Source organism: Diabrotica virgifera, chromosome 1 (genome assembly GCF_917563875.1).
Source record: "Diabrotica virgifera virgifera chromosome 1, PGI_DIABVI_V3a".
Lineage (NCBI taxonomy): Eukaryota > Metazoa > Arthropoda > Insecta > Coleoptera > Chrysomelidae > Diabrotica > Diabrotica virgifera.
In genome coordinates, this window is record NC_065443.1 from 229,048,368 (window position 1) to 229,120,456 (window position 72,089).

At 32.2% G+C, this 72,089-nt stretch overlaps 1 protein-coding gene and 3 long non-coding RNA genes across 4 annotated transcripts in view; 3 read left to right on the forward strand and 1 right to left on the reverse strand.

The window, feature by feature from the left end:
* The window catches only part of LOC126882763 (uncharacterized), a 13,417-nt gene extending 6,916 nt beyond the window's left edge, over positions 1 to 6,501 (forward strand). Inside the window, exon 2 of the long non-coding RNA XR_007697372.1 lies at positions 5,141 to 6,501. This is a non-coding gene — a long non-coding RNA (uncharacterized LOC126882763). The remainder of the gene's footprint in view (positions 1 to 5,140) is intronic.
* A 2,624-nt stretch (positions 6,502 to 9,125) lies between these two features.
* LOC114340641 (uncharacterized) lies at positions 9,126 to 12,732 on the reverse strand. The gene is made up of 2 exons (XR_007697374.1): positions 12,276 to 12,732; positions 9,126 to 12,172 (listed from the first exon to the last, which is right to left on the reverse strand). It is a non-coding gene; the product is annotated as an uncharacterized LOC114340641 (long non-coding RNA).
* Positions 12,733 to 14,776: 2,044 nt separating this feature from the next.
* LOC126882766 (uncharacterized) lies at positions 14,777 to 17,058 on the forward strand. The gene is made up of 2 exons (XR_007697373.1): positions 14,777 to 16,257; positions 16,824 to 17,058. It is a non-coding gene; the product is annotated as an uncharacterized LOC126882766 (long non-coding RNA).
* Positions 17,059 to 24,635: 7,577 nt separating this feature from the next.
* On the forward strand, positions 24,636 to 52,207 carry LOC126882699 (zinc finger protein 227-like). Its single transcript, XM_050647681.1, has 2 exons — positions 24,636 to 25,276; positions 48,667 to 52,207. The coding sequence occupies exons 1-2, from the start codon at positions 25,081 to 25,083 to the stop codon at positions 50,325 to 50,327; spliced, it is 1,857 nt and encodes a 618-aa protein (XP_050503638.1). The 5' UTR covers positions 24,636 to 25,080; the 3' UTR covers positions 50,328 to 52,207.
* Positions 52,208 to 72,089: the final 19,882 nt, after the last annotated feature.

Below are 72,089 nucleotides of genomic sequence, written 5' to 3' on the forward strand. Positions count from 1 at the left end.
GACCTAGACTTTATAACACGGAAAACTATAAATAGGATATGACCAGGGGTCGCTCCAGTAAAATCAAACATTATAAAATGGGGGAAAATAGACCAAGATGATGTGAACTGTGACTATGGAAAAATACAGAATATGGAACATCTTCTTACATGCAGAAACTATCCTTGTACCCTCGAAGATTTGTGGCTCGGCAACAAAGATGGAGCCGACATAGCCCAAAACTAAAGTAAGTGTTTTAAAGGACAAAAATAATAGATGAATAGCTTTATGGTGGATGAATTATTTTGACAGTATATTTAAATAAACAAAAGCTGATGGCACGAAAATGAAAGTGTAATACTTTTGGTTCAAAACGATATACATCAAGGACAAAAAATTTCAAAAATAAATACTTAAATCTTTGTTTTATTGTATGAACCCGTTTATATTTTAATACCATTTATGTTATATATCTGTTGAATTGAACTCTACCTTTGAATGCAGAATTTGAACAAATCCTAAACTTTTCCACAATGTCTCAAGTATGATACTTGTGCATTCAAATTAATTGAAATTAGGTAGGTACATCTTATATATCTGTAATAAAAATATTTATTTCTATACAAAAATGTCTGGAGTTTAAATGAGTTGTAAAGAAATTCTATGTCTGATTATTGTACCTAATTATTAAAAACTAAAATTATTTACAAAAATTATATTTAATTTCCTGTTTACAAACTTTTTCTAATAACTCAATGTTCTTAAATATTCTTTTTTATATTGATTTGGGTCAAAACATTAATAATCTATATCTGAGAATAAACTGTTATTCCTTTATTTAGGAGTTCTTTTTAATTAAATAAAACTTCAACTTAGATCAAAAATATCCAGATGTGATAAAAACATAAATATAAGTGAAGTTAGACGCCTTTCTTTTCTTGTTTCTTCACATAATTTGACAAATATGTCACATTTTTGACACGTTACGTCAAAATACAGGATCCTTTATTAAAAGATTTTTGTCCTTTATTTTTCCTTAAATACAGGCGGCCTGTATTTTATTACAGGACAAAAATAAAGGATGTGATACTGCGCTTGCGTATATGTCAAAATAAAGGATCTTTTATTAAAGGACGATGTTAAATGGGGTTTCGATATCTCTCTATTGCCAACGTCTTTTAAGTCGACCTGTAATAAAAGATCCTTTATTTTGACGTATAAGCATGCGCAGTATTGCGTCTTTTATTTTTGTCTTTTAATAAAATACAGGCCGCCTGTATTTAAGGAAAATTAGAGGACACCTTTATTTTAATAAAAGTTCCTTTATTTTGACATAACGTGTCAAAAATGTGAAGAAAGGTCTAACTTCACTTGTATTTTGAATTTATCTTGTCACTTCTTTGGATTGATAATTTATGTATTGTGGGATTGATATTTGATTAAACTTCATCATTATAGTTGTATGTTGGGTTTTATTTATTAAAAGCAACTCTAAGTAATATTCTGAGATATAGATTATTGATGTTTTGACCCAAACGAATATAGAAAAGAACATTTTATTGAAGCTCGAGTTATTACAAGAAGTTGTAAAAAGGAATATTACCTAAATAATTTTAAATTGTTACTAATTACAATGATCAGACTTAAAATATCAGTAACTCATTTATTAAACTCAATATATTTTACATTTTTCTATAGAAATAAATATTTATTGAAGATATAAGATCAATAAATTTTAATGAAAGTTAGGATTTGTTAAAATTCTAGATTCAAAATAGAGTTCTATTCAACAGATATATAACAACAGGTTAACAAAATAAAACAAAGGTTCAAGTATTTATTTTTGAAAATTTAATCTTTTATAGATAAGAATCTATAAAGTTTTTAATCAAAAGTATTAATACACTTTCATTTTCATGCCATCTTCTTCTTTTGGTTCTTATCCGTTTCGAATGTTGGAAATCGTATAGCAATTGTAACCTTGCTAGCTGCGATTCGAAACAGTTCCATTGATATTCTCCCTCTACCAGGTCTTCGCTTACCTTTGACTGTACCTTGCAATATGTACTGCAGCAGGGAGTAACGAGTAACGGTGCTGATTTATCATATGTGTCCCAGATACTGCAGTTTTATGCGTTTAATGGTAAACACAATCTCCAATTCCTTCTTCATTCCTCCTTGTTCGTGATCCATTTCATGCCATCAGTATTTGTTTATTTAAACATTGCCAAAAAAATTAATAAAAACCAGCATAAAGCTTAATTCTTCTATTATCTTTTTGTATATCGGGAAGTTTATCTGACAGATTAGAGGTCTTTTCCAGTGGCGGCTCGTGGTAATTTAAGGAGGGTGTTCAATTAAAGAATGTAATTATACGAACGGTGAATACGCGCCGCAGGCGAAAAATTTTTGGGGCCTCGCCAAAAGATGTTCTGTAAAATGAAACCTATCTTTGACCCGATTAGTCAGGATGTCACACACTTTTTTTGTTTTGTGCAGAATATGATACCTACTGAATGATGGCGCTTCTTCGGTGGTGAAGGTGGAGGCAGAAGTTGCGAATAATGAAATTGCTTTGTCAAAACTATTTAAAAATCCGTTTATTTTAACGGCATCCAAAGACCGAGATTGAAATTATAGTTTTATTCTTTGAAAATACTAAACATGGAAAACAAAATAAAGAATGTAGTTTATCACACCCACATAATCACTAAGTTTTTCTATATTGTTCAACTTTAAAACAATGTTTAAACTTTTTATTTCTTATTGCACATTCTTGTACCAAGTTTATCTCCGGCCAAGTTAGTCCATTCTTTTTATAAGAAGTCGATTTTCAAAACTATTTGCATTTTCTTTTATAAACTTCACCGAATAAGGCTCCACCATCCTAAAAAAACTACCTACCAATATTGTATTTAATAAAATCCCACAACAGAAAATGCCAAACTGTGAATCGAAACGCTTCGCCCCGGTCTCTGTGTGCAGTGCACAAATGGCCAATGTTTTAAGATAGGAGAATCCCTGGTTCACGGATTTAAGAGCTCTCGTTCTTCTATAGGGTTACTGTATAGTCGCTGGGTTCAATTTGAATTCTGCACTCACCACGTGCATCTAGCGTAGCGGTGTTGTGCAAACAAATTATGTGATTAATAAATACAGTTATATTTTAATGATACTATGATATTTATGAGATTTAAGAAAAAATATTTTAATGGTATTTATGAGATTTTTAAAAATATGTATTTTAATGAAATTTGATTGGGTGTTCACTGCACAAATGAACCAATGGAGAAACCGCCCCTGGTCTTTTCATTTTCAGATAACTAATTATTGGGAAGTTTATATAACAGTATCCTTAGTATCTGTCTTTTCAGCTCCGGATAACTAGTTAACGGGAAGTTTTTCTCTGTCAGATATCTATTAGTATCTAATCTGTCAGATAAACTTCCTGATAACTAGTTATCCAGAGGTGAAAAGAAAGAAAGAGAGGGCCAAATGGATAAAAGATCAAACGCCAATAGCATGTATGTATATATTTATAAATTTATTATTTAAAACCTGCTAATGATCATAAAATACTTAAAATCAGTCACCAATATAATATTGTTCTGAAGCTATTTCCTTGTGGCATTTTTATAATTACGTATTTTTTATGGGAAATAAGCCACAATTTTACTAAAAAATGAATTTATTAACGTTTCGAAGCACAAATCGGGTTTCGTTGTCAAAATACAAAATACTATTGAAAAATAGTATTTTGTATTTTAATAATAAATACAATAGTATTTTATATTTTGACACCGAAACCCGATTTGGGCTTCGAAACGTTAATAAATTCATTTTTTAGTAAAATTGTGGCTTATTTTCCATAAAAAATACATAATTACCAATATAATATTTATATTTATTTATAAATTTATTAACAAACTGCAGTCCAATAAAAATAAAATTAGTTTAAGCGCTAGCTTTAAATGTCGAACAATAATTTTAAACAAACACACACACAATTTAGTCACATTAGATTAGCTCCTGGTTGAAAATGTACTGCCACAGCTTCTATATCAATATCAACACCACACTCATTTGCCAGTATTTCAACGTTTTCTCTATTATGTACTACTGCATTATGTAAAACTGAACAAGCTGCATCTCATTACATATGGTAAAATGGGAAATCTCTTCACAATACCAAATGTTCTTTCAATAACAATTCTTGAAGGGATTTGTGATGGATTATAAAAACACAACTTCTGTCTGAAAATTCTGGAATGGTGTCATTCGGTAGTTGTAGTTGAGGAATGGATATTCACTATTCCCTAATAATATATTCTCCAGAAATTCCCCATTACATATACCCATAATGCAAAAGTATTTAAAAACTCCTAAAATAGTATTTCCAATTTATTGCACTTCCATATTATTGAACGATTAGTATTATGGGATATATTATGTTGTTCTCTAAACATCTTTAAATGGCAAAATAATTAAATTTAACGTTTTACTCTTCAATTATCTTATTTTAATTTATATCGACAAATGGAATTTTATAGGTTATTTTTATATTTACAAAAATATTTCATGTCATTTGTCAAAATAAAAGATTCTTTAACAGCGTTTGCAATACCACTCTTTTAGACCCGTCCTGTATTTGTCCTTTATTAAAGTATCCTGTAATAAAGGATCCTTTATTTGCCGGTGGCAATAACTCTCTATTAACTCTCTAATATCAACAATCTTTTACTCTCTACAAGAATGTAAGCTGGATTTCAGAGTGGAAATAACCACATTATATTGTGGAAATAATAAAGAAAGACTCTAATCAAATTTCTACCTTCTAAGAAAGGCATTGAATTATTGAATAGAAAGTTAATCGTTTGCCTGTTGCCTTTATTCTCTTTCTCTTTGTTGAAATACAAATTTGTTGCATTTGCATTTTTTTGACATTTCGAAATAAGAAAGAGACAACAAAAGGCTTCCTTCTCTAACCTTAATGTATGCAACCCGTCATTACATTGCGAATCCGAAAATTGTTCGCGGAGCGAAAAATCCTGAGCATGTCCAGGATAAGTTTACGTTGACGCCTGCGCATTGGAAACTAATCCCGAACTTACTCTGGGTATGCTCGATTTGTACTGCGCGAACACTACTATAGAAAACTTAGAAGGTTATGTAAGATTTTTGTTTGTTTATTTTTTCTTCTTCTTTTGTGGCCTTTGGAAGCTGTGCCCATTTAGCCAGCAACATTTCTTAAAATTAATGCCTAACTAAACCCAGAGTGCGTCCAGGGAGAGTGTAGCCAAGCCCGGAAACCAGAGCAAAATATGGCCGCCCTCAGTGATCACTGGTTGCCCTAGTCGCACACAAAAATATAAATTTTACATAACTGTCAGTTGTAAAAAGAAGATTGAGGTTATATAGAAACAGTGCAAAAAATGAAAAAATGCAAAATTATATTTTGATTAAATTAATGTTATGTTCTTTTATTAGAACTGCTTGTTTTGAGAAAGTCTGAAGTGCCTATAGATAGTGCAATATTGATTCGGAGAAAAAAGACGTTAATTCATAACAGAAACTAAATGAATCTGAACCAAATCATTGTAAACAAAATTCTGGTCTCATTATGGATGGGCTGCAGTGGAGCTTGCAATAATTGGTTTCACACTGATTGTGTAAAAATATCATTTGCTTCTTAAAAAGCTAAAACGGTATTGTGATAATTCTATAGAAAAGGTGAGAGTATGAGTTTAAGTCATTTAGGTTCGGATGTGTGGAAGATAAGAAGCTGGTCAAAATAGTAAAGCAGAATACATAGCGTAGAAGGAGTTAGTATGGTTATTGTTAATGAAAAGTATAAGCATTTATCAGTTATTCTGCACGTGGATTCTCCCAGGCATAAACTGTTGCTAGAAAAGGGGGAAGATCAGATGAGGATGCTGGAGCTAAACTGGTCTGTTACTTACAAGATTAGTTTTTGTGATAATTTGCAAAATGTGTTTAGGTGCCTCTTTTAATACTAGTGACATAACCAGTGTTTAAACATGGATTAAAAAATAGTGTGTGTACTTTTATGTATGTAAGTTATACTTACAGTAGACGCCCTCTTAACCGACCCACCCTACACCTGTTTGGATGATACTATTTTTAGATTAGAGGTCATACAAGTTTCATAATTTGTCTTGTGAGTGATATTGTTAATTACATATGTATATACACATCGACATTCGTTTCACTTTATATTTTGACTTAATTTGTTTAAAAATGAATCATGACCCATGGGAAAAGTTATAGCGGACGGACTATTATATGTACATACTACTTTTCTGTTTATAGATCATAAAATATATATATTTTTAATAGAGTTACATATGTAATGTCTTTCTGAGGGTGGTTTTAAAGATTTTCGGTTTAACCAACTTTTTGATTATCTGACCTATAGGCAGCTCCCGTCATGGTCGGTTAAGAGAGCGTCTACTGTATATATGATTTCAACTATTTCAAGGAAATAAATAGATTCAAAACAAACAGTTTATTTGTAATTTATTTAAATATTAAATTAAATTTTAATACTTACTACTTTCCAAAAAATTTCATTAAAAGAATAGCACAAATTAAAAAATTATAAAACATATATTTACTAAAAACACCAATATATTTTGTTCACACTTTATTTCCACCGATACGTAACTTGAAAGATTTAGCAACTAACTTTATATTGTCTGTGTGCACAATAGTGCATACTGTTAGTTTTATAAAAAACTCACATTTTTCCCAATCGCACCTAATAACTTCAAAAATAGAATCAAACTAGAAACATAAAGCATAAACGAACTTTTAGGTGTTTAATTCAAAATGACAAAAAACATATAAACGTTTTTTGGACAGAAAAGTAATAGACCACTTGTGCGTTTAGATTTGTCAATTTTAATCAAAAGCTAAGTAATGACTGCTAAGTCTGTATGAATTTTTAAGTCTGTATTACTCATTATTCATCACGAATAGCTGGTAATGTATCCACTGGAAATGTATCAGAAATTTCAACACCTCTTCTTGGTTAATGTGGAAGAGACAGATAAAATTAATGGAACATTGCTGGAATAAAGCTTATGTTAAGTGATAGTCCATATTCTCCACTTACTGCGGTCACTTTATTAAGTAAGCAGTATCTGTAGGTTTTCATGTGATTCGGCTAAAAGAACTGTATCATCAGCGTATCTCAGGTTATTTATGATCATGGCATTAATTCTAATGCCTATGTTTATTTCATCCATTGTCTTACTTAATATGTCTTCCGAGTACCTATATATTAAATAATATTGGTGAAAGTATACACCCTTGTCGAACACCTTTTTTTTCATTTCTATTTCTTCTGATGTTATGTCTTCTATTCTCACTACCGCTTTTTGGCCATAGTATAAGTATATAGCGAGCCTATAAGGGTCCGTTTTTCCTTTAGAAGTATGGAAACCTAAAAACTGTTAATTGTAATAAAATGAATTATTCTATACCTATACAATATTGTGACAATCAATTGATATCGGCCCTGGACAGATAACGAAGTACAGGCATATTTGTGCTCTTCACAATTTGTTAGTTCTTGAGTGGTGAATCAATATCTATGAAAGATTTTTTAATTTTTGCATACTGGTAAACAAAAGTATGTTACATCTCCTACTGTAAGTAAAACTGTAAACAATTTAAAATGATTGATTTAACATGTAGTGTTACCACTTTAAATTCTTAACCTGTCCAAATCAACCGGAAACAAAAAGCTGACAAGTTTCTTTGCTAGTGACATGTGAGCGACTTTACTAATTTGATTTTTAGGCATTAATATTTATTTTGAATTGACTTTATTTATTTTTAAATAAGAACACTTATATTAATTTAAATACACAGACTTACTTCATATTATTTATTTACCACACTAACTTACAAGAACAATAAACACTTAATAGTATTTAATTTATTAGGAAATACTACACATTATCAAATCTAATTTATATTGTACTTTACAAAATTTATCTAATCAAAAATACCTCCAAATCGTACGCTCTAATACAGTACTCGTCGTGGCTTTATTACACTTCTCACTCATTCACAATCGTTGCCTTAAATGCTATTTACAGTTTTTCTAGAACAAAAAGAATGATATACTACATTCGCTCTCGCGAGATTTTTTTTGACACTGACGTTAGTAATTTCTTTTTTGAAAAATTCATTTGTCAGAAGTGACTGGAAATTACTACAAAACCAACGCACCTGCTCATATCCAATATTATTAATAGTAAACAGACATAAAAATAACATAAACCTTACGCCAATCAATATTTATTTATTTAAACCATTATAATGTATTGATAGCAAATGAGAAAATTATTTATTGTACAAAATAAAAATATTTTGTAGAAATAAACTTCACAAAATTTTATGAGATTAGTAGACACTCCCACTATTTCTAATAATTCTTCTTTTTTTAATGAAAGATTAAGTTGATTTGAGTTGATTTTAGCAGTTAATAGTGTGAGGTAGGAATTTTTGTGTTGTACGTTTCCTATTCCGAATGTCTCAAAAAAAATCTCGCGAGAGCGAATGTAGTATAGCGTCATTTACCTGTTAAAAGAGTCTCCCTTTGATTCTAGAATGAAAATAATATTTACATAAAATAAAGTAACATTTACATGTATCCAGAAACTGGTGCCAGTCTCACTGGAATGCCAGTGGCATGAAAAATAGACCACCTTTCTATTCAAGACAGCGCTGGCAGACAGCTCTGGACTGGCGCAAAAAAGTGTTTACACTTGAACAAAACCCTATACAAGATGACTCTGCCACATCCTTGGTAGAGGAAGAAATTAGAATAATCACAAGAAACTTCCTTGATGGACAACGGATCATCCAAGTAACGAATCAAGACTGCTAAATACCCCTCCTGGATTTGAAAGGTGACTGAAGAAACCATGGCCAACAGACTTAATAAATTAACTATTTATGTGAACTAATATAAAATATATTATACAGGAGAGTTGCCACATGGCAGCTTCTCCCTCATGTGTTCAACATTCACACCATTTACTTATAGCTTCATGATCAGATGGTAAATTAAATTGTGTATTAAATAAAAAAAAATGTCAAAATATTTTTTATACCTAAAGGTGGAGCAGAATCTATTTCCTGAATTTCAGTTATACAATTTTGATCGCTTATGGAAGATGTTTGTTGTCCTTTATATACTTTCTTATTTTGTACACCAATCCTTTTTCTCGGCGATTCCAAATTCAATTCTTGTTCTGCATTACTTCCAATCATTGCAGGAAGTATTTGTATTGTACGATGACCTGATACTAAAGATATAGGAAAAGTCAAACAATGAGGAATGCACATAACTTTCCCCTTGTTGCCATATTCTAAATTTGAAAAAATATATAGAGAATAGTCAGATTTTTTTGATATGCCATTCCTATTACAGCAAGCATTTCATTGGCTAGAATTAGTGACGAGTATAATATATGATGTCATAGTAACTGACGTCTGTCATAATATTGGAGGTTACATTTATAATGTCAAATTATTGTTTTCAATTTGTATTTTATTTATTTAGTTTATATTTTAACAACAGTTTATTTTTTAAATAACTTTACTTTCCCTTCCGTATCCTTGATTGGTCGTTTAGGTTTTCTTGTATGGTAGGTTTAGTTAGGCATTCATTTTAAGAAATGTCGCTGGCTAAATGGGCACAGCTTCCAAAGGCCACAAAAGAAGAAGAAAAAATAAACAAACAATAATCTTACATAACCTTCTATCTAAGCCTTCTATACTATAGGAAAACATGACTGACACTGGGTGCGTTCGGTTGACCACAGCGGCTGGACAGCTGAGCCAGCAGTAGCTGTCAGACGTCACCGCTGGAAGTCAGCCGCTGAGAGATTTACTAAGCTTTCCCTATCACAGCTGGATACAACCACTCAGCCGATTTCTGCTGACAGTCAGCCGCTATGGTCGTCCAAACACACCCACTTATACGCTCTGAGCTTCGCTGTTGTCGCTCCTAGCAGATTACTAATTCAACTTTCACCAGTAGTTTTTAAATTTATTATTTAATTTTATCGCTTAATATTTACAACGCAAAAAAGTAATTAAATTGTAATCGATTTTTTAAAAATTTTGCTAACTGTTTTAACGTTCTCTTAATGAAATATTAATTTCTTACTTCAGATACATTCACAATTATCGTGTAGATGGCACTTAGATGATTTATATCTAATTATAATTAGATATTACAAAATTTTAAAAAAACTTAATTCAGTATTTAAACCGTAAGTATACTTAAGATAAAAATATATACCACAGCTTTGACCAACTAATATTTTTTCTGATTAATGTTTTTAATTTCAATTTTAAATTATTCACTTTGACATTTATGTCAAATTTCCAGTAAAGGTTTACAGACTTGTCACTACTGGCTCTCGCGATTTTTTAATTAACAGCGTATATTACAGATACAGTTGGAAAAATGAAAGAATACCCATGAACGATCACATCAATCACTTAATTTATGTTTGTTGTCTTTTTCTATAAATAATAAACGTTTGTTATAGAAAAAGATAGGAAACAAAATAAGTGATCGATGTGATCGTTCATGGGTATTCTTTATTTTTCCCACTGTAGTTATCTTTGTTTCACACTCTTAAAGACAAAGAGAAACAGTGTCACCTGTAGTTGCTGTGGTAAATACATACCGTCGAAAAAATGAAAGAATACCCATGAACGATCACATCAATCACATATTCAGATTATTAATAATCTATCTCTCTCATTTATTATTTATGAAAAAAAAACAGCAAATACAAAATATGTGATTGATGTGATCGTTCATGGGTATTCTTTCATTTTTCCGATTGTATATGTTTTTATTTGGCAACAGCGCTTGTTTCCAAACTTAACGGTAGTGAAAAACTAATAAATGAGGAAAAATTTGTTGAATTTGCTTGCCGTCAAGTTTGTACGAGTACCAGTGGGTTATATTTCATTAAATATAATATGAAGTGCATGCCTAATTGTTTAACTTTTAGTTTATCATACTTTAACAATGAATTGGGTGGCTCTCTGATCCAATATAAGTACTGTTATTATTTCCACTAAAAATGGTTACAGGAACAATTTTTGAAATTTTTTGATTTGATTGATATGACACATTTTTAAAATTCTGATCAGTCTGACGTAGAGGACATTTTGTTTGAATAATAGGTTTGTTCTAGCAAACAGTCGAACTAGTCAGCAAACAGTTGGTCAGTGAGAGAACATAATACAGTTACGAGTGCTATCCCCTCTACTCGCGCTGGTCCACTATTCGCTAATGGTTTCAGACCGTTTGAAACTCGTGCTAGAACAAACTGATTGTCTGTAAGAAACAAATCACAATAACTGAATAAAACAGATTTTCCCACCTACCTCTATCCAAAGTATACATTTCCTGGCCTCATTGTAGGGAGCAGTCATATTTTTTTCTCCCTAGGGAAACAAAGTACTTTTAATCCCTAGGGAGTAAAAGTAAAAGTGATGTTGACGTCATACTATGTCATAGCATAGATGAAATAACTTATTGACACCCTATACTATTACTCTATTTTCTATTAGGTAAGTATCCTATTAGGTAAGTTTTCTATTAGGTAGGTATAGTTAAATTTTATTTATAGATGTTGCAAAATGGTAAAAACAGTAAATTGTTATTTTGATTTAAAAATTTCTCATTAATAATTTGATAGTTATACTGTACTTAATTGTTAGTTTTAGTTCTCTAATAAATTTTGTTACTTCTATTGTTGATTGAATACACAAATTCCTGTATTCAATTATGATTCATGTATTCAATCAACAGTTATATAAATATTTAAAAAATGAAAAAATGACTTATTTGAGGGAGGTGGAAAAATGTATAACATGGGAGAAGTGCCTTTTCCTCCCTTGAATGATTACTGTAGTAAACTAGTAAACTTTATTCTTGGGAGGAAAAGGTGCACTTCGCTCTCTTGTTATACAAATATCTATAGGTGTTAAATTGGTGAATAAACAAAAAACCAATATAAATAATTAAATACTTTCGCTTTCTTCTCTAAATATTGTTGGTACAGCATTGCATTTTAATTTTCTGCTGCCATCTTGTCTAACTTTTTTCCACATGTCAGAAGTAGTGTTCCTAAACATTCAAAAATTGAATACAATATTTTTTAATGATATAAATATTATAAAGAGAATGCATCAAATGCAAATACTCAATTAATTTTACTTGAAGAACTTACTTCACAAACAACAGCATATTTGTTTGGATCTTGTTTTAACCCTATATTTTTAATCCACACTTTCCGTCGTTCAGATTCTTTTGGGAAAGAATTCATTTTCACATTATTTTTCCCCCCAATCGACTTCGCAACCTTTTACCTTAGAGGAAGGCATTTTTCAACCTGAATAATAGTAATAGTAATTTAATATTTCTCGATCTATCTAGTTAAGTGAGGTTAAACCAGAGTAAACGAAAAATAAAAACCAAAATAAACAACTGATCATCTGTTTACCCCTTCCAAATGAATCCGGAAATCTGAGCAAAAGATGGCGGAGCCAATCAGCTTTTAGCGTATACGATGGCAACACTCTTCCAAGACGCACACTGACTAAACCTACCATACAAGAAAACCATTACGAACCTAAACGACCAATCAAGGATACAGAAGGGAAAGTAAAGTTATTTAAAAAATAAACCGTTGTTAAAATATAAACTAAATAAATAAAATATAAATTGAAAACAATAATTTGACATTACAAATATAACCTCCAATATTATGACAGACGTCAGTTACCATGACATCATATATTATACTCGTCACTAATTCTAGCCAATGAAATGCTTGCTGTAATAGGAATGGCATATCAAAAAAACCTGACTATTCTCTATATATTGGGGGCTATGCTGTATCCTTTACGTAAAGTGATTACGTACATGTGTTAAGTTCAGAATTACGTACATCAGATTACAGTCGTCAAAACATAAGTGTATAAAGTGGTATGCTGTATCAAAAAAATTACGTATCATGTTATTTAGGGTTCTGTCATGTCCTGACTATCATTTAATTCATGTTAACCCAACTTTTTGCTTGTTTTTAAGTTTAATGTTTATATTTTGAAAAGATGAATTTTGTAAATCGGTTATTTATGTACTTAAATGCTGTGGCAGAAAGACATAATTTAAATCTAGAGTGACTTCAGTTACGAGACAACCAGTAATCCGTTTTTATGAGATATTTCAGTGCCAAAAACTATTACTGTGATATAAAATTAAATAAAACATTGTAATTACTACTAGATTAACAATCTTATATTTTTTATGTTTAGTGATAATGTTTAAAATTTAATGGACTAAGCTCATGTTGTAAGTTTTTATGCTTCTTTAATACAATGCTTTTTTGTCTTAATTTCATTGTATTTACTGAGAAAAGAATTATAAATTTATTTTAGACTTGATGAAACAAATAAATTTTGCGAAAGCTTGATATTAATACATTCACTGACACAACTACATATGAAGTCACTCCTTAAGAAGATGTGACTACATGTGAAGTGTGTCCGTTAATGTGTCTACAGAGTTTTTTTTTATTCTGCCCCTTAACTTAATGACTGCAACCTCAAAATACAGATAACAGACACTAAGAATTCAGCTTTTTCACCCATTTAGTGAAGATGTTTTGTTTACAAATCAACATTATCAGTTTATCTACATTTCTGTATGCTATACCGCTATACCTACTAGAGGTGTATGCTAGCTTGGGAAAAGATCACTACAGGAGCAATGCAACCAATTTGTGACAATAATGTTAGAAGATCCTAACGATTCCAGAGCAACAACTAACACATCCAAGGAGGAAGCTACAGCTACCTGAGGAAAGGAATGCGGAATGTTTCAAACAATCAATGTTTAGAGTTTTTCAAACAAGGAAAGGTTAACGCAGACCTATTCTAATTTGGCTATACTGTACTGATGATAGCTAATGAGTCAGAGACATGTGTCTGTCTTCACATAGTATATCTTAAACATACTGTATTTTTTCCATCCTTGTTGCGAGACGTGCTGATATATACTTCCTACTTGATTTTACTGTCAACTCGCACTGACCATGAGGAAGTGGTTCAAGCACTTCAAAAAATAAAGGAATCGGGATATTCCTGGGGAAATGTGGAAGCCATTAGAAGAGGCAGGAATAAGTTGGCTAATACGTTTATTTAATAGAATTATGGAAGTTGGACAAATGCTAAACGAATGAAGAAGCAGTATATTTGTACCCGTTTATAAAAACAAAAAAAAAATACAATAATGAACAAACTACAGTCATAAAACTACTTAGACACTTCATGAAAATATGGGAGAGGCACAGTAAGTACTCAGTTCTTATTTATACTCATTAGTTTTGGATCAGTAAACAAGGGAACTGCATAGACCTGGATAATGCGTACCAAAAAAAAGTTGATTAATAGCTAGCTGAAAATTATTTGTTAATAGATTAACAGTGTCTAGTCAGACAAACTTTGATGTATGGGAACAGGGGAAGTATTAATTGTGGAATAAGTTAAAAATTTGGAACGTCAGACTTTGAATACGTTTTATGTATTTTGTCGGACAGAACTTCCAATTGATTTGTTTCCATTTCATTACTCTCATGCAAAAATCAGACTGGTGTTTATCACCAACTGGGCATTTTAATGAGTGGAACAAGAAGAACATGTCAAATGACAGGTATCATGTTGGTTAGTAATATCAGTCTGCTTTTTGCATGAGAGTTTAATGAAAAGGTAACAAATCAATTGGATGTTCTGTCTGACAAAATACACATGAGTTTTAGTAATCTACGTTCCAAATTTTTAAACTGTTCCACAATTAAAACTTCCAGTGTTTGCGTACATTAAAGTTTGTCTGACTAGACACCGTTAAGCTATAGGGCTTTTCATTCACAGTCATTTGTTTCGAGCTTCTGTCATATGCCGTATAATCCGTGTATAGGGCTTTTCATCGATTGTCATTTGTTTCGAGCTTCTGTCATGTGTCATATTATATTAATATATCTACGTCATATGTCTTTGGTTTGTATCATTGGTATATGCCAATAACGTATGACGTAGATATATTAATATTATGTGACACATGACAGAAGCTCGAAACAAATGACTGTGAATGAAAAGCCCTATATTAATATTATATAACATATGACAGGAACTCGAAACAAATGACAATTGATGAAAAGCCCTATTAGCAAATTTTCAGCTTGCTATTAATCAACTTTTTTTTGGTACGTGGGATCCAGGCCTAGCAGGGTAAGGGTGCACTCACTAAGGAGACCAAAGGATGGTATCCTCTCCTAGAACAGAGTATCCTACTACTCTTCATTATCGTGAACGATCTCATCGCATTTAACATAATGCATCGGGCGATCCATGATATGGTACGAGGGATACCAGGGAGCGAGGGTCGGCGCCTCGTTGTGAGCACAACTTTACATTTCCTGGTACTTACTGTATCCTGATGATGTAGTGTTAGTAGGAAATAGTGAAAGCTACTTAGAACAAAAACAAAAATTCATTTTATGATATAATATATTGAAGTACTAAACAACTAAAAAATCACTTAAAAATTAAACACTAAACCAATTAAACTAAAAATCAAATAAAGTCTATCACACAAACAACTTGGTTTCACAAATAAAAATAACAATATTTATTAATATAACATAAACATTTTCACATAACCAAACTAAACGGCAAGTAATTTTTGTTTAGAAAAGTTTAAAATTACGTTTACGCGTGCGTTTACCTAAAAGAAATTACATACGAAGGTAGGCAACCCCTTGGATATCATTGATGGTAATACTATATTATTAATCTATGATCATTGATACAGCATACCGATTTTACACACAAGATTACAGCCTGTAATTCGAGTTTACCGTACGTGTACGTAATCAGTTTACGTAAATGATACAGCATAGCCCCCATTTTTTCAAATTTAGAATATGGCAACAAGGGAAAAGTTATGTGCATTCCTCATTGTTTGACTTTTCCTATATCTTTAGTATCAGGTCATCATTGGAAGTAATGCAGAACAAGAATTGAATTTGGAATCGCCGAGAAAAAGGATTGGTGTACAAAATAAGAAAGTATATAAAGGACAACAAACATCTTCCATAAGCGATCAAAATTGTATAACTGAAATTCAGGAAATAGATTCTGCTCCACCTTTAGGTATAAAAAATATTTTGACATTTTTTTTATTTAATACACAATTTAATTTACCATCTGATCATGAAGCTATAAGTAAATGGTGTGAATGTTGAACACATGAGGGAGAAGCTGCCATGTGGCAACTCTCCTGTATAATATATTTTATATTAGTTCACATAAATAGTTAATTTATTAAGTCTGTTGGCCATGGTTTCTTCAGTCACCTTTCAAATCCAGGAGGGGTATTTAGCAGTCTTGATTCGTTACTTGGATGATCCGTTGTCCATCAAGGAAGTTTCTTGTGATTATTCTAATTTCTTCCTCTACCAAGGATGTGACAGAGTTATCTTGTATAGGGTTTTGTTCAAGTGTAAACACTTTTTTGCGCCAGTCCAGAGCTGTCTGCCAGCGCTGTCTTGAATAGAAAGGTGGTCTATTTTTCATGCCACTGGCATTCCAGTGAGACTGGCACCAGTTTCTGGATACATGTAAATGTTACTTTATTTTATGTAAATATTATTTTCATTCTAGAATCAAAGGGAGACTCTTTTAGCAGGTAAATGACGCTATCATTCTTTTTGTTCTAGAAAAACTGTAAATAGTATTTAAGGCAACGATTGTGAATGAGTGAGAAGTCTAATAAAGCCACAACGAGATACTGTATTAGAGCGTACGATTTGGAGGTATTTTTGATTAGATAAATTTTGTAAAGTACAATATAAATTAGATTTGATAATGTGTAGTATTTCCTAATAAATTAAATACTATTAAGTGTTTATTATTCTTGTAAGTTAGTGTGGTAAATAAATAATATGAAGTAAGTCTGTGTATTTAAATTAATATAAGTGTTCTTATTTAAAAATAAATAAAGTCAATTTAAAATAAATATTAATGCCTAAAAATCAAATTAGTAAAGTCGCTCACATGTCACTAGCAAAGAAACTTGTAAGCTTTTTGTTTCCGGTTGATTTGGACAGGTTAAGAATTTAAAGTGGTAACACTACATGTTAAATCAATCATTTTAAATTGTTTACAGTTTTACTTACAGTAGGAGATGTAACATACTTTTGTTTACCAGTATGCAAAAATTAAAAAATCTCTCATAGATATTGATTCACCACTCAAGAACGAACAAATTGTGAAGAGCACAAATATGCCTGTACTTCGTTATCTGTCCAGGGCCGATATCAATTGATTGTCACAATATTGTATAGGTATAGAATAATCCATTTTATTACAATTAACAGTTTTTAGGTTTCCATACTTCTAAAGGAAAAACGGACCCTTATAGGCTCACTATATACTTATACTATGGCCAAAAAGCGGTAGTGAGAATAGAAGACATAACATCAGAAGAAATAGAAATGAAAAAAAAGGTGTTCGACAAGGGTGTATACTTTCACCAATATTATTTAATATATAAGTACTCGGAAGACATATTAAGTAAGACAATGGATGAAATAAACATAGGCATTAGAATTAATGGCATGATCATAAATAACCTGAGATACGCTGATGATACAGTTCTTTTAGCCGAATCACATGAAAACCTACAATACTGCTTACTTAATAAAGTGACCGCAGTAAGTGGAGAATATGGACTATGGCTTAACATAAGCTTTATTCCAGCAATGTTCCATTAATTTTATCTGTCTCTTCCACATTAACCAAGAAGAGGTGTTGAAATTTCTGATACATTTCCAGTGGATACATTACCAGCTATTCGTGATGAATAATGAGTAATACAGACTTAAAAATTCATACAGACCTAGCAGTCATTACTTAGCTTTTGATTAAAATTGACAAATCTAAACGCACAAGTGGTCTATTACTTTTCTGTCCAAAAAACGTTTATATGTTTTTTGTCATTTTGAATTAAACACCTATAAGTTCGTTTATGCTTTATGTTTCTAGCTTGATTCTATTTTTGAAGTTATTAGGTGCGATTGCGAAAAATGTTTTTTATAAAACTAACAGTATGCACTATTGTGCACACAGACAATATAAAGTTAGTTGCTAAATCTTTCAAGTTACGTATCAGTGGAAATAAAGTGTGAACAAAATATATTGGTGTTTTTAGTAAATATATGTTTTATAAAACTGGAAAGGAAACTGAATGGGCCAGAGCAGGAGTAGCCTGTTTGATACCCAAAGATAAAGTAAAAAGTATAAGAAATTGGGAGTTCATCAATGAGAGACTATTGAAAGTATCAATGAATTGTAGTAAAAGCGATATTATAACTTTGATTGTAATATACGCACCTGGAGAAAGTGACAAAGCAAACGACAAAAATCAATTTTGGGAACAACTACAGCAGACAGTAGAAGATTATGAGGGAACACTCATAATATTGGGAGACTTCAATGCTAGAGTGGGAAACGAAAACATGAAATGGCAAGGAGCTATAGGTAGGCACGGAGAACACACAATTAATAAAAACGGGAAAAGATTGCTAGAGTTTTGTATAGATAATGATTTAGTTATAGCCAACACTTTCTTTGAACACAAGGAAATACACAAGATAACAAGAGCAATGCCCAAGCGAAATGAAAAATCAATAATAGACTTCATAATTGTTCCTCGAGAAAAAAGGAGTAAAGTTAAAGATGTCAGAGTGAAAAGAAGCTATGATATAGGTAGTGACCATTATCTACTAGAAGGAGTATTCAAGAATAACAACAAAGTCGAGGACCGAAAACAGATACAAAACAAAAACTATAGCGGACGAATAAGAACCTATAAGCTGAGAAACTTGCAAACAAGAAATGAGTATATAGAAAAAACAGAAAAACAGTTTGCAAGGATTGAAAAGAGAAGACAAAGTAGAAATGTGGAAGAAAAGTGGATCAGATTTAAGGCAATACTATTAGAAACAGCAGGGCAAGTTTGCGGGTATACCAGTAGAAATAATCATAAAAAGCAGACAAGCTGGTGGAACAACGATATTAAAAAAGAAGTCAGAGAAAAGAAAAGGCTATGGAAAATGTACATACAAAAAAGAAATCAAGAGGCATACGATAAATACAAGGAACAGCGCAACAAAGTTAAAGTAAGGATAAAACAAGAAAAGCAGAACGCCTGGGAAGAATTTGGAAGAACTATGGAAGAAAATAGTACCCAAAATACAAAATTATTTTATAGAGTATTAAAGAATATGAGAAGTAAAACGGAAATTAAACTACAGCAGATAAAAGATAGAAACGGAAATATAATAACTGAGGATGAGCCCATTATAGAAAGGTGGAGAGAATATTTCAAGGAACTTTTAAACAATGAAAATACAACAGCAGAGAATCGCACACAGATAACAGACGAAACACCTGAAGGAGGGCAAGAAGACGTTTATGAAACTAAAATAAAGATGGAAGAAGTTGAAGATGCACTAGAAAAACTAAAAGTTGGTAAAGCAGCAGGGATCGACGGAATAGATGCTGAATTATTGAAATATCTTGGACAACAGAGTAAACAAGAATTACATGACCTACTAAATTTAGCGTGGACAAACAAAAAAATCCCAGAGGATTGGAACATTTCAATAATACTGCCTATACACAAAAAGGGAGACACGAAAGAGTGCAGTAATTATAGGGGTATATCACTTCTCTGCTCAGCGTTGAAAATCTACGAAATTATCCTAGAAAAGAAACTACGAGAAATAGTTGAGCCTCGACTGGCGGATATACAAAGTGGATTTAGACCATCACACAGCGTACAAGATCATATATTCACACTACAGCAAATTACTGAAAAAACACTGTTAAAAAACGATACACTGTACCTGGCGTTTTTAGATATGAAAAAGACGTTTGACATGGTCAATAGAGAAGGAATATGGCAAAGCCTGAAAAACAAGGAAGTAGATGAAGAACTTGTAAGTGTAATAAAGAGTTTGTATGTCAACACAAAAAACCAGGTCAGGACAAGTAACTTAATCTCCGGCGAATTTTCTAATAACGACGGGGTTAGACAAGGTGGAGTGTTGAGCCCACTGTTATTTATTTCCGTTATGGATGAAGTTATTAAAAAGTGTTGGAAAAAAACTAAAAAATGCGCTATAGGGTATAGAAATTTGCAACAAATAAAAATTGAAGCCTGTGCATTTGCTGATGACATTGTATTAGTTGCAAGAAATGAAAAGGCTCTCGCAGATAACATTAGAATCTGGGCTGAAGAACTAAAAAACTACAACTTAATAATAAATATGGAGAAAACTAAAGTAATGACAATAGCCAACAAAGAAGCAACTGTAAATATTGAAATCGAAGGGCAAAAAATCGAGCAAGTAGACCTCTTTAAGTATTTGGGAATAATGTTAAACAACAAAGGTACACAAGAAGATGAAATTGGAAACAGAATAAAATTGGCTACGAGAACTTATTATTCACTGTATAAAAATTTCCTAAACAAAAAAGAAATATCGAGGAAAACCAAAATGACAGTATATAAAACTGTATATATGCCAATTACAATATATGGGGCAGAAAACTGGGTACTTAATGACAGACAAAGAAAAAGATTACAAGCTACAGAAATGAGATACTTAAGAAAAGTGGTGGGAGCAAGAAGATTAGACAAAAGAAGAAACGAAGATATAAGACATGAATTACAGGTAAAATCGCTCAACGAAAAAGTTGAAGAAAAGAAGTTAAAATGGGCTGGACACATGATAAGAATGAGTGGTGAGAGACAAGTGAAAATGACATGGGAAGCCAAAGCAGTGGGTAAAAGCAGGAGGGGCAGACCAAGGAAAAGCTGGAACACTAGTGTAAACGAAATACTCAAGAAAAGAGGAACATCGTGGCAAGAAGCAAAAGTTTTAGCAGCAGATAGGAAGAAGTGGCGTAAATTTGCAGAGAGTATGATATAAAGGAGGAATCCTCGACACCTAATATGGTAAAAGAGGCAACCGATTATGTATGTATGTATATGTTTTATAATTTTTTAATTTGTGCTCTTCTTTTAATGAAATTTTTTGGAAAGTAGTAAGTATTAAAATTTAATTTAAATATTTAAATAAATTACAAATAAACTGTTTGTTTTGAATCTATTTATTTCCTTGAAATAGTTGAAATCATATATACAGTAGACGCTCTCTTAACTGACCATGACGGGAGCTGCCCATAGGTTGGATAATCAAAAAGTTGGTTAAACCGAAAATCTTTAAAACCACCCTCAGAAAGACATTACATATGTAACTCTATTAAAAATATATATATTTTATGATCTATAAACAAAAAAGTAGTATGTACATATAGTCCGTCCGCTATAACTTTTCACATGGGTCACGATTCATTTTCAAACAAATTAAGTCAAAATATAAAGTGAAACGAATGTCGATGTGTATATACATATGTAATTAACAATATCACTCACAAGACAAATTATGAAACTTGTATGACCTCTAATCTAAAAATAGTATCATCCAAAAAGGTGTAGGGTCGGTCGGTTAAGAGGGCGTCTACTGTAAGTATAACTTACATACATAAAAGTGCACACACTATTTTTTAATCCATGTTTAAACACTGGTTATGTCACTAGTATTAAAAGAGGCACCTAAACACATTTTGCAAATTATCACAAAAACTAATCTTGTAAGTAACAGACCAGTTTAGCTCCAGCATCCTCATCTGATCTTCCCCCTTTTCTAGCAACTAGCAGAATAACTGATAAATGCTTATACTTTTCATTAACAATAACCATACTAACTCCTTCCACGCTATGTATTCTGCTTTACTATTTTGACCAGCTTCTTATCTTATTCCCAGTATCTTCCACACATCCGAACCTAAATGACTTTACTCATACTCTCACCTTTTCTATAGAATTATCACAATACCGTTTTAGCTTTTTAAGAAGCAAATGATATTTTTACACAATCAGTGTGAAACCAATTATTGCAAGCTCCACTGCAGCCCGTCCATAATGAGACCATAATTTTGTTTACAATGATTTGGTTCAGATGTGACAGTTCATTGGTTCAGATTCATTTAGTTTCTGTTCTGTTATGAATTAACGTCTTTTTTCTCCGAATCAATATTGCACTATCTATAGGCACTTCAGACTTTCTCAAAACAAGCAGTTCTAATAAAAGAACATAACATTAATTTAATCAAAATATAATTTTGCATTTTTTGCAATGTTTCTATATAACCTCAATCTTCTTTTTACAACTGACAGTTATGTAAAATTTATATTTTTGTGTGCGACTAGGGCAACCAGTGATCACTGAGGGCGGCCATATTTTGCTCTGGTTTCCGGGCTTGGCTACACTCTCCCTGGACGACAAGCGGATACCTATACATTCTCAGCCATCGTCCCGGCACAGGAGCGCGTGCGCGAAAACTATGTATATTTGTAATTTTAATAATTCTCGACAATGATTATCAAATTTCAAATTATTGGTTACAATAAGAAATAATATTATTTTTCTATTTTACTAGTCTATTATAATTAATGGGTTGTCAGAGTTGTAGCCAATATGATTCAGACTAGGTACCTAGTACCTAAATAATACGTATTATTTACCTACTTTTCTGACGATAAAATTATACCTTGCAGAAGAGTAGATGAGGATCTGATATAAGGTCGATTTGCACCGATCTGTTTAATGGATAAAAACTATTGCATATGTAGCATGTTAACAATTACAAAAACAAGCAGGGTTGCCCGATCTAATCTTGTTCTAACTATAATTAATTCATAATTAAAAGTGACATTTTTTATGAATTAAAAAAAATTCGACCCGGGCAGATACTATTTTAGGTTTTTTGGATCATTCTAAACAAAAAAGGTTTTATGTAATTTTTCTCTAAAGTTGATCGTTTTCGAGTTATAAACAATTTAAAACTGAAAAAGAACGAAAGATGACAATTTTCAAGGCTCAAAAACACAAATAAAAAATATGTATCATTTTTGTAATCATCATCATCGAGTACCTAAATTCAAGTTCAAACCTTTTTCTATCAGGTCTCGATAAGAATTTTAGCCATGTTTTATCCTAAAAACATATTTTTTTAATTGTTCATATGAGAAAGGTTTCTTATGGGGAGGCGGGCATTAACAACTAAAAAACAATGTAATGAAAGTCCAAAAGACTTATCAAGAACTGATATAATAAGGCTTGAATTTGAATTTATGTTCTTTCTTGATGAATACAAAAATGATATTTTTTACTTGTGATTTTGAGCCTTGAAAATTGTCATCTTTCCTTCTTTTTTCAGTTTTAAATTGTTTATAACTCGAAAACGATCAACTTTAGAGAAAAATTACAAAAGACCTTTTTTGCTTAGAATGATCCAAAAAATCTTAAATAATATCTGCCCGGGTCGAATTTTTTTTAAATTCATAAAAAAATGTGTTTTTTTAATTATTAATTAATTATAGTTAAGAACAAGATTAGATAGGGCAACCCTTGTTTTTTGTAATTGCTAACATGCTAATTACTTAAATCGACCTTACATCGGATCCTCTACTTCAAGGAATAATTATTATTAGAGACTGTATTTTTCATTTTATCGTCAAAAAAGTAAATAATACCTAGTCTGAATCATATTAGCTACAACTCTGGCAACCCGTTAATTATAATGGACTAGTAAAATAGAAAAACAATATTATTTCTTATTTTAACCAATAATTTGAAATTTGATAATCATTGTCGAGAATAATTAATAAAATTACAAATATACATAGTTTTCGCGCACGCGCCCTGTGCCGGGACGATGGCTGAGAATGTATAGGTATCCGCTTGTCCCTGGACGCACTCTGGTGCAAACAAATGGGGTAAGCTACCATCACCTACACATTTAAATTTACATGTTTATAATGTCCACATTATCTAAAGTTAGTTTGTAGTATTTTGACTCGCATAATTTTTACTCATGTTTAAAGCCACTTCCATGTTTTATTATTGAGAATACTTTTTAAGGAATTTCTATTATTTCTGTATTGTATTAAACATTTTTAGGTTAAGCATAATATCAGATTGAGGCTAAGAAGGTATATTTTAAAATTGTATTCTCTACTTCTACCCCAAATGTTAGAAATTGTTTAAAATTATCACTATATACAATATTTCCCGTACAGTAGAGCTTGGGTTATTTACATTTTAGCGGTATCTCAATCTTTTAAAACGGTCCCTATTCATCCTTTTGAATTGTACGTTTTTTCTTCATTATTATGTACATAACATATTTTTATAAATTAATCGTTTATTTAAATTTTTGTCTGTAGAAAAACTTTTTATTTTATTTTTCTGGTACGCCAATGGTTTAAAAATCACAGTGATGGTAATATATATTATTTTTACTACAAAAGCGATATTACGTAGGTCAAAATTTTTGACGTAAGAGAACTGTCAAAACATTAGAATGTGACTTTTCATTATTGCCATGTTTATAATAAACATCCCAATAATGAAAAGTCCATTCTGTTTTGAGAGTTCTCTTACGTCAAAAATTTTGACCTACGTAATATCGCTTTTGTAGTAAAAATACTATAATAATGTTTGTTCCAACAAGTAGCCGAACCGGCTGAAACTCTCAGCGAAAAGTCGACCAGCACGAGTAAAACTGCAAATTAGCAGCAGCCTACCGAAATTTTGTCAAAGACCAAGACCTGTGGCAACCGACAACACTGTCACCACGTGCCACATTTGCACGCGGGCCAACAAAATGAAGTGGACAATAAAATTGAGGGAGGATTGAGATTGAGTGAGCTTTGAGTTGTTTCTTGTTGTTATGTTAATGTCATTCTTGTTTCCTTGATAGAATTCATGATTTGAAGTGATTTCCACTTTTTGGGTGTAAAATTGGAATAGTACATAAATAAAATCAAGTGTATCAACAATGGAAGTCAAAGAAGAAATTACGGAGGAAACGTTTAAAATAGAAATAGAGTATAATGATTTGGATGATGCTATTTTGGATGGCTATGGCTTTAAATGTGAAGTTCAGGAGTCTACTAGGGAAAGTACTCATGGTACATATGGTTCTTTAGACTTTGAAACAAAACCATTTGAAGAAAACCAAGAATCTGAAAAAGGTTAGTACAAGTCATAACAAAATATTTAGTAGTAGAAGTACTTAGTAGAAATAAGAATAACTTTTTCTCATTTTTGTTGAGTTGAGTGTGTTGAGGCATTAACATAGAAAGAATTGAGTATAGGGCTTTTCATCGACTCTCATTTGTTTGGTGCATCTGTCATAATAATATGTTTTATAATCTATATAAGGATTTCTACAGTTTTCACTATATTCCTTCACTCAACCGTTCTTTCCAGCTCTTTCTGTCTTGCCAGTCCCCTTCCTGTAGACTTCATCTTTGGAAGATCTTCGGGGTCTGCCTCTCTTCCTTGTTCCAACGCTTTTGGTCTGCTCTTCTGACATGTATGTACCAGGTTAATCTTTTCTTTTCAATGTAGTCTATTATGTCTGAGTTCACTCCCAGTATTCTCTTAATCCCTATGTTATTTATTCTATCTCTCCGTGTTACTCTGCAGTTTCTCCTTAGGAATTTCATCTCTGTTCATCTTATTGTATTTTTGGTTTTCTTATTTATTGTCCAATTTTCACACCCATAAGTGGGATACTCCTTGTCATGGTATTCTAATATATTCTTCTTTTTGTTTTTATGCCCATGTTCTTATCCCACAATATCTGGTTCAGTTTTCATATGCAGTCTCTTGTTTGTCCTAGTCTATTTTTTATATCTTCCTCAGTTTTCCTTTGTTTGATATTATAAAACCTAGATACTTATACTGGGGGTAGAGCAGGTGATCAAGGAAAGTACAAGAATTTGTGAAAAGTCGAGTACTCTTATTGATCTTGTCCTTACAAATACTAATAAGTTAGAATATAAAGTATTTTATACACCAAAGATCACTGATCACTTAATTATAGGTATTAGGCTAGAGAATATTGATAGTGTAAATAGTAATAAGAAAAAAATTTTAACTAGGTGTTTAAGTGATCAGGCATTTTATGAATTAAATATTGAGATTATAAACTGTGATTGGAATTACGACTCTACTGATATTAATGTGATATATAGTGATTTATATGATAAATGTAAAGCTGTGATAGAAAATAAGTATCCTATAAGACAAATAACCTGTAAGAATGAAAATGTTCCTTGGTATGATAATGATGTTAGGGCAAAGGCATTTGAGCGTGATAGGGTATATAAAAATTATGTAAACTATAGTAATGGTGGTAATAGTATAAATTTATGGAACGAATATAAGATGAAGAGAAATGTAGTTGTAAATTTGCTAAAGCAAAAAAAAGTTAAATATTATGAAAGTATGATTGATAACAATAAAAATGATTCAAAGGAAATGTGGAAATGCTTAAAGAAATTAATAAAAAATAAAGACCAATATATAAATTATAAACAAATTAAATTTGGAATGGATGAAAGTAGAGTGAATGCAAAGAATGAAAGGGAGGCTGCATGTTTGTTTAATACTTATTTTACAAAGAGTATTGAGGAGATAGTATTTAGCTTTACCAACTCTCATGAATGGTCTGATAATAGTTTACCTGAAGTTAAATGCTACATGAGTGAATTTCAGCCCTTAACAATATGTGAACTAAAACAAATAATATTTTCTTTAAAAACCTGCAAAAATTTAGATAATGTACTCAATTCACAATTTTTAAAGAAAACTTTTGAGACAACTGGCTATGCTGTTCTTAATTTTGTTAATTCTTCATTAAAGAATGGAAGCTTTCCTAAAAACTTAAAAATTAGCTCTATTACACCGGTCCCAAAAACCCAAGTGAAATCAGAAGTATCTGCATATCGACCAATCAATACACTGCCTTGTATAGAGAAGGTACTTGAAAAAGCCGTTTACAACCAAATAATTGAATACTTTAATAAAAATAATCTTTTTCTCGGCAATCAGTCTGGGTTTCGAAAAGATCACTCATGTGAAACAGCAATACAACTTACCATCTCGAAGTGGAAACTACTTATTGATAACAATAAATTTGTAGTAGCTGTATTCTTAGACTTTAGAAGAGCTTTTGAAACTATAGACATAGATTTGTTAATCAAAAAATTGAGGTACTACGGTTTTAAACAAAGTGTTATAAAATGGTTTAACGAATATCTCACAAAAAGAACTCATTATGTGCAGTTAGGCCAAAGTAAATCAACAGAACTACCTAATTGTTTTGGTGTACCACAAGGCAGTGTACTTGGAGCATTATTATTTATTATTTTCATCAATGATGTAAATTATGTTGAGGGTCTGGAATTTATTAGTCTTTTTGCAGATGACACATTAATTGTATGCAGTGGTGATGATATTGTGGAGGTTGTTAGAAGGATGCAGTGTTTGTTAAAAAGAATTGAGGTATTTTTGGATGCTAACAAGTTAAAACTTAATGCGAGTAAAACAAAGTCAATGATAGTCTCTAGCCGATATAAATTAAATAATATAAGTATGGAAAATTTGAAACTAAAAGTTAATAATGAATGCATCAAATGGGTCAATGAAATTAAATATCTTGGATTTATACTGGATAGCACACTCTCTCTGAAACCTCATTTTCAATATATTTGCAAGAAAATATCTAAAAAATTATTTTTCTTTAATAGAATTAGCAAAGATCTATCATTATTTTCAAGGATCACTGTATTTAGAAGTATAATTCAGCCCCATTTTGACTACTGTTCAAGTGCTTTATATTTAGGTGATAAAGGATCAATTCAATCATTGCAAATTTTGTATAACAGAGGTATGAGAACAATTCTTCGATGCAATCGCTACACGCCAATTGAGATGATGTACTCTACTTTAGGTTGGTTTTCAGTTCAACAAAGGCTTTACTACCTTACTATGGTTTTCATTTTTAAATTAAAAAAAGGAATGCTGCCTGCATATTTTAATGAATATGTTACATTGAGGGGTCAAGTTCATTCATATACCATGAGAAATATTGAAGATTTTGATATTCAAAAAACTAATAAACATAGCACAATGACATCCCTGTTTTACAAATGTATGAATGAATTTAACCATCTTCCCCCCAGTGTTAAGAATGCACTGACAGTTCAAATTTTTAAAAAATTACTAAAGACATATATTTCACCTAGATAAAAAATAATTTTTAATAAATCTGTATGTGTTGTATAATATTGCATGTATTGTATATTGTATTTAATTAAGCAAATTCATATTTAAATATTGTTAGTAGGATTTCTATTTCAATAAAGAATTTCAATTTCATACTTATCTGTTCCTCTGATGTGTTTACCTGTGTCTATTTTCAGTTGTTTTATTTCTGTATTCTCCGTTGTTAGGTATTCAGTTTTCTTTAGGTTTATTCCCATCCCATTCTTTATATATTCCTGTTCCAGTTTCCTCATCATAAAACTGAGGTCATCTTCATCTTGTGCGATCACTATTTGGTGGTCAGCAAAATCGGTGTATAGATATTCGCTCCTTACCGGTATACCTAGTGTGACCAACTAGCCCGAAAAATCCGGGACATGGCCCGAATTACGAAGTCGTGTCCCAGCGTCCCGGACAAGGCTTCCGGGCCATCGGGATTTTCGACGTTTTAGTAACATTCTATTTTGAAATTTTGAATACGTTATTCTTCTAAGAAATTGGTAGGACTAAAAAAAGTTGACAATTTCTAGAGTGTGATCCTAATACCACATTTAAAACGCATCCATTTTATATCGTGGTATTATAGTTCTATGAAAACTCAAACTGTGGACTTTTTTCGTTTCTGTATTTTAAATATCGTCCTGAAAAGACGATTCAAAAACAATATCAATTCATGTAGGTATAGGTGTACACATGAATCAGCTGTCCGAGGCATGCCGCATGCAACAATGTGATGATGGCTGATAAATGTTTTTTTCTGTTTTTGGAAAATGGCCCGTTTTTCACTGAAAAGTCTCGGATTTCAAGTATTTTTTTCAGCCTTGTCCCGAATTCGACTGAATTGGAGTTGGTCACACTAGGTATACCCATTCGTTCGCACTTTGAACAGCTTATCACTATAAGCGAGCAATATGATAGAGCAAACCTTTTTTCTATTGGGTGATTTTAATCTTCCATCTGCAGTTTGGGATGTCGATGATTATTGTTCCGTTGCTTCTCCTCAGCCTACAGCTACACAATCTGAAGCTGATTCTATTGAAACTATATCCAATATCTGTGCTTTTTTCAATCTCTTCCAGACCAACGAAATAACCAACGATAGAGGAGTTACGCTTGATCTCATTTTATCTCCATTGGGTATTGATGTATTGAAGGCTATCGACACTTTAATTCCAGTGGACACACATCATCCTCCGCTTGAATGCAGTTTGCCACTCAAAATCACAAATGATCATTTATCTGGTGAAGAGTATTATTATGACTTTGTTCATGCTGACTACGCAGCAATTCGTTCATCCCTTCAAGCAATTAATTGGGATGGTGCACTTCAAGGAAAAGTACTCTCTGACATGGTTTCTGTATTTTACGACATTTTTTATTCCATCATTGATTGTTTTGTTCCGCTAAAAAAAATCTGTGATAAGAAATATCCATGCTGGTACTCCTCTGAGCTGAAGAAGTTGCTTCACGAGAAGAAATCAGTGCACAAGATATATAAGAGCACAAGGTGTCCAGAAAGTTATGCAGCATTTAGTAACTTAAGAACTAGATGTAAATTTTTATCAAGACAGTGTTATGCTGATTACATTCAACGTACCGAACATTCTATTGTTAATAACGTTAAATCCTTTTGGAAATTTGTAAGTAGTAAAAGGGAAAATAACGCTATACCTAATAGAATGACTCTTGGAGATCGTACTGCCTTCAATGGAACTGATATTGCTAATCTTTTTGCTAACCAATTCTCTTCCGTCTATACTAACCAATCCTTACATCCGCATGTAACCCAGATTTCACCTTTGGTTAATGTGTCTAATTATCACATTGAAATTTCAAAAATCTACGAAAAACTGTCTGAACTCAATACCAACAAAGGTCCTGGTCCTGATGGAATTCCCCCCACTTTCCTTAAAACATTCAGCTTCATTCTATCGCGCCCACTTTTTTATATATTTAATAAGTCTTTATCAACAGGGGAATTTCCAGACTACTGGAAAAACTCTTATGTCACTCCAATATATAAATCAGGTCGAAAATCGGATATAGGTAACTATCGTCCCATTTGTATTCTTAGTGCTATTCCTAAAGTTTTTGAGAGCATTATTTCCGATTATTTAAGTTATGACTTCTCGCCAATTATAGGGGCCCAACAATTTGGATTTACATCCAAAAAATCAGCAGAATTGGGTCTCATAACATATGTTGATTTTTTGACAGATGCTCTTGAGAGGGGTTTACAAGTTGACTCTGTGTATACTGACTTTTCCAAAGCTTTCGACAAAGTTAATCATGAGCTCTTGATTCATAAACTTTATTTATACGGAGTTGATGGCCTTATATTGAAGTGGCTCAAGAGCTATCTTACGCAAAGATCGCAAATTGTCAGGGTTAATCATCACTATTCTCATACCATCTCTGTTAACTCAGGTGTACCACAGGGATCACACTTGGGACCTCTGTTGTTTAATATATTTATCAATGATCTAATACCCTGTTTCCAAGTAAGTGAAACTTTGTTATTCGCTGATGATTTAAAATGTTTTAAAATAATCACATCTGAGGCTGATTCACTTAGTCTACAAGGTGATATTGATCGCCTATCTAACTGGTGTATGCAAAATGGTATGTGTTTGAATGCATCCAAATGCCATATTCTTCGTTTCCACCGAACTCATCATCCAATCATCTTCGAATATAGTATAAATAATCTGACCTTACATTCTGCCTCTGAAACTAGGGATCTAGGTGTGATCCTTGACTCCGCCCTTAGCTATAAATCACACATTTACAGTACAATACAGAAGTCTATGAAGATGCTTGGCTTTATAAAAAGAACCACTAGAGACTTTACAAACATCTCAGCTATTAAATCTCTTTATTTCTCCCTGGTTAGATCTCATTTCGATTACTGTTCCACAATTTGGTCCCCCTATTACTTTACTCATAAACTGAAGATTGAGGCTGTCCAACACAATTTTCTGAGATATACTGCCAGTAAGTTGCATGTATACTATGACTATTCTGTATTAGAGCGCATACTGAACTTACCTCCTCTTGAGGTACGCAGAAAACAAAGAGACTTAATTATTTTATTTAAAATTATCAACGGGCTGTGTAACTGCCCCGAACTTCTCTCCAAAATATCTCTATTTGTCCCCAGTCGTTCGACTAGGCAGGTGCAAACCTTTTATGTCTCTTTTCATAGATTCAATTATTCTTACAACACATTTATTCCTAGAACTCTTCGATTAGCTAACTCATTAAATAACCTCGAAATTTTTAATATATCAGTTTCCCGCTTTAAAAACCTAATTTCTTCCCTAACTTTTTAACTTTTTAATATTTTCGGCCAGAGCTTTTGTATTGTGTTTAGTGTTACATGACCTGTATGTATTAGATAACTTAAAACCGTTATACCTTACAACATTTCCGAATTGATTTAGGTGATATCTTTTGTTTGTAATTGTACTGACCTAATGTTATCTTATTCTTTTTTTTTTTTCTTTTTTGTAACTGTATTACTCATACGAGTTATTTTTTCTCAAACCACTTGGTTATATGTTATATTACGATAGTTTATGTTATATAATTGGTTAACATTAATGTTATATAATTGTATAATTATGTTATATAATTTAGAACACTGTAAAATTTATATCGGAATAGGGCTTGCCCGTGAATAAATAAATAAATAAATAAACTTTCTTGTCCATGGTTTCCAGGAATATTTTGAACAGGATAGGGGATGTGAAGCAGCCCTGTAGTAGTCCCTTTGTCATCTTAAATGGACTGCATATTCTATTGTCCCTTTTGATTGCTACTGCGTTGTTCTTGTAGAGTGCTTTTACTGCTGTTATTAATCTTCGTGGGACTTCGATGTCTTTTATTGATTCCCACAGCTTGGTTTGACGGATCTATTTTTGGCAATTATTTTTTCTATTAGTTGTTCGACCTTGTATATGTGATCTATGCATGCTTTCCCTACTGTGAATCTTGCCTGGTCTTCTCTGATTTTATCCTGTTACTAATTTTTCCTTTATGGTCTTTCCATACGGTCTACCTATAGATGGTACTGATTCCTCGATAGTTTTCGCAATTTTTTTATTTCCTTTTTTATATGAGGTGCTCAGAGCAACAGTGGCCTAACCCACAAATTGAGCATTTTTAGATTAATATATCAATAAAATCAGCAACATTAAATCTTTTGATTAATAAGGATCTACACAACCTACCTTAGTACATGTCATTATTTCACGGTTTTTGCTGTAAATTTTAAAGATCCGCTTGGATTGACATAAAATTTGGCATACCCATAGTCAACATGTCAAATAAAAAAAGTGATATTGTGCGGATGTGTGCTGTTGCCCTGGGGGTGATTTTCACTACCTTCTCGGGGGTGAAAAACATACGTTCAAAATATGTAAGTCCAAAATTCGATAAACTTACTAATTCTAAGCAACTTTTATTCTATAAAGTTTTTTCACTAAGTCGATACTTTTCGAGTTATTTGCGAGTGAATATGTTCATTTTTCAACAAAACAAACACGTTTTTAGACAATTTTTCGCAAATAATTCAAAAGTAAGTATTTTATCGAAAAAACCATTCTTAGCAAAATTATAGGTTGTAAAAAAGTGAAAAAAATGGGGTACACATGAAGTCTCTAGACCTAGTAGAAGCAGAGTTATAGCTAAAGAAAAATAGGTTCATATTCGCCAAACTTCAAATAAATATCTTTCAACGTGAAATAACCAAAAATGAAGCACTTTTTGGAAAATTTTTGACGTAAGAGAACTGTCAAAACATTAGAATGTGACTTTTCATTATTGCCATGTTTATTATAAACCATGCCATGTTTATTATAAACATGGCAATAATGAAAAGTCACATTCTAATGTTTTGACAGTTCTCTTACGTCAAAAATTTTGACCTATGTAATAACGTTTTTGTAGTAAAAATACTATAGGTACTTAAAATTTCAATGGGCCTTCACTAATAAATTGAAGCAACTTTGTATATATTTATAGTTTAAAGAAAGGACATCGCACACATCTTATAGAAAATATAATGCCACTCAAATTCAATAAAATTTATACCAATAAATTCGTTTGAAATTAACGATCAAATCTTATCATTGCGCCAACTCTCTATTTTCAAAAATAAGAGCAGAAATTGATGTAAATAAATCTGAAATCAAATGGGTAGGTACATAAGTTAGAGAGAGAAAAAATATTTTAAAATACCCAGATTTTCGGTACTCCATAGATCAGCGGATTAGTTTCACTAATCCGCTTAGGCCCAGCGGGATTTAAGCTGTTATGAATAGCACCACTCAGAGCAATAATGATTGTAAACTAACATTTTATGGACTACAAAAATGTGATTTCGATAAACTTTAATTGCAATTTGCGCCGTAATTAATCATAATTAAGAGTTGGCGCAATGATAAGAATTGATCGTTATATTAAAACGAATCTAATCGTATAAATTTTATTGAATTTGAGTGACATTATATTTTCCATAAGATGTGTGCGATGTCCTTTTGGAGTATCGGCCACACTGTAGTCTGGACAGAATTGAGAAGCTCCTTTTACATTGGGTGCGTTCGGACGACCACAGCGGCTGGACAGCTGAGTCAGCTGTAGCTGTCAGACGTCACCGCTGGAAGTCAGCCGCTGAGAGATTTACTAAGCTTTCCCTATTTTTTGTTGCAATTAATGTTTAGCTTGAATCACCAATAACTCACAAATTAAAGCAGTTAGGTATAGGGAATGCTTAAGATATAAAAAAGTACTATAAAATATCATTTCACTACAATACAAAAATACAGGGTGTTCCATTTAAGAAAACTCAGAAAATACTCATTCCGAGTTTCGACCAACCCTGTATACTAAAATTAAAAATTTAGCTATACTAATGATTCTTAACAATAGTAGAGTATATTAAAAATCATTTGAACGTAAGTAGAGTTTTAGATGTCAAACTACTACAATTCTACAGGGTGTGAATGTTGCTACGAAATTAATAAAAAAACGTAATTATCTTTTAAAATACCCTGTATAATATTACAAAACCTTATATTTTAAGAAAGAAGACATCGAAGAGAATCCAAAAATGTAAAAATATACAGGGTGTCCCATTTAAAAAAACGAAGTTATAAGCAACTTCCGGTATAACCGGAAGTTGCAAAGAGATGAAAATATTTTCATTTAATAGATCATCCTTCAAAACCCCTTTATTCCAATTTTCATGATTCTGTTGCCTTTAGTTCTCGAGATATTTCTAATAGGCCAGTTATCTGCCTCACCCTATATATTTCGTTTCAATTTAACAACAAAAGAACACTATTATTAAGAACTATATTAGTTTCTCGATTAGTTTATTAGTTAGTTCTTCCCTACTCTGCCTAACGTTAACTTGGCATCGTTTTTCATGATAACAACACCGCGCACCGCGGAATATCTGTGTCTCTACAACCAAAATTTGTTCATCCAACAGTGGCGGAGTTGTAACTGGAAGGTTAGGTTATATTTTGCTACTAAATAATTAATCGAATTAAAAAATAACGATTTGCACGTTCAATGTGAACTCGTTTAAAAAAATATACTGGAATGACTGATAATGTAATTGTTTCGAGAATTCAGGAATTAACAAAAATCGGGTATAAAACGATCTATAAAATTGTTAAATTAGGAACTGTTACATATCATTCCTTAAAACGAAAGCGACGAAATAAAAAAACTGGGTAGGGTTGACACTGCTGCAAAGGACGTTTATCAAGTAACAGTTTATAACTTATTAGTTTAATACAAAGAAAATAGGTAGATAGTCCATATTGTGAGGACGTTCCAATATGAAAAAATTTATAATTCGATTTCTTTGCAGATTCCTGTTCAAAAATATCCCCTTAAACAAATCTGAAGGGCGCCGAGCTATTTTTTGTGCAGAATTTGTTTAAACAAATTTAAAATATTAACTTTTTTGCTCCAAAATATATATTTTTTTAAATTTTTTGGTCATTCTAAACAAGACAGGTACCCTGCCATTTTTCTCAAAAATTGATAGTTTTCGAGTTATAGGCGATCTGAAAAATGCGAATATACGCACTTTAGAGGCTTAAAAACTGATATTTAAGTTATTATTTTTGAAGTTGTCAAGAGCTTAAATTGAAGTTTAAACATTCATTTTCAAGATTCTGAATAGTAATCGGGTCTAACTTCAATTTAGACCGATGTTCTTTAAGGTGATACAGTAGCGATCAACAGGTAGCAAAAACGCGTTCCAAGATTGCGGCTGTAATTTTGAATATTTTTTCGAGATATTTGGCACACGTATTCGTAATATAATAAAGAATGGCGGTACAGAGCCCAATTTGAAAAATATATTAATATGTGGAAATTACTCTGTAATTAAATACAATATTAACAAAACGAGCCTGTACCGCCATTAAGAAGAACAAAAAAAATACACTTTCTTCAAATAAACTTTTTTATCCGATGCCTAGATTTTGTGTCATTTTGGAACTATTAAAATTTATTTCATTAGTAGTGTAAGCTATACTAAATTATTTTTGATCATTTGTTTTTGAGTAAACCTAATTATTTATAGGCTCTTTTCCTGATGAAAATATTTTGTTTGTTTATGCATTAAAATATGTACAGAATAAGCCAAATAAAAACGGAACATACGCAGTTAATACAGTGTATCGGAACTACATTTGAAATAGTCGACCAATATAAAAATTCGACATACATAAATGTGTAGTGGGTGGCCAGACTGAGCTGTAAAATATCGCGCAGCAACATCGAACGGGCCCATCTTCGGCGTCATGTCGCAAACGAATGGACCTGGATCCAAATTTGTAGCTCAATTAACCACAACAACGACCGAAACACTGTATTTACATCTAGCGACACGCCGTAATTTACATCCCCATCTGATCATGCTTTTTACTGCCGCTTCATTTTACTGCTCTTACGGCGCTGTAACAGCAGTAAAATGAAGCGGCAGTAGCTGCAGTAAAAAGCATCACCAGACGAGGATGTAAATTACGGCGTGTCGCGAGGTGTAAATACAGTGTTTTGGTCGTGGTTGTGGCTAGATGAGCTACAAATTTAGACCCAGGTCATTCGTTTGCGACACGACGAGGAAGATGGACCCGTTCGATATTGCTTCGTGATATTTTACAGCTCAGTCTGGCCATCCACTACACTCACCGCGGGACCCATTTTCGCGCTTCATTTTACTGCTCTTATGGCGCCGTAAATTGTCGCTTGTCTGGCCGTACCCTTAGCCTAAAAGGAGACAGGTAATTGAGTTGCTATGATTTATGTGTGTCAAACTTTTATATTGGTCGACTATTTCAAATGTAGTTCCGATACACTGTATTAAATGCATATGTTCCGTTTTTATTTGGCTTATTCTGTACATAGATCAAAAACAAGTGATATATATATCACGTCATAATTACACTTACCAAAAACCAAATTATTCTTCTATTTAACAAAGCCTGATCAAAACAATAATCAAACTCTACTAAAAAACAAAGATTTCAGCAAAATTAGGTACACAGAAAATAGAATTTAATCAAGAGGACGGTTTCTAAGTTTTTTGCTGATACACTTCTCACAACAGGCTACGATAGGATCCATTCATAACCAACATTTACAAAGTGTGTAAAATATCTAGTTTTCCTTTTCTTGCAGTATTTGCAATGCTTTTTTACCTGGTGGTGGACTAGGTAGGTTTTGTGTAGGCATTCCAGAGTATTTCATAACAGCTTATCGAATATGAGAAAGTAAATCTGAGGATGCAGCCCTAATTTTTTTTTTATGTAATTATGTTTATTTACAATCTACATCATTAAAAGAGTATTAAGTAAATTTGTTCCATGTTTTTGGACATGAAGAAGAGACTTGATGTCAGTGATACGTTACACATTTGGATACTCATATGAGTTTGAAATCAAGGAAGACACATGGGCTCAATGCAGTGGCGACGCGAGACTTTTTCTGAAGTGTTACCAAAACCAGATGCAAAAAATCGTATTTAAAAAAATGAAGATATGGCTAAATGTATATATACACTCACCGGCACAAAATTCCGCCACCCAAAATTTTTGATTAAGTTTGACAATCTCTAACTTTATTATTGTACTTCCATTTTCAAGATTCTTGCACGAGTTTGTAAGTACATGTATTGATGTCAATTGCTATTATTCCGATAACAAAAAAATTTGCTTAGATGGCATTATACGGGGGTGAATGTAAGCGTTGTTTTTCTCCTAACTTTAAAAAATTCTGTGGAAAAATTGGAGGGCTGATTTTGTTTCATACAAGGTCTTGTTTTTTGAATTATCTGAATATCTCTTTTTTTGTAAGAGCTGTAATTAAAAACACTGCTTTAAAGGTTTATTTAATTAAAAATATCAAACGCACTAAAATTAACAAAACAAAACAATTCAATAGCGGTTATGTCCACCTCTTGCAACAACGACTGCTCGCAATCTGTTTAGTATCTAATAAAGATGTGTTTTCCTTGCCTGGTGAATAGCCCGATATTCCTCTACCAGGGCCATAACTGTACCAAATTTTCTGGAGGCCAGGATGACGGCAAATAGCTTTTTTTATTCATACCATAAATGCTCAATATGATTGAGATCTGGGCTGCATGCGGGCCATTCTAATCTTATCAATCCAACCGCAATTGTATGAGTCAGTGTTTTTATTTACAAAAAATGGTACAGCTCTTACAAGAAAAAAGATATTCGGATAATTCAAAAAACAAAATGTTGGTGATGCCTCCGGGAAAATATGACAGGACTATGAAACAAAATCAGCTATTCCATTTCTCCACAGAATTTTTTAAAATTAGGAGAAAATACAACCCTTCCTTTCACCCCCGTACAATGACATGCAAGCAAAATTTTTTGTTACCGGAATAATACCAAACAATATGAATACATGTACCTACAAACTGGTGCAAGAATCTTGAAAATCGGAGCACAAATAATAAAGTTATATATTGTCAAACTTAATCAAAAATTTTGGGTGGCGGAATTTTGTGCCAGTGAGTGTAGCGTCAATAATATCATTTTGTATATCACTTGAAACTCTCGCAAAAACAGATGTTTCTAGATGTTGATAAATTTTTTTTTTTTGGCAATTAATGTTAACAATACCCTGTAATAGCCTCGATTTTCAGAGTCATCGCACTCAAAATGACCACTAAACGCTAGTTCTTGTTTGGCCCAAAAACATACTATATCTATTATAAGTGTGCTAAGGATATACCTATCTATTTTTTAACAAACTCATTATGTTTAGCAATATTTGCTTTAAAAGCTTGGTTAAGGAACTTTTGATTTTTGTTTTGCCAAACTGAATCAACTTGGGTATACATCTTACATGTAGGTAACGGAGAAATTTCATGTCTCCTTTTTAAAAATCTAACACCATTTAAATCGTGAACCTGGTCCACCCATTTTTCTGTAGAAACCAGAAGACATGGCCAACAATACAGTATATTTTTCTTGCAACCATAATATAACCCAAGGATTTTCACTGTACCAACTAAATTTAAAATATTGAACTACTTTTGTTGATTCCTTTTTAAATTGTTTAAAATAGGTCTTTCATTTTTAATCTCATTTTTTTTTTCTTCAAAATTATACAAGGAGAATTACTTTTCAAGTAGTTGATCGATTAAGAAGCGACACTCATCCATGGTTAACTGCACGCATACTTTTTATAGGTACTGTCACCAATTTTAAATGTGGTAACAGCGCTACTCATACACAGCGCGCTTATGCCGTCGCTTCTTCAAAATTTTCAGTCACTAGCCGGTCCCGAGCGCCAGCGTGGGTATATAACTATTGTAACCAGAAATGAGTCTGGTAACAGAGTATAATAAAGTGCAACTGAGTCACATAAACTCGCCAATATTTTCGTGTCTACGAGTAGTTGGCTATTTACTGAGTTAGGTACTATTACCACATAATATAATAATATATTTCTATTGGTAAAAATAATGGTAAATAGAATTATTCATCGTCATAAAATATTTATTTGTAAGATTTTTAACTGTTACCAATGGTAACAGTGGTTACATGGACGCTTCGCCAGTGGCTCAAAGTTACAATCTAACACCACATTGTACACTGTATATTTCTTATTTATTGTATATGTTACAGTAAAAACCCGATTTCAGTTAAAACCCGAATTTACTAGGAAAAACTAGTTTTAACTAAGAGATTTAGACAATTCTAGTTTTAACTAGTGAAATCTAGAACTATCAAATATTATCAGTTAATTCTAGTTGAAACTAAACATATTTCAGTCAAAACTAGTTTTTACTAAAATTTTCAGTAATTTACAGATTCAACTACTCGGTAAATAATTTCATTTGTTTAAACTCTCGTATGCTTCCTCTCTAGCTAACAAAATTTGATGTTCTCCAATAAGACCGGCCTCTTCAGCACCAGATTGTTTATTTTCCGATCTCAACTCCTGAACAACCATAATAAACTTGTAGCTGTGATCCTCTTGTGATTGCATATCGATCAAATCTACCTGACAGTGACTATTCATTTCTGAATGCAATATAGGTTTCGGTACAAGACCCCTCTTTGCTTTTATATTTTTACTCTTCTTCCGTTGGCAGGTTTCACACGTTGGTATAAAAGTATTGTTCATATAAATTGTTATATTTGCGTATTTTCTGGCGGTTTCAGGCTTCAACCTATCCCGACCTCCATGAACAATAGCAACGAGAGCTGCTTCAATTATCTCAAAAATGTCTTCGACAGGTACATAATATTTGATTGGATCAATTCTAGAAGCCAAATTTTTTATTTCGCCAACTTCAAAAATCCTAAATCGTTTTAGTCTTCGATTTTGTAACGATAGTTTCTTGGCAGATAGTTCCACATCTTATACTTTGGCCATTCATTTAGTATACATGCTTTTGTCACAACATTGTAGTGACTTTCTTCTCGGTCTCTTCCTTTTGTAAAATCTTTTTCAAGAAACGTTCTTTCCAGGATCTTATATCTCTGCTCTCAACTTGATATTTGATAATATCACTCATGGTGAATAATGGTAGGGGAGCCCAAGCGGGGATTTTTGCAGTTACTCGAGCGCGTCAGATTATCATATGGGGAGAAACCTGGTACCCTGAAGATGTACCTCTACTATATATGGGCTCTCAACACAGGGGTGTTCGTTAAGGGAGTCCCGAAAAAAAAATCTATCCTTAAAAATACTCGAAATTGTCAGATTTAAATAAGGTAAGTCAAGTATATGCAAAAGATTGTATATTTCAAAAATCTGACGAATTGAGCTGGGCGTAAGGAAATGGGAGGGTCAAAAAGTTTCACAAAAAAAGCGAATATTTCGCGAAATGAACGTCAAAACTAAAAAATACGTGTTCAATATTTTTCAAAAATCTATCGAATGATACCAAACATGACCCCCACGGAGAGGGGTGGGGGGTAAATTAAAAATTTTAAATACAAATCCCGCGATATTTCGCAAAATAAACATCAGATCGAAAAACTGCAAAATACACTTATTCATTTTTGAAATATCTATCGAATGTTGTTCTGAAGCTATTTCCTTGTGGCATTTTTATAATTACGTATTTTTTATGGGAAATAAGCCACAATTTTACTAAAAAATGAATTTATTAACGTTTCGAAGCCCAAATCGGGTTTCGTTGTCAAAATACAAAATACTATTAAAATAAAACATGTTGTTGCTAAGTAAAAAAATTCTTCTAATAATTTATTTAATCTGACTCATTTATATTGGCAATTCAGACGTATATTATACATTTTAAAGTAGAAGACTTTAAAATGATATCGCCAATATTTATGAGTTGCGTTCCTGGGACGACTTTACTAAAAGATAGTTCATTCGATTACATGAAATCAATCCCAACTCAAGAATATCCGTCGCAAAAAAATCATAGCATGTGATCTGTCTTTAAAAAGACAACCAAATGCAACGATGACAGTAAAATTCTCGCGTTAGAGATTCCATAGTAAATCACGAGGGAAAACCAGGAAAAAACCTCGTGATACTATCCCGACATCGTAAGTATTTGGTCTTACATTTAATCTACCTTCAAAAAACTAATACCAAATTCTGACTTTAATATGTTTAAATTATAAATAATATTAATATTACATAGATATACAATAAGTAATACTAAAATATAGAATTTGTACTAACTCGATTAGTACGTCAATAACATATCGAGTTAGTACAAATTTTATATTTTAGTATTACTTATTGTATATCTATGTAATATTAATATTATTTATAATTTAAACATATTAAAGTCAGAATTTGGTATTAGTTTTTTGAAGGTAGATTAAATGTAAGACCAAATACTTACGATGTCGGGATAGTATCACTAGGTTTTTTCCTGGTTTTCCCTCGTGATTTACTATGGAATCTCTAACGCGAGAATTTTACTGTCATCGTTGCATTTGGTTGTCTTTTTAAAGACAGATCACATGCTATGATTTTTTTTGCGACGGATATTCTTGAGTTGGGATTGATTTCATGTAATCGAATGAACTATCTTTTAGTAAAGTCGTCCCAGGAACGCAACTCATAAATATTGGCGATATCATTTTAAAGTCTTCTACTTTAAAATGTATAATATACGTCTGAATTGCCAATATAAATGAGTCAGATTAAATAAATTATTAGAAGAATTTTTTTACTTAGCAACAACATGTTTGTTTATTTTAATAGTATTTTGTATTTTGACAACGAAACCCGATTTGGGCTTCGAAACGTTAATAAATTCATTTTTTAGTAAAACTGTGGCTTATTTCCCATAAAAAATACGTATCTATCGAATGGTACCAAATACGACCTCCAGCGGAGGTGGGGTGGGGGGTTACTTTAAAATCTTAAATAGGAGCCCCAAATTTTTATTGCAGATTTAGATTATTTACTTAAAAATAAGCAACTTTTATTCGAAACATTTTTCGAATTATGCATATATGGCGCTATAATCGGAAAAACGATTGATGGAAATGGAAAATTAAATAAAAAAATGGAAAGTTCCCACTTAAATGGAGAATTTTACTTAAATTTTTTTTGGTTTTAGGACCTAATAATCACAACCCAATAAGTTCCCAAAGCGATCGAGTGACTGCAAATTTAGCATACTTTCCTCCCCTACTATAATATACAGTAGTGTGATATATCCAATAAAAACGATGCAGAACAATCAACGGTAAAAATTTACAGAAAGGGTAGACCTTGAAAATGCCGTTTTTTTTACGGACTTAGCCTAAAAAGTGAAAAAGAAAAGCTTAAATTTTACTGTTTTTTTGGGGGAAAGTAGTAAAAGTGCCCAAAAATTAAGAAACAATTTAAAAAAATAAAAAAATTAATAATAACAAAAAATTTACGTGAAAATGCTACAAAAGTATATAATATGCCTTAATAAAAAAATAACAAACATAATAAATATAACTGATTTTTACAATGAAATTATGAAAAAATACGTAATATTGGTTAAGATAATAAAGCTTTTTAATATTTCAAAACAATATGGCGGACATGCGCAAAGAAGTCAAATTTTCGACACTATTGCCAGTTTTAACCTTTTAAAGATCTAAAAATTAAAGACAATTACTTACGTTAAACAGGTGGATGCAATCTTAATAGCATGGTGGATATAACGCGGCCGCTGCGGTAAAGAATTCATGCATCCTCTTCTTTCGATCAGGAAATCTTCTTTTGAAGTAAAATTCGGCTAGATAACCCGCAAAATGGTATTGCCTTATTCCATACTTGGGAATGGTGGTCCGAACTTCCCTCCAGAGTCTTTATACATATATTGTTGGTATGTGTACCTGTCGCAGGATCGACAAAGTGCTTGGAATGGTTCACCGTTTGGTGAATAAATCCTTCTTGGCCCAAACAATTATAGGATATCTAACAATCACTATAAATTTTTGTGCCAGGTAGAATCCACTCGTTAATTACCCCAAGAAAAGTATCGGCATCCCTTGATTCCACAGGCACTAATAAACACCTCTTGGAGTTCCGTTCGAATCCTCCGAACACCCAGTTCCCGACCACACGTCTGCCACGATTAAATTTTCGCTTGCCGAATTTTGCTTCGTCAATTTCGACAACGGTATTAGGGCCCCCAATTTTGACAGAGTTCTTCATCATATAATCCTGAAATACTTCTGTGCAAAACGAGTACCAATCAACCATTGTCTTCGAAGAAATCCCGAACTGCACCGTCACGAACTCACCCGTGTTGAGCTGGCCCCCCCACTTGCAAAAATTAAAAAACAAATAGCCCTGAATTATGAGCTCTCATATTCCGCAAATAAAAAAATTTGAGCTCGTTCCAGTGAGCAGGAATTTAATATGTTAGTGGGGGGGGGGGGGGAGGGCTGAGTCAGCCATCCCCACTACTTAAAAATAGGAATATTGAATCGATGTTTGCGGCAGAATTACGAGCTATTTATGAGCTCTTGAAATGATATAGCTTCGATTTTTGAGCTCATCCCCTTCACCCCCAAACAACCCTTTAATTGATTTAACTTAAGAGAAAAATGCTGAGAAAACTTAAAATATATCGTATTGCGGATATAATTCCTATAGCTTATTATTCTAAGAATAAACTGTTAAATCACGTGCATTTCGATTATTGAGCTACAACCCCTTCGCAAGAAAACTACCTCATCTTCCCGGCTTAAGAGAGAGTTGTACTTCAAATACATTAAATTAATTATTTGGCGACTACATATCATTTAATAATTTATAAGCTCCCAAATTACGCGCATTTAGATCAGTAAATTGCAATTTATTTTGTATAGTGCAGTCACTGAAGGTAAAAATCAACGATTACCTTCAATTTCGGTGAACCTTCATCGATTTTCACGAAAATTGGTCAGTGGTTAGAGGATATCTCAAGAAACAAAGGTGACATTGTGCCACCTTGCGCCTTTACCCTGAGGGTGGATACCGCCCCTTCTCGGGGGTGAAAATTATTTTATAAAAAATAACTGCACAAATCAATAAAAGGACAAATTATAAGCAACATTTGTTATATAAAATTATTAAAATAGGTCAATACTTTTTAAGTTATTAAAGATCAAAGATTTTAATTATTCGTGAAAAAAATGCATGTTTTGAAGCGGTTTTTCGTAAATCACTGAAAAACTGTAAGTTTTTACAAAAAAGTTAATAGTAGTTTAATTCGTATAGCTTATATTCTAAGAATAAACTCTTAAATCACGCGCATTTCGACTATTGAGCTACATCCCCTTCGCAAGAAAACCATCCCATATTCCCGGCTTAAGAGAGAGTAGTACTTAAAATAATTTAAATTAATTATTTAGCGACCACATATCGTTTAATAATTTATGAGCTCGCAAAATATACGCATCTCAATTATTGAATTGACATTTGTTTTCTATAGTGCAGTCACAAGGTAAAAATAAACTATGACCTTCGATTTCGGTAAATCTCCATTCATTTTCAGGAAAATTGGTGAGCGGATAAAGGATACCTCAAGAAACAAAATTAACAATAACAACTTGCGGTTTTAGCCTGGGGTATATGTCACCCCTTCTCGGGGGTTAAAATTACTTTATTAAAAATAAGCCCACAAATCAGACAAATTCTAAGCAAAATTTGTTATATAATGTTATTAAAATAAATCAATACCTTTTGAGTTATTAAAGATCAAATATTTTAATTTGTGTGAAAGAAAATGCATGCTTTAAAGCGATTTTTCATAAATAAATCAAAAACTGTAAGTTTTTACAAAAAAGTTTTCATCACTAAATTTGAAGCTAATAAAAAATATAATGAATTGCTTACTTAAAAGTTATGTTAATTTAAAGTAAGTTATAGGTAATTAAATGTATATTTTTTCTGCGACTATTCAAATCTAAGGGTTCAAGCTTAAATAACGGGAAAGAGATGCATTTTATGAAACACTTACTAAATACTTGTCAAAGTACTTAGAGATACCTAGGTATCAAATGAGCTCCAGAAAAAGTTGATAGCATCAAAATTTATACTCCAAAAATTTTTCCAAAAAAATGAATTTTTTTTTTGAATAACTCTTTTAATTTTTATGATATCAGGCACATCCAACTATTTGAAAGGTAATTTCAAGAGCTATAAAAGTGTATTACATTTAATCTTTCAAATACTTTATTTTTTAGGATAATAGTAAAGGGCTCCTGTTACATTGTTCTCGTAGTAAAATTTAGGCTTGAACGTTTCTATCTTCGTTATTTTGATTCATACAGAAATCAAAAGGCAAGTAAAATCTTTGCTAATTAAAAAAAACTTAAATTTCGTTATCTATCATTTTTTACGTGTATCGAGTATTGTTGGAGTTATTATCAAAAGCAAATAATTTACGAAAATTTAAAAAAATTTGATTTTTTTTAAATCATGTTTAAAATAATAACTCCAACAATAATTTACTTTACTTTAAGTACAACTCTCTCAAGCCGGGAATATGGGATGGTTTTCTTGCGGAGGGGTTGTAGCTCAATAGTCGAAATGCGCGTGATTTAAGAGTTTATTCTTAGAATATAAGCTATACGAATTAAACTGCTATTAACTTTTTTGTAAAAACTTACAGTTTTTCAGTGATTTACGAAAAACCGCTTCAAAACATGCATTTTTTTCACGAATAATTAAAATCTTTGATCTTTAATAACTTAAAAAGTATTGACTTATTTTAATAACTTTATATAACAAATGTTGCTTATAATTTGTCCTTATATTGATTTGTGCAGTTATTTTTTATTAAATAATTTTCACCCCCGAGAAGGGGCGGTATCCACCCTCAGGGTAAAGGCGCAAGGTGGCACCATGTCACCTTTGTTTCTTGAGGTATCCTCTAACCACTGACCAATTTTCGTGAAAATCGATGAAGGTTCACCGAAATTGAAGGTAATCGTTAATTTTTACCTTCAGTGACTGCACTATACAAAATAAATTGCAATTTACTGATCTAAATGCGCGTAATTTGGGAGCTCATAAATTATTAAAAATACGTAGTCGCCAAATAATTAATTTAATGCATTTTAAGTACAATTCTCTCTTAAGCCGGGAAGATGGGGTAGTTTTCTTGCGAAGGGGTTGTAGCTCAATAATCGAAATGCACGTGATTTAATAGTTTATTCTCAGAATATATAAGCTATAGGAATTATATCCGCAATACGATATATTTTAAGTTTTCTCAGCAGTTTTCTCGTTAAATTAAATCAATTAAAGGGTTGTTTGGGGGTGAAGGGGATGAGCTCAAAAATCGAAACTATATCATTTCAAGAGCTCATACATAGCTCGTAATTCTGCCGCAAAAATCGATTTAATATTCCTATTTTTAAGTAGTGGACTCAGCCGCCCCCCCCCACTAAAATATTAAATTCCTGCTCAGTGGAACGAGCTCAAAATTTTTAATTTGCGGAATATGAGAGCTCATAAATCAGGGCTATTTGTTTTTTAATTTTTGCAAGTGGGGGGGGGGGGCAGCTCAACACGGGTCACGAACTCTTGGAAAGGTGGCTTTAAATGTAGTAAAGTTGCCACAAGCATGAATATTTTCTCTACCGGCAATCTACTAGCTTCCAAAAAGCTCCCTTTCCTTGCCGATAGAGTAAAACCATACCGTTTTGGTGCTTTTTTTTACCTTTTGTGACAACTCTATTACACTTAAATTTACTTTCGGCGTTAATTGTTAATTCTTCACCGCACTTACACACCATTTTGTCTCTTATCACACCATGCTCAACCATAAAACTCATCACTTCACCTTCTTTTAATGACAAAGCGTGGCTTTGTGTAAATAGCAACACACCCAAAACACGCCATTATCAATTTTTTTGATGCAATGACAACTTGGGAACAAACCAACAAGAAATGAAGTACCATGCGTCGATCTTGCGATATGCCAGTTTCTCACAAAAAGTTGCCAAATTTAGGAATTTGCATAAATATTCCAATCAATGGTACGCATTAATGGACAAAAATCCATGTTTTCATGTGAAATTATCTTTTGTCATTCACCTGGCAACATGATCGTTGTAGCTTCGGAAATTAGTGACCACGAAGTACATAAAATTTGTTTCCAACCGTTAAAAGTGTGTTCTGGGAATCCCACAGAATTTATTTATTACAAATATAATCATAAATCACTATAATATTAATAAATCTAATGTAATCTAACCTAACGTAACGAAACCTAACCAGAACTAACCTAACCCTTGTAATAAAGCAGTCATTTTGTGTTAAAAATGGGTCAGAATAAGTAAAATGATATATAAAAAAAATTGTAATTTTCGCAAGAAAACGTATTTTATATAACTATGGCAACATTGTTAGGATTCCCCTTCTTGAGTTTATAAAACGGTTGTCATTCCTGTCGTTTCTTGTTGTTTCATGGTATATAATGGCGGAAAATGGCGGTGTTTTTAAAAATAAGACATATTTTAAATGGCAATTACATGAAAAATAACGCTCGCCCCCAATAAAAAACTATTGTACAATTATCATTAAGTGAAACAGAATTCATTGGTATACATTTCATATCTGTAATCCGTCTACCCATAAAGTAAACTAGAACCCAATCAACAGTTGCACACACTAGTTTGTTACCGACCGGCCGCCTTCGTCATTAACACTACCACGAACATGCCAAATCGTAGATATTTGTATTCGCTAGTAATCCCAGTAAAAACTAGTGTGAACTATTTTCAACTATTATGAAATTCGTTCGGGATTTCTAGTTTTACTGAATTTAGCAGTCAAATGTAGTTTTGACTAGTTAAAACTAGAATTGTTTAAAGCGCACAGTTAAAACTAGTATTTCCTAGTAAATTCGGGTTTTAACTGAAATCGGGTTTTAACGGTAACATATACACCTCTAGCGGTGAACCTACAATTATGAAAATAATTTCCAGGCTCTTCCCGAGGCATCTTTTGTTCTATTTTTTTTTTCAAAGCTGTACTATAAAGGATTCTTGAGATATGGCCGACAGCCATTCTTATTGGGACACCCGGTACATTATACAAAAAATAAATAAAAATCTATGACAACACTGTGACTTGCAAACACATATTCAGATTTAGATGCCAAATTAATGAAGGTTTAATCCAATGATTTATCTTTATACTTCATTGGCATAATCATACATGTCCCATATTTCTGCTGTGTCAATTTATTTGATTATGTTTTAATTTGATCGTTGCATTCATTTTCTCTTTTGCTCTAATAATTACATTATAGTGGTTTTTATTTTAGGTCATCTACAAGATGAAAGCAAAATGGAAATTGAGGAGAAACTCATTAAAGATTCATCTCACGACGAAAATGACACGAGTCGACACACGGAAGGAAAAACTTTAAATAAACCTATGACAGTTGTGATTGGAAAAAGACCTTATAAATGTGAAATTTGTTTTAAGCAGTTTTCTCATGCAGTTCATTTGAAAAGACATTTGAATGTGCACGTTGGGGAAAAACCTCATAAGTGTGAAATTTGTTTTAAACAGTTTAGTGAAGCAGGTACTTTAAAAAGACATTTGAGAGTGCACACTGGGGAAAAACCTTACAAGTGCGAGATTTGTTTTAAGCAGTTTTCTCATAGATTTTATTTGAAAAATCATTTAAGAACACACACTGGAGAAAAACCTTACAAGTGTGAGATTTGCTTTAAACAGTTTAGTGCAGCAGGTAGTTTAACAGCACATTTAAGAACGCACACTGGAGAAAAACCTTATAAGTGTGAAATTTGTTTCAAGCTGTTTGCTCAAGCAGTTGGTTTGAAAAGTCATTTGAGAGTGCACACTGGGGAAAAACCTTACAAGTGCGAGATTTGTTTTAACCAATTTACCACAGCAAGTTATTTGAAAATTCATTTAAGAACTCACACTGGCGAAAAGCCTTACAAGTGTGAAACATGTTTTAGGCCGTTTAGTAGAGCAGATGATTTGAAAAAACATTTGAGAGTACACACTGGAGAAAAACCATACAAGTGCGAAACTTGTTTGAAGCAATTCAGAGAACTAGGCACTTTCAGAAAGCATTTAAAAACACACACTGGAGAGAAACTTTACCAGTGTAAAATTTGTTTTAAGTCGTTTTCTCGAACAGATAGTTTGAAATCACATTTGAGTGTGCACACTGAGGAAAGGGAAAAACATTATAAGTGTGAAATTTGTTTTAAGCAGTTTATTTATGCAAATAGTTTGAAAACACATTTGAGGGTGCACGGTGGGGAAAAACCTCACAAGTGCGAGATTTGTTTTAAGCAATTTACTGAAGCAGGTACTTTGAAAAGTCATTTAAAAATTCACACTGGAGAAAAACCTTACAAGTGTGAGATCTGTTTTAGGCGATTTGGTGATGCAGCTAGTTTGAAAAGACATTTGAGAGTACACACTGGAGAACAACCTCACAGGTGTGAAATTTGTTTTAAACAATTTAGTCATAAAAGTTCCTTGAAAACACATTCGCGAGTGCACACTGGGGAAAAACCTCACAAGTGTGAGATTTGTTTTAAGCAGTTTTCTCAGGCAGCACAATTGAACAATCATTTAAGAACGCACACCGGAGAAAAACCGTACAAGTGTGAGATTTGTCTTAGGCAATTTAGTTTAGCCAGTAGTTTGAAAAGACATTTAAGACAGCACACTGGCGAAAAACCTCACATGTGTGAAATTTGTTTTAAGCAATTTAATCTTAAAACTTCCTTGAAAACTCATTTGCAAGTGCACACTGGGGAAAAACCTTTTAAGTGCGATATTTGTTTTAAGCAATTTACTACAGCAAGTTATTTGAAAAGACATTTAAGAATTCACACTGGAAAAAAGCCTTACAAGTGTGAGATTTGTTTTAAGCAGTTTACTAAAACAAATGATTTGAAAAAACATTTGAGAGTGCACACTGGAGAGAAACCATAGAAGTGTGAAACTTGTTTTAAGCAGTTTATTTATGCAAGTTCTTTGAAATTGCCAGCCACTAATTCCGAATGAGAGATGGTTTAAAGATGAATCAAATACGCTGTTTATAAAAACAATAAACAGAATGAGGTCAAATCACGCACTAACCCCAGCATACAAACACAGCATAGGTATCAGTGATAACCCATATTGCGCCTGTGGTGGAATAGGAGATCTACAGCACCTCATATTGGAGTGTGGACAGTACAGACAAAATATTAAAGTAATGTATGAAAAGTTAATTGATCTAAATTGTCCTTTACCTGTCAATTCAAACGAAATTCTTTTTCCAAAAAATAAGCAGACGTTAAAATATCTTTACAAATATGTAACGTCCTGTAAATTTAAATTTTAAATAGGTTAGATAATAAAATTAAAAATTCGTTGCATTGGAATTACAAAGTTCTATCTATCTGCCTCAGGTGCCATTTTTAGTTATGACTGTTGAAAATTTCTATGTTATGTATTTATTTTACTATTATCGCCACCTGTATATGTAAATTCAAAAAAAAAATTAATATATTTTTATTAACCATAAAACGTTATTTCAATAGTTAATACAAATGAGTTCTGATTTGAGAAATTATTTAAACTTATTTAATGAAGGTTTATCTTCCACATATAGATTTGTTTAACAATTATTATATAATAAAACAACTCGAAGTTATTTGGTAAAGTCTTATTGTTAACTTATAAACACTTTTAGTTCTTGCAAATAGGACCTTGTGTACTTAGTTGACTGTTTTTTATGTCAATTAGAACCTTGTTAACTGGTCAACATTTAAGATAGAAACTTAGATAGAACCTTGTAACTTACGTATTTCAGCCACCTGTTAATAGATATCGTTGCTAGTATCATATTAAGGTGAAGAACATAAAATAAAACAAAGTTAAATAAAAATCTCAATTTAGACAAAAATTACAGATAAAACCTTGTTATTCTGACGCAACGAATTGTAAAATATTACACAAATTTGAAAAAAAAAATGTATCCATTAATATATTATAACACCCTGTAAATTTAGATTATAAGTAGGCTTAGATGTTAAATTAAACATTGTTATTGTAATACCATACAAAAAAAAACAAATAGTCTGGCTAATTGGCTAAGCCAAAGCCATTAAAATAAAAAAAAGTTTATTCATGCAAGTTCTTTGAAAATACATTTTAATGTGCACGCTGGGGAAAACGTGGGAAATTTGTTTTAAGCAGTTTTCTCACAAATGTTTTTTGAAAATATGTTATGAGAGTACCTACATTTATTTATTTGTTAAGAGCACACAGTGGCGATCAACAGGTAGCAACAAACGCGGTCCAAGATTGCGGTTCCAATTTTTAATATTTGGTCGAAATATTTGGCACACATTCGTAATATAATAAAGAATGGCGGTACAGAGCCCAATTTCAGAAATATGTTAGTATGTGGAAATTACTCTATAACTAAATAAAAATATTACAAAAAGAAGCCTGTACCGCCATTAAGAACGACAAAAAATACTCTTTCTTCAAATAAACATTTTTATCCCGTCCCTAGATTTTGTGTCACATTGGATCTACTAAAAATCGAGTTTTTTATAACAAGAAATAGAACGTCACTGACTCGGCAATATTTCGCGCCCATGTGTATAAAAATTATTGTTTTTGATAGTATAAACGTCACTGTCAGTGTCGAATTACCGACGTACTGTTGCGTCACTTTCGAAAGTTCGCAGAACTTGCAATCTTGGACCGCGTTTGTTGCTACCTGTTGATCGCTACTGTGTGCTCTTAAGCTTAACAGGCCTTGTAAGCATAGGGTTAAAATGTGTACATTTCTAATTACATTTTGTTTTAATCTTAAATTTTTTTTTATTACACTTCAGTCTTTTTATACACTCCTTTATCACTTTTCTCCATATCCTTCTGTGTAGAGATGGCATGATGGAACTGGAGCAGGTACCTCGGAATAGGTTCTAATCGTCTATTCCACACACCAGTGACAAAAATTCGACTGCATCGGTTTCGATTCCAACGACGCGGCACCGCATCGACTGCAACTTACAGTAAAATCGAACTGGATTCTCGCTCGGAATAGGTTTTAGCACAGCCATTAGACATCGAAAGAGCCACCGCGTAGGGTTAGTAGGGACATCACTGTTCGGTGGTAGGGAACGCATCGGCGACGTTTGTTTCGATTAGTTAGGGATAGCATGATGGAACTGGAGCAGTTACGCCAGAATATGTTTCAGTCTACTATTCCACGTATTACAAGTGACATAACTTTGACGGCATCGGTTTCGATTCCGGAACGACCGGGCAAGAGATTTGATCTCTCGGAATAGGACCATAGAGAAACGCATCGTCGGCGTCTGTTTCGATTGCAACATCTCACATCTGTTTAATGTGATGGGCTCGAAAAGAATTTCAGGTCGATACGGTTGTAACAGATTTCTAATTTATGGGGTATAGTTGTCATTTAAAACGGTTAAAATTTTGACTGTTTCGCATTATGTTTTTATTTATATGACTATAATCTAATCCATCCTATCTTCTGTAATAACTTAGTGTATTTATTTTCTATTTGCATAAACGAATTCTGAATAAACCTCGACCTTAGGTAATTTAAAAACCCATAATTGCATGTAAGAAAAATTTGTTTTAATAGTTTTTATATAGATTTACGAATTCTAGGGAAAACATGGTAAGAAATATAAATATATTTAAAAGTCCAATTAAATACATCCTCTAGATTGAAAATATAAAATTATAGGTACCCACTTGTGGCGATCGATATGTCATAAGTTTTTTGGGTCATTCTAAACAAGAAAGGTATTTTGTAATTTTTCTCAAAAATTTAAATTTGATTTAACATCCGAAAAATGACAAAAAACGCATTTTTTGATTTTAAATTGCTTATAACTTTAAAACTATACTCAGTGACATTAGAAGTTTTTACACCCAGAAGGAATCGTTTCTGGAACTTAATTTTTTGGCAACATGATACATTTTCATCAAGAAGGAAACGATAACATTGGCAAAACTTTTTATTGACATGTAATAAAAAAAAAACTAATAATGTGTTTGGTGACCCCGCAGCTGAATACACTCCTGTACACGTCTATTCATTGACAAAATGAGATGATCGATATGTCTGCTTGTGGCAACTTGGTCCAAGCAACTTGAATTTCATGGAATAACTGCCAGCGTCTGTGGAGGATGGTGCAAAGTGGACCATGGGTCTCCTACCCATCATTCCCATACATGTTCGATAGGATTTAAACCCAGTGGACGGGGTAGCTATGGCAAAAAATGAACGCCAGCCTCTTGGAGAAGGTCCATAGTTCGACAGGGGGATGCGCGTTATCTTCCTGAAAAAGGGCGTTTCGACGGCGGTCTAGATAAGCGCAGTAAAGTGGTTTGTAAGATGTCATCAACATAACGCGCATTTGTCATACTGCCTCGAATAAACAAAAGTGGTGATCGGCTACCATATGCAATAACCCCCCGAACCATTACTCCAACTGTCCTGTGTAGATGCCTCTTAACAGCAAACCCGATATCTCATCACTCTTCACGGCGGCGTCTTATCATCTTACGACCATCATGCACACCTAAGCAAAAACGCGATGCACCGCTGAATGTTGCATTATGCCATTCTACCACCCAATATACCAACAACAAAATAGTCATAAAGCAAATAGATTATATTATCGTCAACAGAAGATATAGAAAGTCTATAATATCGTCTAAAACTTATCCAGGAGCGGACATATACTCCGATCACAACCCTGTAGTTTTGTCTATGAGAGTAAAACTACAGAAGGTCTAAAGAGCCCTAGCTCCAATAAAATCATGGATACAAGTCGGCTTAAATAAGGTAACACTTATGCGGAAACGAAATTTAAAATAAACGAGAACTTAAGGAAAGTCAAGGAAGATAGTGCGGAAACTCTGACTGTTGACCAAAAATGGGGAAAAATTCAACATGCCTTAGTGTCAGTTGGAAAAGAAACCCTCAAACCACTTGGAGAAAAAACAAAACCTTGGATGACAGTAGAAATCCTTGAACTTACGGAAGAACGAAGAAAACATAAAACAAAAGACCCGAATAAATACAAAATTCAGAGAGACATCAGAAAGAAAATTGAGGCAAAAGACAGGTGGCTCTCCGACAGATGCAAAGAAATAAAAGATTTGGATCAAAAGTGTAATAAGTATATCAAGACAAGACTTATCGGTGTAAAATACTTTATTCTCTAAACGTGCTATAACGTTTTTCTTACATTGACTGCCTTAACCTACAAGGGTTACCAGCCCACTAGTTACCACTATATTACAACCTCTCCATCCTTAAATTAAAACATTGTAAATCAAGCCTTTCAGGAGGTTTTATAATACGATGAGGTCTTGTGGAAACTACTGGACAGCTAACCATAAGAGCACCAGGCTGTATTCGCGGTGTGCAAGTACTTGGAAGGGAATTGGGAAACGATCGTGCGCGAATAGCGGAGAAATATTGCAACTTTCTTAAATAATTCATATTGTCAAATTGACGTACATTTCATATCTACTGTCATTGAAGAAGAAAAATTTTATGTTGCTTCACAATATTGATATGATATGCAATTATTATATAAAGGTAACTTTAATTAATTGTATTTTGCTTGCATTACTGCATTTTAATAACTAATTTTATTTACTGCATACAATTGTTTACGTTTTAATAACATAACCTGAATCTTATTTTTTCTTCTTATTTTTTTGGACTATGGCATTGACAATTATCCAGTAACCAGGACTAATATAATTGGCCAATATAATTAAAAGTTCGAATAAAGTTGCAGAGCGTAGAAATAGGTGTCGCTTTGCCGAACTTGCACGGTCCCAATAGAGCTAGCCCGGTTTACATTACATGCACTCGCACATGCACCCAGGATTACATGCACTCGCAGGGCTGCTTTATCCATTAGGCAGTGGCGTAGCTGATGATTCAGGGGCCTCCCCGCGACAATTTTTGTGGGGCCCCTTATTATAAACATAACGACAGCATAACAGTGTAATTACTGAAATATGTGTAAATGACAATATTTGGCCTTGCTTTAATAAGTCTTCATCAGTTAGTGTTAATAGATTTTTTGGGAATAGACATGACCTATTATAAGTACCTTAATCCGACAAACCTATTAGTAAGTTGTTGCAAATTATATCTAAATTTACATTGAAAACATTAACTTCAAACTTTTTTTTGATAAAAATTATTTTTTTTGTCATACCGGTATAATATTGTGTATTTATTATTTAGTTACGAACCACATAATGGTAGGTATACTTTATGCCGCGCGGGCATAAAGAAATTATTGCAATAGAAAACAACAAAAATCAAACATTTCATTTAATCCAGTATTATTTTCTGCCATCTAATGTTGAAATTTAGCGTATTCCTTGTCGTACGTTTCTTTGGATTTTTTCGGTAACAGATTCTCAGTCGCTTTTTTTGGCTTTTTTAACTATTTCTTCAGAAATATCGAATTTCTCTTGCGTTCTAACTTTTTTGACAATGTCACATAGGAAAACTGTGTTTACGTTAATAACAAATTGCTAACCAACATCACTTTCCTAGCAACGCACAGTGGTTCCAAATGCCGAAAACGTGGTCATGAACCTTTAAAAGCGTTTATTGTTCATGCACTTCGGAATTACTTTCGTTTTTAAGGGTTTTTGGCATCGCTGATTACGAATCTGACATTATTTTTCTGAAAAACAAAATGGCGGATTCAACATGGCGGAAAGAAATCGAAAATATCAATCAAAACGCAATTTTTTTTATTAAATTTGGTAGTTTAAGGTCCCTGATTACAAATTTAACATTACTTTTTTTAAAAACAAAATGGTGGATCCAATATGGCCGAAAGAAATTCGAAAATTTTATTTTAAACGCACATTTAAGTATTTAAAATTTTATATTATAAGGGTCTAAAATTGCTGATTGATTACCAATACATTTTGTTTATGAAGTACAGTATCCAGAAACTATTACTTATGTATAACCGCCCATACATACTCAACAATCGCCAGAATCATGTAATATGTCTCATTTCCCACTTTTATATTCAAACAACTGCCAGCAATGCATAGGCAGTTATAGGCAGCTAAATCAAAGTTATTCTGTATCTTCTTACCACATACTTTAAGATTAATAAAAATTAGTCGCAGAATTATGCAGAATTTTGTACTTTTTGATTGTATCTTTATTAAAGTTTAATTATTTCAAGTATATTTTCATTATTTATGCATTAACAAATTTCCCACATAACAATTTCATGTTCTTAGTAGATTCATAGAACATACTTTTCAGAAAAAGTATATACTTAGAATATGCGTAATTACCATTGCGAATGTGCAGAGCATATACTGAGTATATACTACATTACAGTACTTAAACGTTCTATGTATATACTTAGAATGTACTACCGCACTTCTTTTCAGTATATACCAAGAACATACTTTTTAGAAGATTCTAAGGAGGTGCTATAAACCTTCTGTTTATATACTTAGAATGTACTATCGCACATATTTTTAGTATATGGGAAGAATATTCCAAGGAAGTGCTATATACCTTCTAGTTATATACTTAGAATGTACTATCGCACATATTTTTAGTATATGGGAAGAATATTCCAAGGAAGTGCTATATACCTTCTATGTATATACTTAGAATGTACTATCGCACATATTTTTAGTATATGGGAAGAATATTCCAAGGATGTGCTGTATTTCTCAGAAGTATGTTTTCAACATCACCCAATCTCATCTTATAGGTTCTACCAAAGAATACTAACACCACACCCACTGGGTGTGTTAGTATTCTTTGGTTCTACCAATATATTATATTTACATATTCTAATTGCATATGAGAATGTAGTTATTACATTCTACAATATTACGTCGTAAAAAGTAAGTATAAAATATATAAACTTTAGTTAGTTATATAGGTACCTATGTATAATAAATATTATATGGGTAAGTAGCCTATATATAAAATATAAGTAATATATTTAGTTATTATGTGCACATCAAAATAAAAATGCTGCTTATATAATTATATAATAGCCAAATATATATATGTATGTAAATTACTAAAATTTATAGGTAGGTATCTATATACATTATACATACTTTTACTTACTAGGTATTTAGGAAATATTGAAGTACCAATATGAATTTATTATTTTCAAACTGCTTTTTTAAAAATGTTTTAGTCCTTGTAGCTAGAAATACTTGGTCCTACCTAACAGCGTAGACATAAATGCATAACTGTACTGGAAACTATTTTCATATTTTGCTCTTTTGTTACCTACCCCCTTCCCTTGTGCAGGTATAAAATAGTAGTGTTCGCGCAGTACAAATCGAGCATACCCAGAGTAAGTTCGGGATTAGTTTCCAATGCGCAGGCGTCAACGTAAACTTATCGTGGACATGCTCAGGATTTTTCGCTCCGCGAACAATTTTCGGATTCGCAATGTAATGACGGGTTGCATACATTAAGGTTAGAGAAGGAAGCCTTTTGTTGTCTCTTTCTTATTTCGAAATAAATGTCAAAAAAAATGCAAATGCAACAAATTTGTATGTCAACAAAGAGAAAGAGAAAAGAGAATAAAGGCAACAGGCAAACGATTAACTTTCTATTCAATAATTCAATGCCTTTCTTAGAAGGTAGAAATTTGATTAGAGTCTTTCTTTATTATTTCCACAATATAATGTGGAATGTGGTTATTTCCACTCTGAAATCCAGCTTACATTCTTGTAGAGAGTAAAAGATTGTTGATATTTAGATATAAAAATTACTTTTAACTTCATGGGGGTTGAACATTATCTGAAGGAAGGAAAAATTTAGTAAAACAATCATTTCCAATTTTGATATCTATGTATTGAATTTAATGGGTTGTGGCATTGTGTTGTGGTTTATTACACCACAAAAATAATGAAATATAACAAGACACAAGAAATAGTTTCAGAATAAGTTTGATGTATTGTTTATGTTTCATTATATTCAATAAGAGACTAATTTCACTCATAAATTAAACTGAAAAATAAACCACAAGAATATGTAGATACTTATAAGCTCATTTAGATAGAAGAAATTAAGTAAAAACAGAGTACAATTTATTGTAATACATACTACCGTAATAGATAATTATCGAATATCGAATGAAAATAATACTAGAAAAGGTACCTACTTATTTATAAACATACGAAATGGAAAAAATTGACAAAAACAACTAAAAAAGCTTTAATATAAAAAATATTAAAATTTGTTTGAAGAATATTTAAATGATACAACACTTCCAAAACTTTAAAAACCAGAATCTACATCTACACGTCTACACTACAAGCTGTTTAACAAAACAATATTTTAGGTTAAGAATTGGAAGGACCCTAACAACACACAACATTCCAGGAATGTACTACCAAAGTTCTATCAATATTTGAATGTCCTGGACATTTAGGGAACATTCGGTGAACATCTGATTAAATTATTCGTGGAATGTTACCATAAGACATTCTGTGAACATACTACCAATGTTCCTATATGTTCATTTTCAAATTCACGGCGCATGTATTTGTGCATGGTGCTTAGAGAGGGCATCACGTGACTAAAAACGACCAATGACCTCACTTCAGACTTCGGTGCTTCGGCCATCTTGACATGCATCTCTTGGCCTTGGCCACCTTGCCGTGCGTGATCGTTGTTTGTTTTTATTTGTGCTTTTTAAGAATATTTTTTAATTCGGATACTTTTATAATAACTTTAATAATATTATTAATATAGTGCATAAAATCAGTTGGAGTAGCAGAAGCAATGTAGATAAAAAATCTGCAGGAATAATGTTTCAAAGGTTAGTATATGCAAATATGTAAACAAAGGCATGCCCCTATTTCAGAAAATATCCATTTATTATTTTAATAATTGCGAATAAGCCACAAACTTGCTTATTCCTAACTAAATAGTAAATAGAGATAATAACAAACGGATTATTTGTAAAATTAAAATTTTTTTTGCGTTTTTGCTAATGTATGCGTTTATAAACAGGATGGTAGACCACACACTATAATAGTACCAACTAATGAATAGTACAGTCGGTTCGCTAAACTTAGTCTCAGACACAACTGGCTAGTGATAAAAAAATAACTAAATAGTTAGTAATTTTGGCAAAAATGGCCAAAAACAAAAAAATTACCTACTAAAATCACTAGCCAGTTGTGGCTAGGGAAACGACTATACTAATAAACAATTTCTAAGCTGCTTTTTATAATATTTTGTGAGTTCATTAATCATATTTTTTATTTAAAACTAAAATTTGTTAATAATGCTCAGTAATGCATATATTTTGTATTTTTAGCTTTCCAGAAGATCCTGCGAAGAAGGCATGAAGTATTGATCAGATTTGTTAATAGAGCAGTATGTTCAAAACATTTTTTAGAAAAAGATATTGACAGGAACTTCACTTTCAACCGTTTGAGAGACTGTGCTGTTCCAATAGCTTATATCAAACAGGTAATATGCTGTAACCCAATTAATAATACAATTACAATATACAGTTGGAAAAATTAAAGAATAGGGCTTTTCATGTACAGTTATTTGTTTCGAGCTACTGTCATATGTCGTATAATCCGTGTTGTATTAATATTATACACAGATTATATAACATATGACAGAAGCTCGAAACAAATGACAATCGATGAAAAGCAATATAGGGCTTTGTTCATTGTCATTTGTTTCGAGCTTCTGTCATGTGTCACATATATTAATATATCTACGTCATACATCTTTGGTTTGTATCATTGATTATATCAATAACGTATGACGTAGATATATTAATATTATGTGACACATGACAGAAGCTTGAAACAAATGACTGAATGAAAAACCCTATAACCATGAACGATCACATCAATCACTTATTTTGTCTAGGGCTTTTCATTCACAGTCATTTGTTTCGAGCTTCTGTCATGTGTCACACAATATTACTATATCTACGTCATAAGTTATTGGCATATACCAATATACAAACCAAAGACGTATGACGTAGATATATTAATATTATGTGACACATGACAGAAGCTCGAAACAAATGACAGTTGATGAAAAGCCCTATTTGCTGTCTTTTTCTATAAATCACAAACGTTTGTTACCTATAGAAAAAGATCATCATCATCATTGGCTCGACAGCCCTTTCTGGGTCTTGGCCTGTTCCAGGATTCTTCTCCACTCTGATCTGTTTCATGCTTTTTTTCTCCAGTTTTTTATTTTTAATGTTTTTATATCATTTTCTATTTGTTCTACAATAGAAAAAGATAGCAAATACAAAATAAGTGATTGATGTGATCGTTCATGGGTATAGGGCTTTTCATTCACAGTCATTTGTTTCGAGCTTTTGTCATGTGTCACATAATATTAATGTATCTACGACATACGTTATTGGTATATACAATAATAGATACAAACCAAAGACATATGACGTAGATATATTAATATTATGTGACACATGACAGAAGCTCGAAACAAATGACAATTGATGAAAAGCCCTATTCTTTCATTTTTCCAACTGTAGATACCGTTGTTCTTCATTATCTACATCAGAGATCTAAGTTGACATTGTTGCCCAATTACAAAAAATTTTTGAATTCATTTTAAGTCCAATATATCACATAATTATTGCGAAGTAGATTATACAAGAAAACAGATTAATATTGAATGCAAATAAATAAAAACATCAGAAATAGAAAACAAGAATTAAGTTATAATCTTAAGTTAAAGTAAATAATAAAAACAATAAATATAATAAAACAAAATACTTATTAGTTTGTGAAAAAGCTATTTCTTTGTGGCATTTTTGTAATTATTGTAACTATTTTAATGGGGAAATAAGCCAGAATTTACTTGAAAAAATAACTTTATTATGGTTTCTACTTCCACATCGGACGTCGTTGTCAAAATGCAAAATGTTTTATTATTTTCTTTATTAAATATTATTTATTATTTATTTAAATATTATTTAATTTATTATTTATTTTATTATTATTATTATATGCATATTATTACCTGTAAATATTTCTTCTGATTGTTAATTATAAAGGATAGAAAAATTACCATTTATTTTATTTTCTTTTAGAATCAGCTGAGAGAAGTGGTCTACAAAAAACCAGGAAGGAAATGGAATATGTGGCTATGAAAGGCAAAAGAAAGGTTTACAAAGCAAATGTGACACATTTTTTTATAGGAATATCAGTAAATTACATTAAAAAAATGTATGAAAAGATTTTTTGCAATAAAAATGTTTATATTTATCAAGGATGCATTATTTGGTATGGCCACATATCGTCAGTGATGTGACAATACCTCCTATCTGTTTTTTCATGAGATTTGTAAGATAGACTAAAAACTTGTTTGGGCCACCTCCTGTTTTCATATATTTTTTGACTTGTTTTGCAGTAAATTTAACTATCTATTTACTACAAAACAAGCCAGAACTTACGTATGCAAACAGGAGGTGACCTTAAAAAATGTTTTTCGTCTCCTGCAAACCTCATGAAAAAAGATATAGGAGGTATTGTCACAGCACTGACGATATATTTCAGAGAATGTCTAAAAAATATACTGTGAATGTTCAAAGAACGTTCGTAGACATTCATGGAATGTTCCAACAAGACATTTAGTCTAAAAAATATACTGTGAATGTCCAAAGAACATTCATGGAATGTTCCAACATTCATGGAATGTCCCAACAAGACATTCAGTCTAAAAAATATACTGTGAATGTCCAAAGAACATTCATGGAATGTTCCAACAAGACATTCAGTCTAAAACATATACTGTGAATGTCCAAAGAACATTCGTAGACATTCATGGAATGTTCCAACAGAACATTCTAAGAATATTTAAAATGCTGACACAGCACATTCCAGGGACTTTCCAGGGACATTCGTGTGCATTTGGGGACATTCCAGGAATGTTTGGAATGTCCTGTGAGTACATTCTAGGAACATTCATGGAATGTTTTGTGTTATTAGGGGAGTAAGAACAGAATGTCAAGAAATTCTTCCCAAATATTTTGTGCGCCTGTGCGAACTTAAAATCCGAAACAAAATCCTCGAACGTCGAGAGGGTATTCCGGACACGTTCAGGATCTTTTTTCTGTACTGCGCGAACACCGAATTAAAAATCCGGAGGGTGTTCAGAGGGAAAGATTTGGACTCCGCGAACGCCCAATTTTGTAATGCGCAGGCGTTCTCCCTCTGGGTATACCCAGGACGTACTGCGCGATCAAAGCTAATGCAATGCAAGGGTCAGAATGACAATGAATGGCCGTTTCCGGATTCCCGAAAATTATAGGTAAAAATACTTATGGTATAAACTCAAATCAAAATGGTATATTCATTTCAACTGAAAACGAAACGAGAATTTCTCATTTTTCTTCAATAGAATTAAGTTTTAAACTTTTTACCATACAATTAAAACGGTTTAAAAAATGAATTAGATAGTTCACTAGTACCTACCAAAATACATAAATTTGATTAATTATTCTTAACGCGAAGTTGATAATCTATAGGCTAACATTATTCTTCTTCCTATAGGTACATACAGTATATTCTTTTTAAGATATTTTAAAAGTATATACAAGTATGTGTTAAGCATATACTTTTGCATATACTTACGCATATACTAAGAATATTCGATTAAGGTATATTCTAAGAATAAACTTTTACGAACATTCCGAGATACTACGTACCCGAATGTGCTCAGTATATTCGGTGCAAGAATATTCTTTGAGGCACATGCAAAGAACATGAAATTTAGAATGTTTTTTATGGTACATGCTATGCTTGTACTACGCATATACTAAAAAGGATATACTTCGACGAATGTTGGTATATAGGATATGCTTAGAACATGATGCGAACATCATTGTTATGTGGGTTAAGGTATTTATTATTACTAAATATTAAGTTAACTTACATCTAACATTACTACATACTTGAAAAAGAAGAATCTGCTTTACAGCGATAAAATTGATAAACTATAAAACGTTTTACAGCGTTTTCAATATACGCGTTCTTTTTCACTTTCTCTGCCGGCCAAAATACCCTCGTACATATGGCTCACTTGTTCCTGAGCTATGAGCCACAATATATCCAGTCTGATCCTTATACCTGCGTATTACGACTCTGCGATAGTATGAGAAAACAAATGTAAACATGAAAATCCCTAGATAGGGACATTTTTCTTTGCCTCATGACCACGTTTTCAGCATTTGGAACCACTGTGCAACGGTACTAAATACCTGCTGTGATACAATATTACTTCTGATTAATATAAAATAAAATTAAAACTTTAATAATTGATACAATGAACCGGTATGACATAAAGTTTTGTATGCACCACGTGATTATTGATTATTAGATGTTATATGCCTCGGGCGACATAATTATAAACTCTCGTACCAGAGGCCCTCGAGTTTTATAAGTACGTTTTATCCGTTTATTTTTAAATGTCGGTATAATACCCCACCAATAAAGGGAGACTGTCAACTCTGCAGTTTCAGATTGCAAAAGTTTTGATGTTAGATTAATAAAGTTAAGTATTTTAGATTGAACAGTAATGTTAACGACAGATTCAAAATTATTCATATGCCTAATAATGCTTTAGCTTCTAATTTTTTATCGTGTTGTAGATAGCAAAGAAATTTTCGTTAAAGATTTCATTACTTATCGGAAAGCTCTAAGCAAAGCCATAACAGCATCATGTCTGGATGACCACCGGGTTTCACAGAACCTTTTAAGTGTTTTTAAACACGATGAATCTAAAGTCGTAATAGTAGGTACATAGTACATCCCATCTTTTAATACTTGCACTAAAAAAAACATAAGCTTTTAATTATATCCTAAAAAAACCAACTCATGTACACCAGCAACGGCATCATTCAACACTATTAGGTTCAGATTATGGGATGCGCAATGAATGTCAATGAACATAGGAAGCTATTTTTTCAATGTCAGTTATGCGCCTTTGTACGCCTGGATATAGGTACACCACTCATAACGCTTGCCACATCATACCCCTTTCCTCTGCAGTTGTGTATGAAAAGGTGCTTTGATTGTATAAATTTTAAAATTTCATTTATAATACCCTCTGCACTCTGGTCTAATATGTGAATACTTCCCAAAAAATTTTAAACAACTTCTGCTTTGGAAGGTAAATTCTTTTCATCGCAAGTTATTTTTACATACCAGAAAATAAAACTAAGCTGATCGTGTTTTGAAATATCTTGAGTGGTATCAAGAATTTTTGAATAAAAACAACTTTTTTTAATTAGATTAATCAATTTGTTTTCAGTTTCTTGATCCAGCAAATTTATAACGTCGTTTTATATTTGGGAGCTAATGTAATTTTTTTTGAGTTATTGTTTTTATCGATTAATTTAGCTAAAACACACTATATTTAGCTAGTAAAAGAACCACCGACAAAAATTACCTTTTTGGGACTCACTTTTATTTAAACTACCAACATGTCCAGGAAACGCTAAATTGTACCCGGAAAGAGTAAGAGTTACGTCAATTACCCGCTTCATTACTTCCTTCCAAGTTTCCTATTTTGATGCTTATTAGGAAAATATATTTTGGTCCCCAATTTAAAGAAAGTAGAAGTATTAAGCTTGAAGGCTTTAAGGGGCCCCCCGCCTTGCGGGCCTGTCAGCTACGCCACTGCCATTAGGCAATATAGGCAGTTGCCTAGGGCGGCAAAAATACTGTACAAAAAAATATTTATATATAAAAATTAAAATCGAATAACAAGTGTGTATGTTCATCCATCAATGAAATGGAAGTGGACATTCATTTCTAAGTAAAATAAAACAAATTGCATTCATAACAAAAATAAAACAAACGTAGCATTCTGTTATCTTAAACAATTCATTAAAAAAGGACGGAAGTCATAAATTTAGTGATTATTAGGCCGCCGGCACCTCGGCAAAGGCGGTGGGCTATTGAACACTTCAATATTGCACATTTTGCAGAAACTAAAGATTTGACTTGTCTACAGTAGGTCATCGAGTTAGAGTTGGGATTTTCAATTGTATTATTACAAGTAGATAATAACTCCAGGGAAATAAGCAAGAAATACACCATGTTCGGGACACTGAAATATCGAGGTAGCTGACTACTTTTTTAGTTATTGTTGACTGTTGACCTATAGGATGAAAACCTATATGTTTCCTGTCTAGAGTTCGAGTCTTTTTTGAAGTTATACTTCTTTAGGCGCGATTGAGATTGAGGGTGAATTTATATTGATCTGCGCGCATGCTCACACCGACAGTTTGGTATTAGTCTTTATACGGGCTCTGATTGGGTGTTGAAATGATCTGTCAATAATTGTTCAATATGGAGGTTATCGGTAAACAAAAATGTTGTATAATATATTAGTTTTTATTGTTGTGATGTGAGGACAGAAATAAAATCAAATTTGTAATTATAGTGACTTTTTAAATAGTTTTGAAAAGCCACAGGTACGTAATTCTAAATGTTTCAGTTGTATTCCAATAAAAAATTATCTTCATACCTATTTGGAAAATGTAAAAAAAATAATGTACTTACCTAGTACCTGCTATGCTATACCCCTAGTAGGCAATGCTTTAATTTACATAATCTGATTACGAACAAACTTTCTACAAATTTTCATTCTAATGTATCGTTTTTTTTACTCTATATATTGTTGTATTTTGATTCGACAAAAATCAAACTAATAAAAATTCATATAAACAAAATGTCAAAAAGTTGTTCAGTTTGAGTATATTCCCACATGACGTATACGCGAAGATGGTGCAGTTTGAAATCGCTTCGACTCTCGTACGGCGGGATACACGGGAAGTAGGTTCAAGCCCAATGCAAGTTATATCATTTTTTTTTAATTTTTTTTATAGAGTTTATGATTGTAAGTATATTATTATATAATTTTTTTCAGAAAATACGTATTTAATTAAAATTTTTGGCAACAATTATTGTTCAGAAATAATTTGTGGCATTTTTCAATGTGTTTGTGTGTGTTTTATTCTTTTATTTTTTAAATTTTTGGTATTGTTTTAATAAAAATTTTTGGAAAGTAGTAGAGAAACTGTTATATAGATATTGATAGATATAGATATTGGTAGAGAAAGTATTTTAATTTCGTTGAAATCATATAATAGAAGTATAACTTCTTACGTGCGTACAAAGAACACACATTCTTTTTTTAATTATTAACAATTTAGTGCAATCAACGCGATTATTTCCATTTTTTGCACTCAATTAAAAAGCTAAATAGTTGACATAAAATTACAAAATTTATTTTTTTAGAACATTGAAAAACCTTCAAAATGACGATTTTTGAAAGTCAAAAAGTTAATTTGTTGCTTCGTAAACTGCAAAATAACTGAAAATCGTTATTTATTAATAACTTTTACTAAAACTCACTTAGAACTGTAGTGTTTCACTCAAAGTTGGGTATTGGGGTTCATAACAAACCCTCAAAATTTTAGACCGATCCATTAATTAGTTTAAAAGTTATTCTATTTGTTTATCCCAAAGACCTTTGTTTTGCAATAACAAATGACAGAAAATAATGAAAGATAGGACAATTCTGAGTAGGTATGCCAAATGAAAGTAAAAAGGTGATACTATCAAAATCTATTAATAAAAGATAAAAAATTATCTAATATAGTAAAAAATCCTAGATTATAAACATTTAGAAAATCTTTAAAAATATTGTCCGTAGAAAACATATTTTTATATATTCGAAAAGGTGATATTTTACTCGAATTTTTAAAAATATAGTTCAAATGGTGACTAGTCATGGTAAGTGAAGGGGAGCTACTGCTTTAATTGTACTAAATTGTTAATAATTAAATTTAAAAACGGACGCGAACTCTAGGCAGTAAACTAAATAGAATCTAAGATGCAAGCATCAGATATCACATATAATACTTCACAAGTATGTACCTTTATATTTCACAATATCGAAAATTGTTATTGACAAGTTATTGCATTTCGTCCTGTCGCCCGGGGGGAGGGGGGTACAACGGCCTACTTTATTCGTGGACCCAACAGGGCACTTTATTCAGGTGGTTTTTTATGTATTTTGTCCCGTAGAACACGAATTTTTTGTTTTGGTTAACAGTTGATCCGGATGTCGATAAGATTGTTTTTAACAAAGAACTTGAGGAATTACATATAACAGCGATTCTTAGCAAAACAAACCTTTTTTTTTATTTTTTTTGAGTCATTCTAAGCAAAAAATGTTGTTACAAGTTTTTTCGTAGGATGCATAGTTTTCGAGATAAACGCGGTAGAACTTTAAAAATATCGAAAAATTGCAATTTTTGAACCTGAATAACTTTTGATGAAAAAATAAAATAGCAATTCTAGCATTTGAAAGTTCATGTTAAATTATACCGGATTTGATATTTTTCATTGTTTTTTTTTATTGGCATGGACTTTATGTCAATCAGCCAATCACATGAGGTACTTATAGTGTCATGTTTAGTGTGTTTGTTGAGTAAGTGTCTTGTTACTTTGCAAAGTCGACGTCATTGTCTTTGCAAAGAGACGCTAATTTTGTCCGAACGTCTGCGGTCTCTCCGGTGAGTACCGATCCCACAAGGACAGTAACTATCTTCATTTATTAATTTATAATAAACGAAAAATTCCTGACCCTGTGAGATTCGAACTCACGACCATTCGGACCTTTCGATCCAAAGGTAGGCGCTCTTACCACTGAGCCACAGAGGGAGTTATTTTTTATTGTTAAACAAAGCTATAAACACATAGTGCTTGAGTAATGTTTTTAATGCATCTTTCATTTAAAATCGAACGAGTAGGCGCGCCTACAAACAGGCAATTTCTACGTATTATGCGTTAAAATGCATGCATTGGGCACAAGTCAAAACGCTCAAACATACTTATAATAGTAATATTACGCCTGATGTAAAATAAAGAATATTTTTAACACATTTCCAAACACTATTTGAAGAACCTAACATTCTTATTTAAATAAAAAATTCTGCTTGCATTTTTTTTCGCAAAAATGGTACCTACATGTTTGAAGGGCGGCTACTAGAGAATTGCCTAGGGCGTCATTTGACCTAAACGCGGCCCTGTGCACTCGCGTCACTCTCTAGCGGTTTCGAACTAACTGTTTGCACTCCCGACACTCCCACTGCATCAGCCTCTTGACTTATAGTATTACTGTTATTATAACTATCAGGTCTGTTTTTATCGCCTACTATACCAGCCCATATCGGATAGCCAGTTACATTTTGGGTATTACCCTGAAATTCCTGTCTGTCTACAACTGTCTCCCTATCCACATCAAGTTTAACTTCATCATAAAATTTCCCTACCTTAATAATTTGATCTGCATGTCTTTTCCATAATAAATTACTATTTGTAACTGGCTTACAGATGTAAGTTAACTGGCCCAGCTTTGAGACAATTATAGCTTGGACCCATGAAGGTTTATTTAAATTTCTATAATCTTTCGTATAAACTAATTCCCCTTCTTCAAATACTACCTGTCTACCCCCATGGTGATGTTTAATCTGGTTTAACCTAGCCCTTTCTCTAGCAGAGCTAGTCATAAAATCTAAGCGGGTCTTAATATGTCTACCAAACATTAGTTGTGAAGGAGTCTCCCCCGTAGTACAATGAGGTGTATTTCTATATGAAAACAAATATTTACTTATAAAGTAGCCATAAATCTTTTGAATCAGAAGTTTTATCCATTAATATCTTGTTCAGGGCATTTTTAAAGGGTTTTGCACTGTTTTCAGCAGCCCCATTAGTTTCTGGATGATATATGGAGCAGACGTTGTATGTATGATGCTATTCGTTTTACAAAATGTTTCAAATTCTTCACTAATTAACTGGGTCCCATTATCCGATATTATAGTATTTGGCAACCCATATCTAGCAAAGCAATCTCTCAGTCTTTGCAGTGTTGCTGTGGTATCTGTTTTATCCATGATATACACTTCCGGCCACTTTGAAAATGAGTCATCTTTCCTCTGACTGGTCCTAAGAAGTCTAAGTGAATTCTATCAAATACACCCTTGGCTTCTTCAAACTTTACCAATACTGTCTTATCTGGATTACTTGCGTTTGTCATACATGCTCCACAACTCTTTACATAATCCTCAATTTCTTCATCCAGATGTGGCCACCAAAAATACTGTCTAGCAAGTGTCTTCATCTTAACCATTCCATTGTGTGCCCCATGTATTTTCTATAATAACTGCTTCCTTACCCTTTCCGGTACAATTACCCTAAATCCCCACATTAACATAGCATTATCTAGACTTAATTCAAGATGTCTCCTCTTAAAAGGCCGTAAATCTTCCTCTACTTCCTCTGGCCAACCTTCCCTTACATACCTATATACCTTCGCTAAGTTTCTATCTACTCGTGTTTCTCGAACTAATATCTCAGCACTTACTGGTACCTTGTCTTCTACCAAAAAATGAAAATAATCTTGTGCTGTGTCGTTTTCCCCCTCTGAATAAATAAATAAATAATAAATAATAGCTATATTACCCAACAGTTTCCCATTTCTAGGGTAAAAAATTTGAAATACATTTTTCAGTTAGCATACAATCAGTATGTTGAAAATACAGAGTGAGAACAATTTAATTAAACAAATAACTATGTAAATAAGAAATAAGAAAAAATAAATAAAAAAAAATTAACAATTTAAGGTACTCCATAAACCAATGCGGTATCAACTAGATGATTAATTGAGCATGAAAAAATATCACAATGGTTGCATATTTTGTTATAGTTATTGCACATAACATAAATCAGTGACTTAAGTAACATGTTTGTTCTCGCGCGTGGACAAGTAAACACGATAGTTGACCTGGAGGATATTCGTGGCACATTAAATCTAATTTGGTCTAATATATCGCTGCAATCAATACAGTTGTGTAATAACTTAAATAAAAATGAAACCGAAAATATAACTCTTCTTAACTCTAAACTTACAATATCAAACCTGTTGCATAACAAATCGTAATCATAACCATGAGCAGGATATCCTCCATCAACCTTAAATGCTAAATATTTTAAATGCTTATTTTAAATGCTTATTTTAAATGCTTATTTTAAATATTTTATCCGCCTTAATACAGTGCAATGACAAAAACATTATTTTCTAACAAGGTTAAAACATGTTATTTAAACTCACATTTACCGCAAAATATGTTTGATATACTTATTAGAGAAAAATGGTCAAATTTTCAGTACATATTTACCGATGGGTCAAAAGACGCAAATGGAACGGGCTGTGCAGTATTCCACGAAAATAAAAATTACCATCATCAATATAGCCTACCTATTAAATGCTCAATATACACAGCAGAAATGATAGCAGTAATGTTTGCTGTTCAGTATGTACTACTGAATCCAACTAGCAATTATGTTATATTTACTGACAGTAAAAGCGTGGTGGACAGATTAAGTAACATTCAAACAGTCAAACCCATAAACCACATTGAATTGAATATACTTAAAACCAGGGCCCCCGTAACCGGGCGTTCAACGCGTGCGGCGCACGCGGGCGTATCCCCAAAGGGGCGCCAAACCGAAGGTTTGGTAAATAAGAAATATTTATTTTAAATGAGATAATCATTTTTTATATACAATTTTAATTATTTCATGAACAGCTAGAAAAATCTCAAAAATCCAGTATTGTGTTACTGAAAAAATTACATTTTGTTGTTCCTTCCTAATTTTTTTCTTTGAAGTAGATTGAATTAAGCTTGGCATACCATCCAATCGATTTTATGTTGTAAACTAAAGTGACACTCAAAATAGTCAAATAAACATCAAATCACACTCATTGAGGAGTAGAAATATAAATTAACACCCATAAACGCAACTTAGCAGTTTTACTCCAACAGAAATACAACTTGCTGGATCAAGCAGTTTTACTCCTATAAAGTGAATCTTTTACTCGAATTTATGATTAAGTTCGAATTTATGATTAAATTCGAGTTACTCGAATTACCCTTAAGTAAACAAATACTTTATGAATTATGATTATGTATTTGACTTGAGTATCTTTTCCCTTCTCGTCTATGCCTCTATTAGGCATAAACATTATTTACTGTTGCTGGTGAACGGGTGGTTTCCTGCAGTGAAAGGTTTAAAATTTTATTTTATATTGGTGTTAATAATTACCTACGCCTATTATTGCAATATCCGTTGGGTTTGTTCTGCCCTGATTTTAAACTTCTGTTTTCGTGTGTTGTTAGTTTAAGTGGTGTGGAAATTAAATTAATTGTGAAAATGGTAAGGATCATAATCATTGCATAGAATAATAATAATTCATTTTAAATAGTTATACATAATCGGGTTTCCTCTAATAAAATCCACAATTTACAATTTATTTTGAAAAAAAAAAGAAAATAATTAAGACATTGTGTCTGCGTTTAGAACCATATGGGAAACTTTTTTATTAATTTTACGGAAAAAATTTATTCTTCATAAAATGCTTTGTATAATATAGTCTAAAATCTAAAATGCAACCAAATATAAAATTGTGTCAATCTTATGAGTATCAAAAATATGAATTTCGATCAAGAGTACCCTATATTTCACAATATCGAAAATTATTATTATGAAAAGTTGTTTGGAATTAATTAAAAACTATGTTTTAAT

Bases quoted from the DNA above. Each gene is read 5' to 3' on its own strand.
- LOC126882699 (XM_050647681.1), top strand. From the start codon at position 25,081: ATGGAAGTCAAAGAAGAAATTACGGAGGAAACGTTTAAAATAGAAATA. The intron at 25,277-48,666 runs GTTAGTACAAGT...TTTTTATTTTAG, and splicing joins AAACCAAGAATCTGAAAAAG to GTCATCTACAAGATGAAAGC.